Source organism: Juglans regia, chromosome 3 (genome assembly GCF_001411555.2).
Source record: "Juglans regia cultivar Chandler chromosome 3, Walnut 2.0, whole genome shotgun sequence".
In the NCBI taxonomy this organism is placed as follows: domain Eukaryota; kingdom Viridiplantae; phylum Streptophyta; class Magnoliopsida; order Fagales; family Juglandaceae; genus Juglans; species Juglans regia.
Window position 1 is genome coordinate 10084614 of NC_049903.1, and position 72089 is coordinate 10156702.

The 72089-nt window shown below is 37.4% G+C and overlaps 3 protein-coding genes and 1 non-coding gene across 7 annotated transcripts; 2 read left to right on the top strand and 2 right to left on the bottom strand.

The window, feature by feature from the left end:
• Positions 1–10102: 10102 nt before the first annotated feature.
• LOC109014999 (nudix hydrolase 2-like) lies at positions 10103–18585 on the bottom strand. The gene is made up of 8 exons (XM_035688834.1): positions 18367–18585; positions 17880–17945; positions 17543–17680; positions 11352–11429; positions 11202–11252; positions 11024–11058; positions 10814–10922; positions 10103–10552 (listed from the first exon to the last, which is right to left on the bottom strand). The coding sequence occupies exons 1-8, from the start codon at positions 18538–18540 to the stop codon at positions 10370–10372; spliced, it is 834 nt and encodes a 277-aa protein (XP_035544727.1). The 5' UTR covers positions 18541–18585; the 3' UTR covers positions 10103–10369.
• Positions 18586–30041: 11456 nt separating this feature from the next.
• Positions 30042–30113, bottom strand: TRNAT-CGU. Its single transcript has one exon. It is a non-coding gene; the product is annotated as a tRNA-Thr (tRNA).
• A 6914-nt stretch (positions 30114–37027) lies between these two features.
• LOC109004851 (sister chromatid cohesion protein PDS5 homolog A-like) lies at positions 37028–55768 on the top strand. Of its 2 annotated transcripts, none has more exons than XM_035688196.1 (33): positions 37028–37250; positions 41993–42196; positions 42305–42486; positions 43084–43210; positions 43358–43576; positions 43675–43891; positions 44033–44178; positions 44290–44435; positions 45593–45742; positions 45860–45908; positions 45993–46184; positions 46601–46783; positions 46870–47024; positions 47106–47232; positions 47390–47539; positions 47653–47712; positions 47908–48044; positions 48198–48315; positions 48450–48584; positions 48710–48906; positions 49437–49599; positions 49722–49871; positions 50515–50595; positions 50689–51354; positions 51457–51564; positions 52425–52504; positions 53018–53069; positions 53221–53307; positions 53401–53438; positions 53624–53686; positions 53773–53924; positions 54749–55176; positions 55267–55768. In XM_035688196.1, exons 1-33 carry the CDS (start codon positions 37158–37160, stop codon positions 55315–55317), a joined length of 5106 nt encoding a protein of 1701 aa, XP_035544089.1. In that variant the 5' UTR covers positions 37028–37157; the 3' UTR covers positions 55318–55768. The 2 variants fall into 2 exon arrangements, with proteins under 2 accessions (XP_035544089.1, XP_035544090.1); XM_035688197.1 differs by having other exon boundaries at positions 54797–55176.
• A 496-nt stretch (positions 55769–56264) lies between these two features.
• LOC109004853 (protein C2-DOMAIN ABA-RELATED 11-like) lies at positions 56265–59584 on the top strand. 3 transcript variants are annotated; one of them, XM_018983560.2, is made up of 4 exons: positions 56265–56343; positions 57111–57267; positions 57863–57958; positions 58822–59584. In XM_018983560.2, the coding sequence occupies exons 2-4, from the start codon at positions 57157–57159 to the stop codon at positions 59116–59118; spliced, it is 504 nt and encodes a 167-aa protein (XP_018839105.2). In that variant the 5' UTR covers positions 56265–56343; positions 57111–57156; the 3' UTR covers positions 59119–59584. The 3 variants fall into 3 exon arrangements, with proteins under 3 accessions (XP_018839105.2, XP_018839104.2, XP_018839106.2); XM_018983559.2 differs by lacking the exon at positions 56265–56343 and adding an exon at positions 56415–56521; XM_018983561.2 differs by lacking the exon at positions 56265–56343 and adding an exon at positions 56552–56723.
• The last annotated feature ends 12505 nt before the right edge of the window (positions 59585–72089 follow it).

Sequence of the window (72089 nt, forward strand, 5' to 3'; positions counted from 1 at the left end):
AACTTTTAATTTTCATCTCAACTCATCGCATATTAACTCACAATCCAAACCTGCCATAAAATATTATTTTGGTGAGAACCAGCGTACTTATTATTTATGTGTATGATGATCTCTAGCCACTAACATTATTTTCTAGTGTGGTCGAAGTTGGGGTTGATGCAAAAGAGTTGTACATATGATGATAATATATATAGACCTTTGGACTCATGCCAATCGTGTCACTTAAATTGCTTTGAGTGGTGCTTATACGAGGTATTGGTTTTAGGCAACATAGTCTTGTGACAGGTTCTGGGTTCCATGCTCAGCTTAGAATTACTAGCATATTAACGCCAAGAAAATCCTAAATTAAACGAATACATGTGTACACATATCTCTTCCTATTTTACTAATATTGCTTAATGCTAACAGCTACAAAATTTACTTAACTACAAAGAACCGACTTAAATACACTTCTCCAAATTTGAAAACCCCGTCTCTGTAGAGAGAAAGAAATAACAACTCGAAAGAATCAATAGAATCACAGAGAGAGAGAGAGAGCAAGCAAGATTTTACACAAGGACATATTAGCGGAGAGACGGAAAGAATCGAGATGACGATGCACGATGGGAATAACGGCTACAGAAACAGGGTGTTGACGTCGGCATCGATGACGGCGACATCTATCTTCATCCACGATGAATGCTCAATCTTAGGGGCTGAAGACGTACTTCAAGAACCCGAGGGACAGTACAAGCTGCTCCATTACCAGAATAGCAGCAAGGAAATGGGTTCGAAACTAGTTATTCCTGTTAGTATTTCGTTTGAACGATACTTATAAAAAAAGTATTTCATTCAAACAAAATATAGAGGAAGCTATGGGTTCGGAACATTAGAGATTAATTTTAAATAATTTTGCTCGTCATGTAGAACGATAGGTTTTCGTAAAATGTTCTGAAAGACCAAAGTAGACTTGCAAATTAGTTCTGCAATTTTTCTTTCCATTCCTTCGCTGCTATCCGTAAAACATTTACTTGCTTTGTGTTTAAATTTGAGAGGAACCTATGGATTTTTAATCTCAACCCTTTATTTTAAAAGCATGTAACGTGGCAACCATAACAGGAGATCTCCTATTAATATGCCATTGGAGGCAAGCCGAGTCCATTTGTAGCATCTGCATTTTGATTTTCTTGAACGAACGTGCTATTAAAAAGAGCATACAAAAGTTGTATAATTAACTGGGATTATTGCTTAACAGTATGTATTTTTTTATAGGTTTGTTTGTAAATTTTGCAATTTCTATGCCGCTTTCCTTTACCATCGCCCTTTCATGCTTCGATCAAGTTGGAGTTCTTGGCTTTAGACTATTTTACAGACAAAATGGTTTCTAATAAAAAGTAGGGTTTCGCCGAGGTTTATTTAGCCCGACCCACTTATTATCTACAGTATGAAAGAAACGATATTCTTAGAGATTCATTTAGCCACGAGCTATTCTGCATTTGACACTGCTACCTATACTATCATCGCCATAAAAGCCATCTCGTCCACGGCTGCCGCCACCGCCATTAGCTTGCACATTCTGTAACCAGCAAGCAAAACCCAAGCATGTTTTACCATTATTTGGTATTAAACTTGCCATGCAGACTTGCAGTTCACCAAAATTAGAGTATAAACAAAGAACATAAAAGACAACATTTTAGACCCAAAGGTACCCTAATCTAAAGCCGCTTTCATCTACAAACATACTATCATTATCTTTAACTTGGTCATTTGATTATCTAAACTGCATCTTATCCATCATGTCATGTTTACCCACTTTCGTCCCCATAATGGAACAAAAGACATGATCCTCTGTTCCTTGGTGTCATATGATACTTCTTGTGGTCCCAATCGCTAACAGGTAAGCAATGCTTAAAAACTACTAGAGGTTAATATTCTTCTGTAGGTTCTTGGTATTTTTCTCTTCTGGTAAAGACTTTTGTATTTTGCGATGAATCAAGTAGTTTTCACCTGCTAAACCTTACTTGCCGCATATTTGTGTAGGCTACATATTTAGGTGAAGTTGAATCTCTGGGCTAAAGTGTTGCAGTTTGTACAAGTCTAAGCTAAGTCAAGTTTGTCACAACTATAAACATCATTTACTAGCATAATATGAGTATTGTAGATGTACTTATAAGGAATAAAATGAGCATTTTAGATGTTGAGAACTTCTTAACTGGTTCAAACTTATGAGTTCCTTTCTTCACTCCAATCTTGTTATTAATTAGTTGTTGCTCAGTTACCCATATCCTTTCTATCGTATAATGTGTGCTTCATATTGGAACATAGTTGTATTATTTAATTTTCTTGCTTTCTCAGCTCTTCTGAAAATGCAAAGTTTAAGATATTCCATCTTGAGGCATGTGAGGGTGGATGGTATCTGCTGATAGTTGGGTATTAGCTAAAAATTGGTATTGTGCTGAAGCAATTGAGTCACAAGATGTGCTCATAAACTACAACCAGCCCTAATCAAATAATGGACTGAGTGCTTGAACTGGTTAAGAAAATTGATAAAATTGATGCCTCTAAGGTAATTGATAGTTGTCTTCCAAAGTTATTGCAGACTATGTTATATTTCCCTCCTAAATTTGTGCGGAAACAACAAATCACAAATTCTACTGTAATGCTATTGTCTTTTGTATATTGAATAATCCTGCTTGTTGGATAATGTTCTATCTTGAGACAAATGTTTTCACAAAACTTAGCCCATGATCAAAGAAAATTAATGCTTTTTCCGCTCAAATACTTTAATAGGTTACTGATACAGCTGATTTTCAAAAAGACTTGAGCCTGTACAGCTTGACAAGGTAGAGATTGATATGGCTTTTGATCAAGAATTCTCCATTGAAATCCCTGATGAGAAAGCATATAAGCTTACTTGCTGTGCTGATGTTGCAAAGTATATAGTTTCTGGAGTTGAGCAAAAAGTTGTGGAGAATTCCTGATTTGGTTTTCAATTTTATCGTCCCAAGTTTTCTACTCAAGGATTTGTCTTCTATGGTTTCTTGATGTTAGTTGGTTGCAAATTTTTGTGGGGTCAATCTCTCTATTCTTATATAATTTTCTTATTGAAACTGCAATTCAATAATTCTCTTATTTATTTATATGCTTACCAACTAAATGCCTACCATAACATCTCTTTGTGACCACTCCCTCCCCTTCATGTATGCTTGCAGTGGTCTAGAAGTCAAATGCAGGAACCTAATGCTTCCTGCACTGTAGGAATGGATGATGTTCCTAACGAATGGTAGCATTATTAGTTTTTGTTTCCTGACAGAAGCTGATCTCAAGGTGAGTTCTTTGATAATTTAAATACTTTAATTGAACATGTTTTTTCCAAGCTATCTCTTTGTGGCAGTGTCACCTGCTCGTCTAACAATATTCTTGCCTCGCAAGAAACCAGCTCATGCACAAGCAGCAAGATAAAAAAGGTGGTATCTCAAAACTAATCTCTTTTGAACAATTTTGGTTTTGCTAATTCTTGAGTTGCAGTCTTGCAGATTCTATACCAAAGAAAAAGGTCGTTCTGCAACGGTATTGGTGGTACCTCCAAAGAGTGTACCAAAGGAGACCCAACCCCAATGAGGTAAGGTGATTAACTCCGACAAAGAGGAGGGTAACTGTGCCTTTGATTTTGCTTTATAGTAACCCTTCTGTTATTGTGAAATGTTATGCAAGACACACACATGAACGATGAAAAATAAAGTAAAGGAACACAATCAAGAACACGACGTACAATATACGTGGTTCGAAAAATTGCCTACGTCCACAGAGCTGTAGAAATCTTATTAACCAGAGGAGATTACAATCACTCAATCTCAACTCACACTCTTTAGGACTTTTTACTCTCTCACACAATATGCACTCACTAGAAAATTATTCTCTCTCAAAATATGCTTGACACCGTACAAGACATGTCAAAGTATGACATACATATAGCACACGGCATGTAAACCCTAATTTGGCAAAACTGCATACTTCATTCGAGCAGCATGTCGAGCGTGACTCGAGCGAACGACCAAATCAACATTGCCTCGAGCGGGGTGTCGAGTGAGACTCAAGCGAACACTAGGGTTTGCATCTCACTCGAGAGGAGTGTCGAGCGGGACTCGAGCGAACTCTCAGACTTAAGCTTCACTCGAGCGGTATGTCGAGCAAACTTTGGCTCGAGCCAACTTTCGGCAAACACTTTTTTCAGCTCCAAAACCAGTCTCCAAAAGACGCACTGAAGTCAAATCCGACTTCAGTTTTCCACGTACATCACCCTTAATCAGCACATCCGCAGGGCAACTCACAACTCCCACTACACCATGAGTATCCGATCTCGAACTGATCTTGGCAACCTTAGCCAACTTTCCCAGGCTTTCATGAGAAACATCAAAGCTTACTCCCTTTGACTTCTTCACATGTTTCTCGCAATCAAGTCTGTATTTTTATACTCTTGTATTTCTCTGCACATCACTAGACCCTAATGTTAAATACAAAAAGTTAGATCTCTTACCATGTGCTAAAACCAGCACAAAAGCTCCTCCAGAGAACGCTACTGCAAAACTACTGTCATCAAGTTGTCCCATAGAGATCAGATTTTGCTTCAGATCTAGAACAATTTTGACTTGCTATAAAGTCCACACGCTCCTATTTGGAAGTGTGATGTGCACATCACCCACTCCCACTACATCCAATAACTCTCCATCAGTTGCATACATCTTCCTAAAATCACCAGCAACATAATTTTGCATGATTTCTCGATGTGAGGTGTTATGGAACGAAGACCCTAAATCTAACACCCAATCATCAATTGAACTGTGCACTGCAAGAAGTAAGGCATTGTGAATTTTTTCTGCCACTACATTCACAGCATCATCCTCAGAACTTTCTTGATTACTGTAGTTTCTCTTGATGTGGCCCGACTTTCCACAACTCCAGCATGTGATCTGTTGCCCAAATCTCATCTTACTTTTCTCTCTGCTCTTGGAGTTTAACCTGTCATGTCCTCTGCCTCTATTGTCAACATTAAGAGCAAATCCTGAACCTGAGGACTCATCCGAGTCTCTCCTACGTACCTCTTCAGCAAGGACCATGTCACGTATGTCATCGTAGTTCAGTTTCCTCTTGCCGACTGAACTACTCACAACCATCATCATGGCTTCCCAATTATTTGGCAACAATGCTAACAGAATCAACGCTCTAATCTCATCATCAAACTCAATCTCTACAGAAGACATTGATTTGTGATCGTATTAAATTCATTCAAGTGTTGGGCTACAGACATACCTTCTGACATCTTCAGATTGAACAATTTCTTCATCAAGTGCACCTTATTATTCGCAGACGGTTTTTCATACATATTTCTTAAAGTCGCCATGAGATCCATCGTGGTTTTCTCCTTATTGACATTGTGTGCCATTGTTCTAGACAAGGTTAGCCGAACAAGCCCTAGAACATGTCGATCTAACAAGGTCCACTCAGCATCATCCATGCTCTCCGACTTCTTTCTTAATAGTGGAAGATGAAGCCTCTTCACATAGAGATAATCCTCGATCTGCATTTTCTAGTACCCAAAATCAGTGTCGTCGAACTTCTCGATCCCGGGTGCGATCACTTTATCTCCAGCCATCATTCTCCTTCAGATCCGACCTTGGCTCTTGATACCAGTTGTTGTGAAATGTTGTGTAAAACATACACACCAACGATGACAAGTAAAGTAAAAGCAACACAATTAAGAACACGATGCACAATATGAGAAATCTTATTAACCAGAGGAGATTACAATCATTCAATCTTAACTCACACTCTTTAGGGCTTTTTGCTCTCTCACACAATATACACTCACTAGATAATTGTTCTCTCTCAAAATATGCTTGAGGCCGTATAAGACATGTCAAAATGGAAACCCTAGCAAAACTGCGTACTTCGCTCAAGAGGCGTGTCGAGTGCACCTCGAGTGAACGGCCAAATCAACATTGGCTCGAGTAGGGTGTCGAGCAGGACTCAAGCAAACACTAAGTTTTGCGTCTCGCTCGAGCGGATTGTCGATTAGGACTCAAGCGAACTCTCGGGCTTGAGCTTCGCTCGAGCAGTACGTTGAGCAAACTTTAGCTCGAGCCAACTTGTAGCAAACACGTTTTTCAGCTCCAAAACCAGTCTCTACATACACCCCAACATCTATTTGATGATTTTCGATATTATTCATTTTCTTTATTTGGTGTAAATTAAACTCACACTGCTTGTGGTGCAAAAATAATTCTCAACTATTCAACAGAACATCAACAAGGCTGATGTTCGAATTGGGAGTAGTTGAGAGGGGCGAGCTAAACTCGCTCTCTCTCTACTATTTATGCAGCTAGACATTAATGTTAATATGAGGTAAAATCTTATATATCTTGTTGAAGTTCGCTCTTTCTCTCTAGTGTTTGTTGCCACCATGTTTAGCAATGTTCCAAAGGATTCCAATTGCGAATATGAAAGGAAAATGCAGGAAAGATTTATTAACATTCAAACTAGTCAAAAAGGAGGGGAATGAATATATAGTATTCCATAAAGAATGTTAATATAATTGCAGATATGGCAAGTATATAGAAGACTAATTACAAAAAGCATGTAGCTAGCATGAACCAAGTTGCCAGTTATGAAAGCATTTCAAAAATTGCAAGCCCACCCAAACGTATTTACTAGTTTTTAAAACTTGCAGTTTATAAGTGGGTTTAACAAGAAGAAAAAAACCAGACAAGATGGCCTCAAACAATAAAACTACTTCAATTTAGATATTTCTTTCAAGATTAACGCCAGACAATATGCGTAATCAACTTCCTAATATGTCCCTTAAAATAAAACTACAATATCAAATAGTGACATGATTTGGAAAACATGTAACAATTTTCTTGTGCAACTGCAATATCAAATAGTGCATCAAACCACAAATATTCTAGTCACTGAAAATGAACTGAATGTATTTCATTCATTTGGCAATAAATCTCTCCATCTTATATATCTAAGAATATCTACATGTCACATGAACAACCCAAGACAAGATGTTCTTCCTTGAAGGATGACTTCTGTGTGAATAAGAAACCTGCCTAAAGTACTCAGAGCTCAAATTCTAAGCATTCTTTTAACAGCCTAAGTAGCAAAATAATATTACTTTGTAATGTACCATAAACCGAGGTACGACACAAATAATCAAGAACAAGAGAGAAAAACTCTAAGAAATCACATTGACAGGTTCAATTTCAACCAAGTTAAAACTAGTCATAGAATACATCAAGTAATATTTGTAAAATGGTAGACTCTATCAGATCCATAGACTATGTTGTTGCTTTATATCCTTCTTTATACATGTAATATTTGTTTTATTATGCGCCTATAACACAACAGTATCTCTTTCTCGTATCTCTTCCCCAACTCTTCATTTCAGGAAAAATGTATCAATTAATTTGTGGTAAACATATTTCAAAACATGAATCTAACACAAGAAAAAATGCATAAAAAGATTTGAGAATCAAACCTAAAATATGAGTAAACTCAAATCTAGGTCTGAATCATGATCCATCATTCACAAAACCAGAAGAATGCAAAATCTGGATCTGGGTCTCATAGCCTTTTTCATGTCATATATTAGACAGAAGCTTTACTTCATTCATATTAAGTTTAAACAAACACACACAAACACAAAATAAAATTGACAAAAGGCAATCCTTCTCTCATTACCTCAAAGTTGTAGATCTTAGAACACAGAGCGAGTGGAAAATGAACCATCTTGGAGTCATCAAAATTATATAACTGGGCTAATGGCGAAGCTAGTCCTTGCTTGGCTAAACCTGCAAAAGAACACAGACCCAAATCAACACACACACACACACACACACATATACAGATAGAGAGAGAGAGATCGAAAGGTCAATGGTGACTTTGGTGAGACAGAGAGAGACAACTGCAGAACTTGAACCTAAGGTTTTGTTGGTTCAACGAGAGCGAGAGAGAGAGAGAGTAGATAGGAGAAGAGGGGTCACCTAGGGTTGTTGGTTCGGAGAGAGAGAGAGAGAGAGAGAGAGAGAGCAAAGAGAAGAGGAGAGGTCGAGACCTGTGTAGGAAAATGTTTTTCCTTATAAAGCTCGGGTTCAAACCCAGAACCCATGTTTAAACCCGGTACCTGAATCCAGTATACCCGGATGTTCTTATGCAGGTCGGAAGCCATAACCGAAATCCAATTATCCGGGTTCCAGACCAGGTTGGGAAAAAATTCAGTCCAGATGAACAGTCCACAGAGAGAGAGAGAGAGAGAGAGAGAGAGAGAGAGAGAGAGAGAGAGAGAGAGAGAGAGAGAGAGAGAGAGAGAGAGAGAGAGAGGGAGGGAGAAACATAGATAGGGAGAAGAGGTATACGAGTGAATTGCCTACAAGCATTTCTATTCATCATTTGCTAGAATTGCTAGAAACTGAACGTGTCATGTGTTTATTGGAAGGTGCAAATTGAACATTTTCAACACGTCCAGTTCAGCAATGCCAAATGTTTTCCCTTCAAAATTTCTTTAGTCATCGACTGTTTCTAAGTGGTTGACGAAAGGTCTGAAATAGCTTAATTATGTATGTATATATACGACCTTCATCTTCTAATCATCCTGATCATGTTTAGTTCAATTCGTAATCAGTATAATGATTAATGCATACAGAAAAGAAGAGCATTGCTGTCAATGCTCCAATTATGTTGGTTATAGATCAGTTACAGCCTTTTTCTCCAAGAATCAAGGGGTAAACCAAGTTAATAGTTAATTAATGAATGCTCAGCGTATGATGTCTATTCATTAACTGCTGCATGCACATAGTCGCGCGTCAAGGCACCCGTAAGGCCGGTGTGTAAGAGCAGCTAGCTTTGGCCTGCCGGCCGAGCAGTATATATTCCAGTGGCTGTGGAATTTGAACGATCGAGTTAAATAATACGGAAGAACAACCTTAATTAGTGGTCCAAAAGGCTACTTTAATTAGCTTTGACCATTTTTGTAAAATCTTTCGAGTAGCTGCTAATCAAGTAAAGGGGCATCAAAATATATATATGATCTTACCACCAGCTGACCCTTTTCGAATATCGGGTTAGGAGAGAAAAGGGGGGAAATTCCCACTATCCTATCGGCAGAAGTGAGCATGATACGACGTGTACGTGGTTGTGAATCACGGGATACTATCAATTGACAAGCTGCTATGTATATGATTTTAGAGCATTTTCGTTAGTTTGACTAAATGTATATTTAAAATTTAATTAATATCATATTTTTTTATATTTGTCTATTCAATTTAAATTCAATAATCACATTAGATTAGTCATTCACTTTCTATATAATAATAAAATATTATTAAATTAATAATTTTTTTTTATTTAATTTATTTGTATCATATTTTATAATTCTACCAATTTAATATTAATAATAATTATATTCTAATTAAATTAATATTAAAAAAAATTATATTTTCAAAAGTCATTTAATGCTAATAACAAAAAATATTTGATTAAACACATCTAAATTTCTATCTAAATTTTTTAAATACAAACCAAATAGTATTTATACTTGGAGTGAGAAACTAATATTTTAATGCTTGTTTGAAGTGAGAAATTAGTATTTTAATGTTTGATGAATCAATAGTAGTTCTCCATCTTTGGCCAATCACTGTAGCATAAGTCCATCTTATTTTAGATTTGACCAATCTAATGTGAGGTGCTTTGTACATCAATTATGTAAATTTTAACTAATTTTTTCATTTGGCCAAGCCAATGTGAATGCTCTTATACATGATGTGCATGCAGCAGAGTTTTCACTGTAAATATATTGATATGATGCGAAATTGGCTGCCGTTCTTAATGGATGGATACAATATGCACGCTTGGTCATGATGAATACATGCATGTTTGCATGATTTTCTAGTCTCTACCAACAGCTCCTAGCATACATTTTGGATAATTGGATGCTCTGATATTATGATATCAGAGTCTTATCATTGTTTGTTTGCTCACACTCATGATCATGCATGGCTAGCTTACTCATCGAACATAAAGAAGTTAACAAAACATGAATTAAAGCTTCTCGAATTGGACAGAATCTGTTTGTTAATCTTTTTTCGTTTATACGTTAGTATAGAACAACAAACATTCCAGCTTTCTGATCTTATTCCAGAAAGAATGACTATCATAAACAGCAGGTTTACTACTTGTTTAGCTGGTAGTATTCTTTACAGTAGCATTAATCTTCAAAATTATGATAAAAAATGCTTATATCTATAAAATTGTAAAAATCAATATGCGAGTAAAAGTACTGTAATTCGAAGGATGGCCGGCTGATGGACACATGCATTAATAGTACTCCCTATTAAGGCCTCGATGTATTAAAATAGAAATAGCTCTTTTCATCAGAAAAACTTGATGTTATTGGCACCGGAGAAAACCCAGAATACGTGCTATCAATCTTTGCCAAACATGTATTGTTTATATACTTCATAAGCTCGTTTCTTTGGACGAATGGCTGTGCTGCATATTCCTCGAATGGCATCCACTGCAGGCAATTATGATTAATGTGTGAGGCGATTTAATTTAATTTGTGGGTTACAGCAGACGATGCTACTGCATGGGTCTCATTATATATTTTCAGTACTCTTTTATTCGTTAAATATACACAACGATCACACTAAAATAACACATGCAGTTTAAACAACAACTGAAGCATTTCCTTCGTATAAGAAAAGATGTTTCCACATGCAGGTCAAGTACTGAAAAATAGATCAATATCTTTCTGATGCTCAAAAAAACTAATTACCTCAGCTGCATGTATCTCTGATTCCTGTTTCTGGATGTCAAAGGAAAGGGGTCTCATCATGCAAACAAAGAATAAATCCGACTTCTCAAAGAAGAACTTGTGGCTTTGTCTGTAAATTTTTTCAAGTAAAAACAAAAAATGAACAAAAATTATATACATGGCAGCAACACGTATTTTTTCAAACTATCTGATTTGAAGCAAATCTGATACCTGAATGCTAGTACTTCAACAAATTCTGAGTCGATCTGAAGTCGAGAGTAGAAGTACCACAAATTTTGGAAATAAAATCACATCAATAAAATAAATGGCTAAAACAATTGGCATTAGTAATAACTCAAATTTAATCAAAAAATATATATAAGCCCACAACAAATTCATGATCACTTACGCCGGTCTCTTCTTTAACTTCTCTCACTGCGGTTGCAAAGATATCTTCCCCCTTCGGCGATGATAAAGTTGAATAAGGAGACTATACACAATGCATAGCTTACAATTTACATGTAAGATGAAGAGCTTAGCCTGATGCCTGAGCACTCACCTCATCGACAGCTCCTGTGGGGAACTTCCAGACTTCTGTCCCCGGGAAAGTCCCATTCTTTTCTTGGACCACTAGCACCTACAGGCCGTACCAGTTGAAAACCAGAAATTTCAGACATGACCAGACTCGCTAACAATGTAATTTTCTCTAATGAAGTATGTAAGAGGTATAAAGTTATACAGGGGTCTCAAATCTGGTGAGCCATAGTAGTATAGCCCTATAGGTGGTTGCTAAAATTTGAAAAGTGAAAACTGTACTAACTACTAAGGAATGGACGGAAACGAGGATCGAGAATGCGCGCAAGTGCCAGAGACAGAGACATAGAAACTAGTGTTTATGACTTCAAATAATGAGGTCCAATGAAAGATGACTGGAGTTGGAACCAAAGATAACAATTTTTGAAGTGGGAAAAACGAGTAGATAGATCTGAAAAGTTAGAATTAATGGATGAGAGGCCAGGCGCGTTGCCTTTCATTCGTGGCATAGCCGTCGTAAAATTAATCGAAAAGAAAAGTCAAAAGTTAACAGCTGGAACTAGATGCACTCTGATGCAGCTTGGCCGAATAATCAGATCGAATTCGATTCGCATTGAATGGGAAGAATTGATGAAGCTTCGGGAGAAAAGAGCATAGAGATTAAGATGTGTACCGGGAATGGAAGTATTAATTGCAAATAAGGGGACAAATATCCCAAGCCCAATATGATACTCCAGGCTCAGTCCATGAGGGAGCCGTCATCATCCGAAAGTAAGAAGGGATAAAGAAGAGATAAGAAGGAGACAAGCTCAAGAAAGAAAAAGCAAAGTGTTGGATAGGGCTATACCAGAAATTGGAGAACCGATCGGAACCGACTCAGACCGACTGTCTGAGCTCGAAACCAACGTAGAACCGGTCGGGGAGCAATTGGATTTGCCAAAAACCGATGTACAGCGGCTCAGTCCCTGTTTGATCCTAGGCCGGACCGCTGAATTGACTGAACTGATAAAATGTTTTTTTTTTAATTATACATATATTAAGTAAGTGAAACGGCGCTGTTTCCCTCTAGGGTTTTAAATCCCACAACCTTTCTTTCTTCTTTCTTGTCTCTCCTTCTTCTTCATTTCTCACACTGCCCCCTCTCTCTCTCTCTCTCACCGAGACTTTGCAGATCGCACGCAGTAGCAAGGTCACCTCCGTCGCAACCGAAGACGTTGACAAACCGACCGTAGTTACGCCGAGACCGATATCGACGGTTTTCTCCCCCTTCACCGGCCGGTTTCGATATAAATTTTCTTCATTTTAAGGGATTGGTGCGGTTTCGATTCTAAACCAAAACCGCACCGATACCTTCAATTTTCACCCCTAGTGTTGGAGGGAAAAAGACAAGTCAGGAAAGCCAGCCGGAAAGGGGGATGGGTGACATAAAGTCGATTCTTCACTTACCATTGACAGAGATCAATAAAAGGGATCATGTCAACTAAAAGAAGGGGATGATCCAATGAAAGAAGAGAGAGAGAGAGAGAGAGAGAGAGAGAGAGAGAGAGAGAGAGAGAGAGAAAATGGGAGCTTCTTCAACCTTCAGACAGGAAACTCCATCATTAACTTATTTGGGTTAAAGGGGTTCAAACACCATTTGTACTACGAGTTACGAAAGATTGTGAGTAACTTTTAATACTTTCATTATGGTAGATTTGCCTCCAAATGATCTGTAGACGTAGGCTCTGTGCCGAATCTCATAAATATGTGTGTCTCCCTCTCTATTTACGTTTTTTGCATTTATTTTTTATTTATTGTTATGAATGTACGTGCGAACATCGTACTATCGTTCCAGGCCACCTCCCTGGGTTTCAGACCACTTCATCAAGATCTGGAGCATCTCTGTGCATCTGGGAATGACTATTTCTCCCATTTTGGCTTGTGGAGAGATTCAAGTCCTTAACAGTTGACGAAGTCTATAGGATTCAATTATTCTTTGTGCTGGAAGTGGGAGAATGATATTTTTTGGCTACGAAATCTTCCCTGAACAAGCAGATGAAATTCCTCTCAAGTAAGTGTTCTCAACTTTCCATCTCTTATTTTTATTAATATTTCTATTAGAAAAACAAAAGAGGCGAGAACCCAATACCAGACGCGCATTGTGCACTTAAAGTGCACAATACAAATAGACCATGGCCCTCATGGTATGCACAATGCCATGCACAACACACAATGGGTGCACGTCATCTTGCACCCAGTTGCCCCATGACAGTCGAAGTTCACCATCGTCATCACTAGCAGCTCCATCTGCCGTCCAGCCACCACTCCTAGCAGACGGATAGCACCTACGAAGACCATCCGGCCTAAAAACATGTTGTGCAGTGTCCTAAGGCTCACAAAGACCAACTCCCACCACCGTGAGCTCGATAAGGTACAGGCGGCCACCAGCTCGGATCGCTAGCATCTTCTGTCGCCACTGAAGTAGTCCCTGTGCACAATACGTGCAACAGATGCACGTCAACATGCGTCCAGATGGGGCCTCTTCTATCCTCCACTAGGACCGCCTGCGATTTCTGTCACTAGTGAGGTGTCCCTCGGGCACACTCTCTGCCACTGTCACCCCAGCTCGCACAGTGAGTTGCTCAGCCACGAGCTTCTCAGCCACAACTTCCCTAGTAACCAGCTTCTCGCCCATGAAGTCCTTCTCGCCAACAGCAAGTCCTCACCCAATCCTATGGCGGGCAATAACAGCTTCCTCGACCTCAATGGTCTGCTCGACCATCTTACTGCCATCCACAGGGGCAGGCAACCACCTCGCCACCACATGCACGCTTGCCCGCCTAAAGGATCTCACCAACACGCAAGTTGGCAGCTATCCCACCATGCATGCAGCCAATGTAACTCCTCTCCATAAAAATTCCTTAAGCTTGCCGCTATAGGCTTCCTCACCAACGTGAGCTGGCTACTAGTGTGCCTCCTCGCCAGGGAGCCCCTCAGTCACAAGCTGCTCATCCGCAAAAGTCACCAAGCCAAAGTTTGTTCCTCGCCACTAGTTGCTCGGCCAAAAGTCCTCGGCCACCGAGGGGCGTCCCTCAACACCATAACTTCTCTCGCCCTGTGAGCCACCCTGGGCAGCACAAGCGAAGGGCCAAGGGTGCACGTCACCGTGCACTCCACTACCACGCATAGCGGGCACAATGCCCGCCACCCCTCACGGCGAGCATCCTTTTGCCAGCCGCGAACCTCACATGGCCATAGTTGCCCAACCTTATAGCCCAACCACTCGTGCAACGTACATTGTGTGCGGGTATGCACGACGTATTATGCATGTACAATTTAGTGGGTCGGTGAAGCAACCGCCGACCACCAGCAGATGCTCCAGCCTTTTCTGCCTTTAGCATTGCAGTCCCTGACCACGTAAGCCACCCATGGTGGGCCTCGCCTCACCTGACCAACCACGACAGGCAAACTTCCTTGCCCATCCAGAGCATTTTACCACCACGGAGAGACCTTCCCACAGTCCCTCACACTCACATGTTGATAGTGCATGGAGTATTACACCGCCATGCACTTGAGGCTCATGAGGAGCAAAGTCGTGTGCACTTTGCATGAGCCATGCAACGTGCACCTCTTACCACAATTCCCTTGCAGGCCTACATGCGGTCGAGCTCTATCTCTCTCCCCAGCAGCGTGATCGAGCTTCCTCTCCTACCTCACCAAATCAATCAAACTCTGTCTCTCGACACAGTAGAGCTCTGTCTTCTGCCTCAGCAGCGCGATCAAGCTCTGTCTCCCACCCCAACAGCAAGGTCGAGCTCTGTCTCCCGTCCCACCCAATTGATCAAGCTCAATCTCCCATCACAATAATGTGGTCGAGCTCTGTCTTTCATCGCGTTAGCTCAATCGAGCTTCGTCTCCAGCAACAGCAGCAAAGTCGATGCTCCACGCTTGCACCGGCGAACAACGGAGGTAACACCTCTCCTAAGTATCCATCCCTCCTTACCTCAACACAGTCGAGCACATCTCCCGCCAAAGTAACTAAGTCGATGCTTCCCATTCACACCCAGTGAACAAAGCGCAGTCGAGCTATGTCTCCCCCCCCCCCCCCCAATAGTGCAGTTAGGTTACATCTCCCTCAACAGCAACAAAGTCAATGCTCAGCGCTCACACCTAGCGAACAACAGAGGGAACACCTCTTCTAAGTGTGTCATCCCTCCTCACCTCAATACGGTCGAGCAAGTATCTCACCAAAGTAGCTAATTTGATGCTTCTCTTTCGCACCCAGAGAACAAATGAGGAAACATCTCTCGTAAGTGTCTCATCTCTCCTCGCCACCTATAACGATCGAGCACATCTCACACCTGGTTATCTAAGTCGATACTCCGTGCTTGCACCAGGTGAACAAAGGAATGAACACCTCTCCTAAGTGTCTCATCTCTCATCACCATCCAGTCGAGCACATCTCCCACTTGGTTATTTACGTTGATGCTCTAAGCTCGTACCCTATGAACAAAGGAGGGAACACCTCTCTTAAGTGTCACATATCTCCTCGATACCCAATGCAATCGAGAACATCTCCTTAAGTGTCATATATCTCCCGTCTGGTTATTTAAGTCGATGCTTCGCGCTTGCATCGGCGAACAACTGAGGAAACACCTCTCCTAAGTGTCCCATCTCTTTTCACCTGAACGCGGTCAAGTCATCTCCTGCCTAGCGACTTCTCCAACAAAAATCAAGTGGTGACACTCGTGCCACAACCGCCGCCAACAGGTTATCCAAGAATGAGCTTCCAAAGTCTACAACCACCTCACGCGGGTTATCTTTGAGAACAAGTCGACAGACTCGACAACTACCTAAGATGGACCCAAGGGGTCGATAGGCTCCCTGACCACTTAAGCGCAAGATATACTACAAAAAAATTCTAACATCAACACCAAGATGGGAACATCAAACAACTCATACAAAGGGCAAAAAGTCCTCTAACTCTATCAATGACAAAAATGATCACAAGAATACACACTCTTTGCTAACTAACAATCATGCGAAACCATCCAAGCGTTCGATTATTAGACAAAAGTTGGCACCTAAGTCGAGCTATGTGCTCGCACCTTGCGCGGTTGAGTCATCTCCCGCCTAGTTCTTCAAGTCGAGCTCTACACTCGTACCTTGCACAATTGAGTCATCTCTCGCCTAGTTCTCCAAGCCGAATTTCATGCTCGCACCTTGCGTGGTTGAGTCATCTCCAGCTCGATTCTCCAAGTCGAACTTCGCACTCAGAGATCTTCATTGCTTTGCGCAAACAAACAGAAAGCCAGAGACCGACCCCCATAATTTATTTTTCTACAAGATTCTACGAGATTATCTCTATCAAAACTTGACTTGCAGATTCTCAAGGTTTTCTTATTGAGCAAGTAGACCTTAAGAATCGCAGGCATACTTAAGGGGATAAATATCTCAAGCCCAATATAATACTCCACACCCAATCCATGAAGGAGGGGTCATCATTAGGAAGTAAAAAGAGACAAGAAAGAGGAAAGGAAGGGACAAGATGAGTAAAGAAAAAGCAAAGTGTCAGAAGAAAAAAGGCAAGTCAAGGAAGTTTGACGAAAAATGGGGGACGGATGACTTGAAGTGACATAAAGTCGATTCTTCATCTACCATTGACAGGGGCTCAAGGGATTAAGTTGACTAAAAGAATGGGCAACCCAACGAATGGAGAGAGAGAGAGAGAGAGAGAGAGAGGGCTTCTAATCCTCCAAATGGGAAACTCTATCTTTAACTTCTCTGGGTTAAAGAGGTTCAAACTCCATTTGTATTGTAAATTATAAGAGACTATGAGTGACTGTAAAATACTCTCATTAGAGTAGATTTGTCCACAAACGACCCATAGACGTAAGTCTTGTATTGAACTACGTAAATCTATATATTCCTCTTTGTTTATATTTTATATATTTATTTTTTATTCACTTTTATGAATTTACGTACGAGTACCACACCGCCGCTCCTTACCACCTCCGTTGGCTTCAAGCTATGTTATCGAAACTTGTCATCTCCGTATACCCGAAAATAACTCTCCCCCATCCCGACATGTGAGGAGACTTACGTCCTTAACATGCAAAGATCTACAATGCATTCATGCAAGTGGTTTGGAATTCGATATTAGTAACGCATCAACAGTTCTATAGCTAGAAAGCATTAAGATCGATGGAGATGTAATATTTATGGTGAAAGATATACCTCTCTTTTGTCGTTCATAATAAATGCACCAATACTCACTCGGTGGCTGGCATTCGCAGGAAGGGTATGTACTCCACCTGGAATCCAATATGCGAGCATCAAGTATGTCGGCTCCGCGTGGTGGTACCAGAATCCTTCCTGCACGTACGTACAAGAGTATAATGACCGTTGTAATTAAGGTAATCTATGGACAAAATATCAGCCTGAATAATCGTCACGTACACCTGAACCCTTTCTTCCCGGCCGTCAGCTCTGAGGTATCAAAACTCCAAACTTTAATGAGAAAAGAAAAGAAAAAAAAAAAATTTCACCGGGCGAGCTGGGGTTTGGAAATCACCTTAACAGCAGGTTCGACTAGATTGGCTAGCTTAATGGGTAATTTCAGCCAAACTCCCTTCTTCCCCTACATATAACAAAAAAACAATAAATTAATTTGCACAACACGAATGAGGAATGTTTCTTAATTTTCCTGAGCAAATACATTAATACACGCGCGTGATGGAGTTGGCTTTGCAAATAACCCAAATATGAAGACGAGGAGATAATCAAAAAGCACCCGTTGGGGGAAAAGAAAAAATGCAGACACCAAGAAATAGATCAATGTCATATACAATAATATTATAAATCAATTAATAATTAAGTTTATCTCTTTTTTAGTTTTGAAGATAAACGCACGTACGGTGATTAATTCTATAATATTTCATTTCATTAATTTAGATTAAATAACTTAGTACTGTATATGATACGTACTTCCATATCATTTCTTTTCTTTCCTTGAACAACCATGCAATATGATAGATAAGTCCCAGAAAATGAAAAATCACCTGCTCTCTCCAATGATAAATGGAAGCTCTAAGCACAGAGCCGAAGGCAGCAGCGTCCATGGGGTGCTGCTGGGGTTCCATTTCCACAATGACCCCTCCAAACTCATCATTCACCGCAGTTAGTAGGGAATTTTCGGTTTCACCAAACACCTGCTGCGTCCCAGACTCCGACATGGCTCCGTCGACACTACGTAAGTCGACCACCTAGTCCTAGGTCTATTAATCCGGCCCAACTTTATTGTTGTGACTTGGGCGCGCTAGTTTTGCGAGGAAACACAGCTTATATATGGTCGATCGATCGGTTTATTACTACGTGAATCCACACACTTTCCTTCTCAGCTGCAGTATATTTTCTTTAATTTACGTCCACATATATATATGAAGTAACGTGCTCTCAGGGCCTCGGACTTTGATTCTTCTCTCACCAATCTTAATTACCATCCGGCCCTTTGAATTCAACAAGTTCCCAGATTCTTCTCTCACCAATCTTATTTTTCAGTAAGTCGTGTGTACTAATTATAATAACATGCCCTTGTTTTTTCACTCCAATTAATATTCCCATATAAATATATATATATATATATATATATCATCTGATCTGTTTCCTTTTTAACTAAATAAAAAGAGAGATCCATTCTTATATGTGTGCATGGATATATATTGATGCTAAGAATATATAAAAGATTTTATTGATCATAATCTTATTAACCATAATTTTTTCATAAAAAATATTTATGACATGTCATTAAATGATTGCACATTAAAAATAAATAAAAATATAAACCATGGAATCAAACATATTTACGCTATATATATATATATATGAATAAGTAAATAACCTATAATTGATTTCTTTTATGTTTTGATTTTTCATTATTTATTTTTCCGTCTACTCTTCAAATCGATTCCTTGTGATTTTCGGAGAAAATACCATGCAAGATCATACACGACTCAAATATGTTACTTCAAGAAAAAAGTTTAAAAAAAAAAAAAAAGAAAGGTCGTAGAACGTGCAACTGTACAAGCGGGTAGTGGCCTTTTGACTATTGATAATTTCGAATATTAAACGAAACCCCGCATTTTCCTATCACATTCCTTAATAACAATAAAAAATAAAAAAACAAATCTGAATTGCTTCCTTTTTTCTAAATCTATAAAACTACTAAAAACAAGAACTTGCTCCAAACTTTACTTCGGGACTTTGCCGATGGCCGCGACACGTCAGCTTAAGATACAAAGTAATGTTATTATGCCGTTTATTTATATCACTCATTTTATTGTCGCACATCATGTAATTTATTAAAAAAAAATTAAAAATATAAATATAAAAAATTGAAATATTTTAGTAATTTAATTTTTATCCTTTTATTTTCTTACATTATTTTTTTAAAATATATATTTTTTAATTTATTTTAATAAGTTGTCACAATACTAATGTCACGATAGTATAAATTAGTAATAGAGTAACGTTACTCCAGCCATGAATACCTTCAAACAAAAGGTAATCCGCAGGATTTTACAATCTTACTTGCACACACGTACGGCTCACAGTGCTACAGTTATTTTTTTAGGGATGATTTTTTTTTTTCAACTTTGTTTTACAGCCACTAACACCTTCGTTTTACGGCCACTAACCTCATTTCACCGAAGCTCTTGAACCCTTAAAAGTGGATGTCTTCACCAGCGACCAGGAGATTCCTAACCAGGATGCCTTTCCCGACCACGTGGCTCCATTTTCCTAGACTATGAACCTTATCTACGCTCTTCGATCCGAATGCTGCAATTCACTCGCTTGAGTAGGTGGCAAACTGCCAAAAGCAGCCGCCTCCGAAGTTATGACCGAATCACTGATTAGGTACCTCAAAGTCTGGTCTCCGGAGATGCTCGATTGAGGTGCTCGAGGGAGGAGGTCGATTTGGGGTTCATGAACGTTCCAGTTTGGTGTGCCCGTTGAGTGCTCTAAGGATGCGATTAAGGTTGAATTCGGTGTGGCGGTGGTGGTTTGGTCGCGGATGATCAGGACCTGTTTTGGTCGGGTGCTGACGGGGACGGGTGGGGCCCGAACTAAGAGGACAAGGACTAGGTGTCTAGGTCCTAGGACCTCTAGGTGAGTTTTTGCCTCTAAAGCATTAGCATTAGTTTCTCTATGTTTTAAAAACCTAACCATTATTCCAAAAATCTTAGAGTGGTTGGATATTAATTTGGTTAAACTTTTAATTCTCAGGATCATAACATTTCACTACGCTTTTGAATTCAACGTCAACGATGGCCCACTTTATCTACACTGATCTGGTAGTAGCCCTTTCCCTTTTAACGACTTCACTCATCTATCATTATTCACTGACTTAACATTATACTCACACAAAGTATTAAGACATTTTAATCTAACTTATAGATCGCTCCTTCTGTGACTTGAACCTGTGACGTGGTTCCTACTTAGATACAAATTGTTAAAAAACCAACCATTAATCCAAAAGCTTTAAGGCTATTGGATACTAATTTGGTTAAACTTTTAATTTTCAGAATCATAACATTTCACCACGCTTTCGAATCCAACGTTCACGACGGCCCACTCTATCGACACTGATCCGGTGGTGGCTATTTCTCTTTTGGCGGCTTCACTCATTTATCATTATTCAATGACTTAACACTATACACATACAAAGTACTAAGACATTTTAATCCAGCCTATAGGTCACCCCCTCCGAGACTTGAACACGTAACGTGGTTCATACTCTGATACCAATTGTTAAAGACTCAACCATTGATCCAAAAGCCCTAAAGTTGTTGGATACTAATTTGGTTAAACATTTAACTATCATGATCATAACAATATGCATATGCAAAATCATATCTTTTGGAAATTTATTTTGTATATCAAGAAAAAATCTCACATTGTATTATGTATTTTTTAGCCAAATAATAATAAATATTATTATTCATTTTTTTCCAAAATTTTTATTATTATTATTTTGCAATTAGCACCACTGCAAATTCTATCATTTAGTACTCATTAGAATTTTTTTTCCTAAAATCTTATCCGTTGGTGGGGAGAGAGAGGAGAGGAGAGAAAAAAAAATAATAAAATAAGATTTAGAGAGTGAACAGTGCATTTTCAAATTTGTAGAAATATTATTCATAATTATACAAATTTTTGGATATACATAATCCAATGCAACTTAATTTAAAGTCATATTATGTAAATATATAGATACATATACCTATGTATAATCTAATGCTAATGCTATTACCCAACAAATGTTTATTTATGCATATATAATATCCCTTAATCTAATTTTATTTGGATCTTTCTTCCATGTCTTTTTTTTTTTTTTTTTGGTCCTAAGCCTTTTCTTCCGTGTCTACTTTTATTTGGAGCGTTTTTCCCTTTTGGTAGTTTGCTCTATTATGAATATATTTTTCTTTTTTGGCTTTGTTTGTATTCAAAACCCACTTTAACTCATCTCAATTCATATCATCTTATCATTACAACTTTCTCAAATTATCAACATAATATAATAAACAATTCAACTTTTTCAAATTTTAAAACAAATTTTCCAAATTTTCACACAAAATATAATAAATAATTTAACTTTTATTCTACTATTTACAAACCATCTCCACCCATCTCAACTCATTTCTGAATCCAAATCACTCCAGAAAAAGTTAACTACTTCAACAAAGTGGACTTCCATAAAGGTTCGTTCTTTTTTTTTTTCTTCTATCTCACTAAGGCCGTATGAACGTTCCACTGAGTTGAGATTAATTATGTTATTTATGAATAATAATAAATTGAGCTGATAAAATAAATTTTGTGGGATTCTCTTAAAATAAGTTTAGATGTATTTGGATGTTAAAATGAGTTTAGATGTATTTATGAGAAGTTGAAAAAAAGTTATGGGTCCCCCGTGTAAAAAGATGTTGATTGGAAAAAAATTGTGGGTTCGGTGTATAAAGAAATTTTAAGTTGAAATGAATTTAGTGATTTAGGAGTTGGATATTTAAATGTTAGACTCAGCCTAAAATTAAGCTGAATTTAATTGATCTTAGTTCAGTCCAAACTTCAAACAACGCTAAAACTTTGTTCTTAGTAAAGACACGAGAAACAAACAAAAGAAAATTTGTGCCCTAACAATTGTAGTACTTCCAGTGCTGTTAATATGCATGTAGTCAAGGAAGCTAATGTAGGGTTTTGGATTTTGGATGTGCAATTTTCTTAAGAAAAATGAAGAGCTGCTGTTATCCATATATGTGTGCGTGACGTCCATATATGTATGTATTATGTTATTTTGAATACCGTATCGTATCGTTGATCACGATGCATGTGCATGAATCATGATGGAGTTTTATGTTGACATGAGATTTGTGGGCCGGTGGTAGGGATAGTGGCATTTTGGGATGTCGGGACTGGGAGTACTCTTGGGTTAGGGATTGAGAAGGTGCTAAAGGAACTTGTTAGGAGGTGTAAACGGTTCAATTCGATTTTAGACATATTTTATAACCGAATCGGTATATATCAATTTTGAGATTTGAAGAACTGATACCGCATCGATTACATTCCTAAATCAGTACTTTCAGTTTTACCGATTTCGATTCGGTTCGGTCCAGTTTTTTCAGAATATTATATATATATATATTATAGTATAAATAATATAGTGATAATATATTGTAGTATATTATAATAGATATTATAATATGTAGTGATATAGTATTATTATAATTACTAATACAATAAACTATAGTAATAATATATAGTTATTTATATAGGATTTAAAATTTAATGTTATATTAATAAGTAATTTGTCATATAATACAAAATTATTTTATATATAATTATATATAATATAAAAAATATTTTATACAATATAAAAAATTAATCGAAACCGGACCGCGGCTCCTATTTCTATACTATTCAGAGTAGCATATTGTTTGCTTAAGAATTTTATGGAAGTTTTCTATCTGAGGTAACATCCCTTGTTGTTCAATGTATCAAGGGTTTGGATATGACATTGCTTTCTACCAAACCCCAAATCATTTCTAAAACCAATTTAACATACTCTTATTGCTTTCAGCACATCAACAGATGATGCTGGTGATGATGATACGACAATAAACATCAAATTAGAACGAATGTTTAAAGAGAGAGAGAGAAAATCAAGAAGAATGCTTGAGCTCACTACAAGAAAACCAAGCATTTGCGACGGATTATTTGCGACAAGAATAACTATTTGTGATGAAAACAAACTCATTTTAGCAGGAAATAATCATTTTCGCAGGAAATAGCTAACCACAAATAAGCATTTTTCTTATAGTGGCTTTTGTTAAAGTGAATAATCATTATTCACCTTATAGTGAATAAGGTGATGCAGATGCAAGAGCAGATGCATAATTGTTGATAGAGATGATACAAAAAATGAAGAGGAAGATAATAATCAGAGAAGAAGCTTGGAAGCCGCGAGACATGGAAGAGACGAAACGAGAGGAGGAGATTAGAGTCCTAGAGACGTCAGCCCAGAGCCAGGCCGTCATTTCCTTTCTCCAGAATCTCTGTTGGCAAAAGAAATCAAAGTTCCTCAACCAGCAATCACCCAATGGAAGGGAGAAGATGGAGCTGATATTGGTATGCAACACGACAACAAAGTAATGGACTCTTGGACCCAAGGTTTCTTGATAAAAGGACAAACCGTGAGATTGAGGCCAAGAGTGACCTCGGTTTGGATTCACAATCCATCTCAATTCATCTCACTATTATTCACTATTATTCATCAACTTTAACTCACAAATCTCACTACTATTCACAACTCATCTCACTACTATTCACAACTCATCTTCGAATCCAAACGAGGTGGTTGAAATTTTTCTTACCAGTTTCTCTGATGATATCACTGATCTTAGGAAGTGGCTGAGAGCTAAACATTATGGGGGCTTGACATCTATATGATTTTCCCCCAACTATGATATCATCTTTGGTCAGTAGCTCAATGGAACTCCTATCTTATCAGTTTGGAACATTTATATAATATACACCAATAATATTGTTTCTTATTTGACTGGCTAAGGGGAGTGTTTTATCCTTTATTTTTAATAATATTACTCATCATCCTTTTTCTTAGGACTGTTCATTTGGGTCGATTTTTTTTCATCCCGGTCCAAAACCTAGGAAACTGGATTCCAGTTCTGGCCCAAAACAAATCCAGGCCGGAACCCGAATTGCAAAACTAGGGTACACCCGGTCCGGGTACCAGGTTTTAAACCCAGAACCCGCTTTTTTTTTTAAAAAATGTAAGTTCTGCAATTTTCTCTAAGAATTTATCGTCTTTTTTTGCCACCATTCCTGCTCCCTTATTGGTCGCAAAAGTATTGGCGGCATGCTTGGTAACCCAAATTTCCTTCCTTCTTGCTCGTATATTCCATAATACATGATCAAGAAAAAACCATAAAACTAAGTTGTAACAAGAACTCAAGTAGATAAAGTTAATTCGTTTAAAATATTGCAGTGAATATATATATATATATATTTTTTTTTATTACTCTGAGCACAAATGGCAAGTTGCCGATCACCATGTCCATTACGTATTCTTGAGAGGAGGGGGAAGGTCTGTTGGAATTCGATATTGAAGAGCCAGGATAATTGTTGGCCCCAATGTTTATTAAGTAAACTGAAAAACATCAAAACATCAAAAAATTCAAACTGTAAAAAAAAAAAAAAATGGTTCCGGGTTTAAAACCCCAGATTCACCTGGGCTAACCCGGTCCAAGTTCCAGCCCAAGTTTGAAACCCAGGTTCCGGTTCTGGTATATCTGAACTGGAACCTAGATCAACAGTCTTACTTTTTCTCATCATCTTTTCATCATTTCATGACATGACAGTAAATAATTGAAAACTATTTATTATATTTTACTTGTAAATCTATCATTTAATACCACATCATAAAATGATGACGAAAAAAATAATGCTAAATAGATTTTTTTATCTTTTAATGCTTGACCCCATACTATTTCATTCTAATTCTTTTTTGGCAATTGGCAGTATGATTTGGCATGCTAGCTTAGAGAGTTTTAAGTAATTGATTTTAGAATAATTATATTTAAAAAAATTTACACCACACATCATTGACATTGTTTCAAACAATCTTTTTGAAATCATTGTACCTTGACGGAGAAAAAACAAAAGAGTAGAAACAGAGAGAGTCAGTCCATAAATCCTCTCAAAATTGAAAATGTCAGAGAATTCATGAATACAGAGATGGTAAAGTCATCGAACTAAACAACCATTTGCACGTAATTAGTCTTCTCCCCAAAAAAAGACGAGCTCTTGAAGAGATAGTTACTAGTAATTAGCTCTACTTGCGTGCGTCTACGGTAATTAATATATAATATGACTAACTATAACCTCCAAATTACATACGATATGAAAAAGTCGCTGGAACTAAATTACCTGCACGCGTTTTAGTACTTCGTATAACTTTACCAAAGTCATGGATTTATTTTCAACTTTCTCATTTTAATAATTAATTAATAGTTTAAACATATAGCGTTAGTTAAATTAGAAATTTGGAAAAATAGCAGATGAAAAAAACTCAAAACGAGAAACTCCAGGACGTACACTAGTATGAGAACGGCCTTTTTAGTATGTGGTTCCATAATTAAACAGAGAGAAATATGATAATACATAATGCATTACTACTTACAGACGATGAGTTTCCCTTACACACTGAATTAAGGAAATAGTGTACAAAATGTATCAATTACACGCTTTGACAGATGAGGAAAATGAGAATGGCGACCAGAATCAGAGGAAAGATAAGGAGTAGAGAAGCAGTGGGTGGTTGCATTGGACCCATCACCAATGGAAGAAACAGGAGCATGGCCGCCACCGCCACCACCGCCATTATCATCACCTTAATCGAAGTACCACCACCCATCCCATACAACTCTTTCATCTTCGATCAAAGCCTGATGATCTTCTCCTGAACCTCACGAACCTTTGTTAATTCGCAGTAGAAACTGTTAATCTTTGATTTAAAAAAGTAGGTCACTTTTGTGTTACACTGATATGTGAAAGATCGCACGCACAATTGGGGCATATAAATAGCGTTGTGCATGGCGTCGGTTTGGAGGCGTCACCCCGGTTGGCTAATATATGGCCGGCCGGCTTATGTTAATTCTACGTTGTGCGAAGAAACCCACCGTTTCGGTGTTAGGTGCTAACCATTGCGACGGTAAAATGCTTAATTCCAAGCGGTTTGGAACGTTTGATCTGTGTCAAAATTAGAGGAAAACAATTAAAGACATCGAACCCTTTCATATAAGGAACTAACTTTTCATGATTTCATCCATCTTTAGTCTGAGCCATGAACCAATTCTTGGGAGTAGCAATCCATGTGTGAGAAAAGCAAAATTGTAAAGTATATTTAAAAAAAAAAAAAAAAAAAAGAAGAGTGTAACCGACTTGGGTTGTGAATCATAATCCTAGTCATGATCACCATGGGATCTCGTATTGTCCACCAATAAGTAATTCAAGGTTTTCTCATTTATAGTTTTTATAAGAATAAAAAATAAGAGAAATGATATTTGCAATAATAAAATATACAAGTGTTATATACTCATTTTGAAAAAAAATTAATAAATATGAAATATGATACCTACATGAAAAAATTAATTTGTTAATAATAAAAAAATCACACATTACTCTTTTAAACAATGCTAATATTGCTCGATAGAAAAAAAAAAAACCGAAAAACAGATTGAGCCGGACTGAATCGATCCGTCCGAACCAGTGGGTTCAGTCCGGTTTGTAAGCAGGTCGATATGATACCGGTTCTTAAAAATCAAAACTGATCCTAAATCGGTACAGTAATACCAGTGTTCATATTTTGAAAACTATAATATAAAATCAACAACATAAAATTTTAAATCTTAAACATAAATATTAATATTAAATTATTAATATAAACTTACTTTTGATATATATATATATCAGTGATAAATACATTTTTGACATAATAAATTATAATATATATTTTTTATAAATATATTTTTACACATTTGATTATATATACTCATATAAAAAGTCTAAAACTTATATAGCCTATAATTAAATTTAACACTATACTAATATGAGTTAATTATTATAAAATAAAGTACTTATATCATAATATAAATAGACTAATAGTTTATTATATGTAAACATCATATTATTATTAATATAGATAATCCGTAAAATCGAATCAGATTAAATCAAATCGAAATAAAAAAAATGGAAAATTCTAATTTTAATAGTGAATCAATTCTTAAACTTTTAGAATCTATGTATAAAATCTATATATTTTCTTAGAGCATTGATATTGGATTCATCAAAAGCCTAGCCAAATATAAAATATGATGAATTTTATCAAAATCCAACTGCATTGGATTAGCCAAAAGAATGGATGAGAAGTTTTAAGCTACAATAAATCTATGGATCCATCAAATTTGAAGGGTTATTGGTCACCAAGCAAATATGATTTTTATTCGATTTTAATCCCGAAACGGCCTTTTTTTTTCCTTTCCCTCTATCATTTTCCTCCACGTGTCTTTTCTCTCCCCCCTTTCTCTCTTTCTCTCGTTTTTTCAGTGCACTGATTCTTCATCTCTTCGATTCTTCACGCAAAAATAGAACCACACTGGTTTCTCTCCATTCAGGTTCGCGCGAGCTTCTTCTCCTTTCATGTTCATCTCCTTTCTTTTCTCCTGAAACCCTAGTTTTAAGAAGAAATAGAACTGGTCAGCCCTTATGGGGGCTTTTGCTCTCAATGACAGCTAGGAAAAATTTATTTGACCCAGCATACATTGAACTGACTTTGGCTTAATTTTTTTTTGGCTGATTTTCTCAAACACACTCAGTGTTGTGGATTGTCAAGCAACCACTCGAAAAAAGGGTATTGTGTTTTTTCTTTATGTAATGTACTGTTAGTATATTTCTAGATTTGCATTCCCAGTGTGTGATAATTTATATGCAAACTGTAATGTATTGTTGGTATATTTCATGATTTGTTAAATGCCTATGTGTCGGTTTGTTGGTATATTTTGTGTTTCATCAAATTAATTGAGAAACAATAATTTAAATATCAAATTAAATTATTAATTAACATATGGTTAGTGTAATTATAAAATATGAAAGAAAAAATTAAAAATATTACTATTAAAAAATAATATTATATTATTATTTTGATGAATCTAATAACTAATCAAATGTAAGGTTATGAATAGAGTGATTTTAAATTTATGAAAAATATATACTTTTCAATTAGACAATGCTCTAAAAATTTTACAAAGGTACACCCTAAGAGCACTATTATCGGTCTCATCAAAGGGAGGTTTCGTGAAAATTTGATGATTTGGGGGTTAAAATGTTGGCATTGGATTCAGTATACCATCAAAGCTCAAGTTTTGAGCTACAATATCTTCACTTCTATCTCAATATTTGAAGATTCACTATTCATCATCTATTCCTATTATTTTATTACAAAATGTATTTCTTACATTTCCTATAATTGGTGCAATGTAATTCTTTCATATTTTCTTTTGAGTGCCTTTTTTACTAACACTACTGCATGGCGAGTGTTGATGCATTTTCTGGCTTTAACAATATGAATGACCCTCTGGTTAGTATCAATAATTTAAGTATCAAATTAAATTATTAATGTACATATGGTTAATGTAATTGCAAAATATGAAAAAAAATTAAAAATGTTATTATTAAAAAAATATTATTATATTATTATTTTGATGAATCTAATGGCTAATTCAATGTGAGATTATGGATAATGAAGTTTTGAATTTATGGAAAACATGTACTTTTTATCACATTTTGAAGATGAATTTGATGAAACCAATGCTAATGCTCTTTTAGAGCATCTACATTGGTATATGCATATGTATATGCAAAGCCATATTTGCATAATATGATCTTAAATCATCTATATTGGTTTATGCATATTCAAATATTTAGCTAACTATAATCAGAGCTTATCTAAATTTGGATAACTATTATTTGCTCCACAAAATATATTTTAGTAATTATTTCTCTCTCCTCCCACTCTCTTTTTCACAATCCTTTCATTTTCTCACTCCTTCAACAACACAACAAATTTTTACTTGCACATTCATTTTATTATTATAATATTTTTTTTCATTTTATTATATTTTTAATATAATATATAAAAAAATTATATTTTTTATTATTATATTTGTATTATTAATGTCAAATGTACGTAGTGATTAGTGAATGTTAATTGTAAAATATATATATAAAAAATTGATTTTAGTAAAAAGTTAATAATAATAAAATAATAATATTTTTTTATTATTTATCTCAAATATGTATAAATTAATGTAAAAATTTTATTTAAATGACAAAGTAGTTATATAAAAGAGGTAATTTTATATCTACATATGTATAGATTAGTATGCTCTCATCCTCGACGAGTTGGCCATTGGCTATTGAATCACCTTAAAATTCTTAAATTCTATTTGTCAGTGATTGAACCCGTGGCTGCATTGGACGTACTGTTCCCTAGAGATGTCTAGCCATGAAACGACGAATGGTATCTGTCGGTTAGTCAAAAGATGACCTATTGAAGGTCTTCGACCGAAATGGCAAATGCAATTGAAAAAAGTTCTAAAAATGCCAGAGCTCCCAGCGAGGATCGAACTCGCGACCTTTCGCTTACGAAGCGAACGCACTACCACTATGCTATGGAAGCCTTTTGTTAGGAAATCATTTTTTAGTATTTTATTACTTTTTTATTAGCTCTTCCCTACCAGTCGCTCAAAAGAAATAAATTTTATATACTCACTGTCACGCTTCTTGCTTCACCCTAGGGATCTCAAATGGACTTTTAAGGGTTGGTTTGGTTACACATAATTAAACTATCTTATCTCATCTTATTTTATTTTATGTAATTATTATAACTTGTTAATTAGGCTTCAAGCTGGACTCCTATGCATGGATTGCAAGTTGAATTTGTCCAACTCTAATTAATACTAAGATTTAATCATTAGTTATAAAATAAAAAGAAATCGATTATTAAGGAATTAATATAGGGCTAGTTGAAATTTATAGATTATTGCATTAATTGCAGTGGAATTCCAAGAGTCCAATGCAAGTGTTGAAAGTTGTTATAGTTACAATTTTGTATATTGAGGAAGTTTATTATATTAGGAAAGAAAAGGCAAAAGAAAGTAGGTATGTTTGGTTGGGTAGTAATAAAATTCTCAAAATTTCTTATAATTTTATTATCAAATATCACTTAAATGTAAAATATTTTTCTATTTCAAATTTTTAACTTTTCATCTAATCATTACTCAAATACAAAAATTAATACAAATTTTACAAATATCAAAACAAAAATTATAATAAAAAACTATATTTAAATAACATTGTAATTTTATCTATTCACTTTCACAAATTCTAATACAACACTTATTTTAAAAAATATTTTTATTTAACTTTTTATTCCTCATTTCTCAAAACATAATCTCAAGCAAATTCTCAAATAAAAAAAATTATATTTACAATTTTAGAGTGTGTAAATCTCTTGGAGTTTTGCTACACAACCTCTACCATACTCCACACTCCACATTTTTTAAATTTTTTAATATTTTTTTTAAATTTTTTTGTGTTTATTCTTTTTAAATTATTTTAAATTTTCTATTCATTATTCATATAATAAATATTTGATAAAAGAAAAAATAATAAAAATTAAAAAAAAATATAGAGTGTGGAGTGTGAGGAGGTTGGGAAGATTTATTCAATCTCTTGTATTCCTTTTGAACAAAGTGGATAAACCTGAGACTCATAGGAAAAAAAATTATTTTTTAGTAGTGAATCCTACTTTTTTCAAAGTGAGTGCGCGGTTTTTAGATATTCCAAAACTATATCTAGCATTCTTCTCAAATATTTTTAGGTATTATTGATATCCAAATATGCCCTTAATTGTTTGTGTATGCCAAGGACAGTGAAATGGTGACTACAGGGGCCGAATCTTCCAAGGTTGCTATGGTTTTGTATGAATTCGATAGGGATGAGAGAGAGCACTAGCTGGGGTCGTGTTCTGAACTGGCGAAGGTAGTTCCTTTGGGTAATAATGAAGGAAGTTCCTGGGAGGCACCTACCCCATTGAAATATATACACCTGAATGATACCCAGGTTTTATAATGAGTCAGCTTCGATAAAGTTAAGGAGATCTAACACTGTGTGGTTGTATGTAACGGTTTCGAAAACCAATTTATTGCTTTAGTTGCAGCTATAGAGGCTGGACAAAGACAATCTTGCTCAGATGGCAAGCTCAACTCAACTAAGAAAAAAGTCAGGAGCTCAAACGGCTTACCTAGACAGATATTGATGGGAAAAGTGAAAGGAACTTGAATCGTGAGAGAGCGAAGGGAAGGGTAAATGAGGTTGTACAATGAAGTAAAAAATAATTTCTTGAAATGCGAGGGAGCTGAAGGAGAAGGAGAAGCTTCTCACAATAAAAAAAATAAACTTTGAATATGGCGAGGCAACATTATATGTTTACAAGAAACAAAATTGGAGCTTATTTATTTAAGCATCATTAGGAGTTTGTGGGCATGTAATAAGGTAGGTTGACACTATCTACCCTCCAATAGAGCATCGAGGGACATTCTAGTGATGTGGGATAAATGGGTGATAAAAAATATGAAGGATGGTATGGGGGATTTTACGGCAGTGTGCTCGTTCAAGAATGTTGAGGATGGATTCCAATAGGCCTTCTCAGGAGTTTATGATCCTAATCTGGATCAAGGAAAGAATCGGTGGCTTGCTCGTTCAAGAATGTTGAGGATGGATTTCAATGGGCATTCGCAAGAGTTTATGGTCATAATCTAGATTAAGCAAGAAGTTTATTATGGGATGAATTGGCCGAACAATGTAGCATTTGGGATATGCCTTTGTAAATTGGGGTGATTTTATTGTCACTTGGTTCCGAGTGAAATATTGGGTCATTCCAACTACAACTCAGCAATGGTAAATTTTTCTAACTTCATTTTTTTACCAAGATCTATTAGATATCTCTCTTGTATGTGGTTTCTTCACTTGGTCGAGCAACCGTGAACTTCCTTATTGGTCGATGATCGATAGATTCTTGGTCTTCTCGGATTGGAAAAACCCATTTTCCAAATCTCATCCAAAAAGGTCTTCCTCAACTATGTTCAGACCACTTTTCCATCCTTCTTGACTGTGGCAAAATACACAAAGGTCCAAGGTACTTCAAATTTGAGAATATATAGTTGAAATCCGATGACTTTATTGATTGAGTTAAACAATGGTGGCTTTCTTATCATTTCCACGAAACCCCAAGTTATTTTCTAGCATGCAAATTGAAGGCATTGAAAAAAAGTTTTGAAGAGCTATAGAATAGGTAGGGGTGTAGAAAAAAATAATAATAGAAAAACAGGTTAAACTAGACTGGACCAGTTTGTAAGCAGTCCATCGGTACTGGTTCTTAAGAATCAAAATCGAACCTAAACTGGTGCAGTACCAATTTTCATATTTTAAAAATCGATTTAAACCGAACTGGACTAGTATATATATTTATAATTTTATATTATATATAATTTTTTATATTATATTATATATTAAATTTTTAATTCATATAACATGAAATTCTAAACTTATTATTCAAATCTATTAATCTTATAATATAAAATTAATCTTATAATTTTTAATATAACATTTGATATAACATATAAATTTTAATCTTAAACATAAATATTAATATTAAGTTATTAATATAAACTTACTTTTGATATATATAGATATATCAATGATAAATACATTTTTGGCATAATAAATTATAATATATATTCTTTTTGTAAATACATTTTTATGCATTTGATTATATATACTCGTATAAGAAGTTTAGAACAAATATAGACTATAGTTAAATTCAATACTATACTAGTATGTGTTAATTATTATAAAATATTGTACTTATAATATAATATAAATAGACTAATAGTTTAGTATATGTAAATATCATATTATTACTAACATAGATAATCGGTAAAATCGAAAATATTGGACCGAAATTGAAAAAACTGGAAGTTCAAGTTTCGATATAGAATCGGTCCGGTATTCAAAACCGGTGTATACCGGTTTGGTTTTAAAAATTATATGAAATTGAAACGGTTACGCCCCTATGAACAAGTATTTGGTAATAAGGAAAGCCAAAAGAATACATTTTTTATGGAATTTAAAGGTTTAGAGAATATATTAGAGGAAAGGGAAATGTCAGAAGTGGGAAGGGCTTGCAAAACTCAAGTGTATGTAGAACTTGAGAGGGTCTCTCTCATGGAAGAGATATATTGGAGACAAAAATCAAGAATCTTCTATTTAAAGGAGGAGGATAAATGTACCAAGTTTTTTCATCGAGTGGATTACTCACACAAGACGAACAACACCATTGATATGTTGTCACTACTATGAGAACTTACTTTCGAAACAATTCTCTTGGTGACCAAGAATTGATGGACTTACTTTTAATACTATCGATCCACAAGTAAAAGGATGTCACAGAGGCCTTTTGAAGAAATGAAGGTTCAGTTAAAAAGTATGGTGTGTGACAAAGTTACAGGTTCGGACGGCTTCGCTATGGTGTTCTTTCAATTTTGTTGGGAAGTGATCAAGAGTGATAACATGAGGTTCTTTCAAGAATTCCATGAAAATGAAATATTTGAAAAAAGCCTAATACCACAATCATTACTCTTAGTCCTAAATAAATCAGGGGTGGTTAAGGATAAAGAATATCGCCCCATAAGTTTGATGAGTGGAATGTACAAAATCACCTCAAAAGTCTTGGTGAACAGACTCAGAATGGTGGTAGAGAAAGTAATATCAAAGCCCCAAAATGCCTTTGTGAAGGGGAGGCAAATACTTGATGCAGTGCTTGTTGCCAACAAATGTTTGGATAGTAGAATCAAGTCGGAAGATGTAGGGCTTCTTTGCAAACAAGATATAGAAAATGTCTGTGATCGAGTTTATTGGAGCTTCTAAAGACTCGTTTGGTTACACAAATGGGATGAGAAATACATGAATAGTAGTGAAATGATTTTAGTTAATATGTTTTATGAGATTTTGGGAAATGAGAGAGAAAAAGTTGAATAAAAATATTGTTATAATATAATTTTTTAATATAACTTTTATTTTGAGATTTGAAAAAGTTGAATTATTTTTTATTTTGTTTTGTTTAGAAGGTTGTGAAAGTTGTAATTATTAGGTAATTATTAGAAGAAAAAGGTGAAAAGTTGAAATTCTTAAGTGTTTATGTTTAAATGGTATTTGAATTTTGAGATGATACAAAATGAAATGAGACGAGATGGTTTGAGACCATCTCTAAAACCAAACGAGGCCTTACTCTACATGTTTGAGGGGTGTGGGTTCGGGGTGAAGTGGTGCTCATGGATCAAGCATTGCATCTCTACTGCACGCTTCTCTATTTTGATTAATGGCACAACAAGTGGTTTCTTTCAAAACTCGTGGAGATTGAGACAGATGGATCTCTTATCTCCATTACTTTCTGTTTTTGTAATGGAAGTACTTAGCCTCCCGTTGGATGCTCATTACAAATTGATACCCATTTGGAATGATGTCCTAGAAAAGATGGAGCGGAAACTAGCTAGTTGGAAGCGGATGTACTTATCCAAAGGAGACAGAGTCACACTAATTAAAAGTACCCTATCCAACCTACCGACTTATTTTCTCCCTTTATTTCCACTTCCATCACATGTAGCTTACCACATGGAGAAAATATAGCAAGATTTCCTATAAGGAGGGATGAATAATGAGTTCAAATTTCATTTGGTATAAGGGCCACCGTTTGTTCCTAAACTTATCAAGGAGACTTGAATATTCGAAATCTGCATCTTTTTAACAATGTGTTGTTGGGTAAATGGTTATGGCGATATCCCCTAGAACATGGAACTTTGTGGAGATCAGTTTTAAATTCAAAGTATGGTAGAGCATGAGGAGATTGGTGCTCAAATGAGGTGAGTGGATCCTATGGGATGGGGCTTGGAAGCACATAAGACGTGGATGGAATATATTTTCTAGTTTTACCCATTTTGAGGTAGGTGACGGGTCCAGTATTAAATTTTGAAATGACATATGGTGTGGTGACAAAGCACTTAAAGAAGCCGATACATACTTTTTTGGTATAGCAAGCATGAAAGAAGTCTCGATCGTGGACCTCTTTCACTATTCTAATGGCATCTCTCAGTGGAATGTCACATCCTTAAAACTATTTATGATTTGGAAGTTTACACAATCTCTGAATTCTACACCCTAGTCTATTCAATCCTTATGAGGGGGAGATGAAGACACTTTTTTAGTGCCCCTCGGTGAAAGGAAAGTTAACTGAACATTCCTTCTACCAATCCAACTCAAAGAACAATGCAAATCCATTTCCGTGGAGGAGCAGACAACAACCCCCTTAAAAACATCATTTTTTGTATGGACAACTTCTTTGGAGAAGATTCTCGCTATTGACAACTTAAAGAAACATCGTATCATAGTATTTAATTGATGTTGTATGTGTAAAAGAGTGGGTAATCTGTCGATCATCTACTAATGCATTGCAAAATTGCCACGACTTTGTGGAATGACTTTTTTATTAGGGTGGGTGCAACTTGGGTGATGCCAAGAAGGGTGATTGACCTCTTAGCTTCATGGAGAGGTCTTCAAGGTACTTCTTTTATTGCTGCAATTTGGAAAATGGTTTTGATATGTTTATGGTGGTGTCCTTGAAGGGTGGAATGATTGAAATTACAAAATCATGAACAGTCATTGGATGAACTTAGAACTTTCTTTTTTAACACATTGTTCCAATGGTTGATTGTAATTGATTTTAATGACACGACCATTCATGAGTTTCTTGTATCACTAGAATATCACTCTAGGTGTTACTCTTGAATATGACCGGGGTATTTGGGCTTTGTCTATTCTTATGATCAATAAAATTTTATTTGTTGATAAAAAGAAAAAAAATGATACTCATCATCCTCATACTATACACCATACATGATTTTTAATTTTTTAATTTTTTTTCTTGTCAAATATATAGTGTATGAATGATGAGTAGAAGAATTCAATTAATTTAAGAGAAATAAAACCAAAATGAAACTCATGAACGTTGCCAAGTTGCCTTTATTATCTCTGGGAATAAAATCGAAAAAAACTTAGGAGATATTTGGATAGTGAGTTAAGATGAGATGAATTGAGATGAAAGTTGAATAAAATATTGTTATAATATTATTTTTTAATATTATTATTATTTTGAGATTTAAAAAAATTAGATTATTTATTATATTTTATATAAAAATTTAAAAAATTATAATAATTGGATGAGAAAAATTGAAATGAAGGGATGACTTTTGAATTCAAGTGGGCCTGGTTCTAGTTCATTAAAGTCGTATAAATTTGGGCGGGGCGTAAGAGAAAATTAGATAAGTTAGAGGCGCATCGGGGCAAAAATCCCAACTGAGAGTCTGAAAGAGGTAGAAGCCGAAATATCGGATAGATAATATCCACTTTAATTTGTAAAGTCAGCATCTCGTGAAATTTCGTTTATATTTGGGAGGTCGTTTCGCACGCTTACTAGTTACTTGTTCGAAACACGAAAGCCCAGAAAGAGAGAGAGACCGAGAGACAGAGAAAACGAAACCCTCCTTCCAGGCCATGACCGAAGAGCTCGTAAAACCCTTGAACAACACCGTCTGCTAATCCCAAAGAAATGGCTCAAAAAATTCAGCAGCAGCTCAAGGAGGTCGGATCCAAGCTCGAGACTCCTCCCTCTACCAAAGACGCTCTCGTCAGGCTCTTGAAGGTATGCATTCCTCTCTTTTCGCTCCTGCTTCGATTCTTCCAATTCCCTTGCTCCGCTCGTTAGTCCGGTTCTGGTCTGTTTGGTTTCCGAGAAACGCGAGGAAAAACACACTAAGAAAGCGCGAATTTGACTCTCACGTGAAACTGTTTTGTATTTTCTCTCTTCTCTGAAACAGAATTAGGAAGCTAAATTAATCCAAATATTATGATATTGTTAATTCAACAAGAGTTTGTAATGTTATATGAGCTAAACTGTGTAAAAGTTTACAAATTTAAGTTTATATGTATTCTTTTTATTTTATACGTTAAACATAAGGTTTTATTGAATTTAGACTTCATAATGTAGAAATTAATCTCTTTGATGGAAGTGGGGGGAGAATTCGTTTAATTAGGGGTTTTCGCACATTGTTCTGAATCCCTTTGATAAATTAAATAGTTGGTATTTATGGTGGAATTTTTTTTTGTTTTGGTAATGGGTATTAATTCTTGTAGCTAGCCAAGGCAAACAAAAGAAATGGAGACTCTGAGGCCTAGTTTGCTTTCAAGACTAAAACTCAAAACTTTGAAAACCTCCAATCTCATCGTTACAATTTTTCCAAATCCCCACACAATAAAATAAACAATTCTAACTTTTTCAAATCCGAAAGCAAAAATAATATTAAAAAATATATTCTAACAATATTTTATTCAACTTTTTAACTTTAATCTCAACTTATCTCATCTCATTTTTGAAAACCTCAAATCTTATGTTTTAGGTTTCTGAGGACCAAATTTCTCAACTCAAATTAAGCAGTTATTTGTGGTTAAGATCGTTAAGTGATGGTAAACCACTATGAAAGGTGGATTTGTTGAAACTAATGATTTTAACATAATTTTTAGTGTGTCTGATCCAAATAAAGATTGTTTATGCCAACTGTTCTGGAGTCAGGCTACCCCTGTTTGTGATGTGCAAAGAGATATATGGTATGAGTTAATTTGGAAAAAAGAGTAGTCACTCCCTGGTGGTTTAGGTTTGATTTCTACTTCTAATTATGCTCATTGGAGTGCTTGAGCTGGTAGGTATTTTATCTAGCAAGAGCATAGTAGTCAATTTATGCTTTATACTGTTCTCTACGTCAAGATCAATGAGCTGTAATACTGTATTAAAATCTTAGTGCTGCAAGCTCAACGAGCATATGTGCTTAGGATTATCTTGACATGAGAATCTATTGGTCAAGCAATTTTTTGTCCGACACAAAGAATAGGGCTCCTAAAAGATATGGTTTGATGGTACCCAAGACTGTCTAGTTTTATTGCCCAGTTTTAATTTAGTGTTTGAGAGTTGCATTGGTGCTTCCATGTATCATATTGATCTCATTAGACTGAAACATAAGGAGCTTAGTGGTCATTTTACAATAAGTAAATGTTTGGCATAACATAACTTATCGACCCGTGTGTGAACAATGATCAGTTTTTCTCTTTGTATGAAGCCCTAACCCGTGTGTGAACAGTGAGGTGAGAGAAACCCTAACCCTCCTATCCCGCCGCCACCACCCACTCACCATCGATCGGAGAGGGACTCCGCAGTCACAGACGAGGCTGACAGGCCCCAGCGTCCTCGTTGAGGGCCGACGACGTCAGTTCCTCGCAAGCGAACACTTTCTCTGTTCTTTGCCGGCGTCGGTTGCCGTGCACTTTGAATCCGTCACAGACCTGAACGACAAACCCAGGTGACTTCGTTGTGGGGCCTCCGAAGTCGGTCCTTCTCCGGCGATTGGGAATTTCTGTTGCTCTTTCATTACCTCCTCCGGCGAACTGCGATTTGAGCCTTTCCACTAGCCATTGCTACAGATTGTTTCGACGGACTCCGGCGACGATATTGTGGGCCTTTGACATCGGTCATCCTCCTTCGACTGGAAGTTTTCTCTATTAACTCAGGGATTTTTTGCAAGAAAATCCGTTAACTCAGGGCCTCCAACAGATCTTCTTTTTTACCTTAAGAGGATGAAGCGGGAGTAGTGAGAACAAATGCAGTGGGTTTTGACAATGACGACGAAGCACGATGTGGTTTCATCCCAGTTGGAAGGTGAGAGGTGGTTGAAAGTGGAATAAAAAACTTTCGTTTTTTACGAAAGAGGGAAGAAATATCTTTCGTATTTCTGAACGTAGTAAAAGGATAGCTAAGTTCATATATCTAGGGGGGACGACATCTTCTTGGGTGGCTAAGGGGATTGAGGATTGCTTAGAACTTAACTGCCATGAAGGTTTCTTTAGAGAGCTAAGGATGGGTAATGGAGTTTTTAGGATTCAACATCATGTTAATGCAAGGGGTAGCTTGCTGCAGCTCTCAAAATTCCGAAATGGAAGGAAGAAAGGTTTGTTGGTGATTCCGGAAGGCACAACTGGCATTGGATGGAGAGGCTTTCTGCAGTCCATTTTAAGTGTCACTGAATCCAAAGCTACTACTCGAAGTGAGGAGTTTGTTGATGGAAAAACAGTGGGAAGACCTTAATCAAAGATGCTTCGTACGCAGCGGTGCTGAGGTCACTGGTGGGTAGTCAGGACGAGATCAGCTCAACGGTAGAAAGAAAGGGCAAGGCACTTGTAGGAGACAAAAGACGTCAAGTGACATTGGGAGAGTTGGAGGGGGTCTTGTGGGATGTCAAATCTCAATTGAAGAGAGTTATGGATTATGTAAGAGATCTAATGATTAAAGTGGATGAGGGGCTGGACCTAGTCATGTGTACAAGTGTGCCAGCAAGTGTACTGGAAAGTGTGCAGGCAAAGGGTGTGTCAACGATAGGGTCGTTGGATGCTGTCATCTTTGTTCATGCTAGTGTCACTATGCCTTCTGAGGGAGCTGTAGGGTTTCAGGCACCAATTGCAGATGAAGTTGGTCCTTCTGTCTAGGGTTCATTTGTAGTTGAAGACGGGGTTCTCTCCAAGGTCTCGAGTATTTTGGAAGAAACAGTCGAGCCTCTTTTAGAAGATATAAACAGGGTAACAGAAGGTAGTGCTTCCCCTCTTGAGGAAGTAGTAGGGTTAGACAAAGTGGCACGACAAAGATCATTGAGGGGTGGAGCAAATACACACAATGTTGATGGAGGGGAGGAACATGTAATGGTAACAAATGGAGGGGACAACAACCATATAGTTGTCGAGCAACCATTTGGCGGGAAGGAAATTATCGATTTGTCAATGGTGCCTCGTGTGGGGGAAGGTTTAGAGTCGTGAGTGCAATCGGGTACTGTGGCTGGGGATAATGTTGTTCCCCTGGTTTCTCTTCCTCCGATTAATGATATAGCGGGTTCAACATCGGATTGGATTCTAAATAAAGATAACGGGTTTCTACAAACCCTGAGACTTTCATATGGATAACAGGGAGAATATGAAGACCGATTTAAAGCACTACTCATTGCAATCGAGGCAAGCCACACGCTTGAAACCAAATTTAAATTTAAGAAAAGTAGGGAGTTAAAGAGTCTTTCATGGGCAATCAACTATGATGCTAAGGGAGGTAGCTCAAGTCGAGGGAAGCCTAAAGGGAGGGCTTTGTGAAGACTTTCTTGTAGTGAGATGTTCAGGTAGAGGATTAGTTTTACGGAATCTAGGGGATGGGGTTGGGGAGGTGTAATGATAGTTTTCCAATTCGGGCTTGGTGTATTTTGGGTAGGTTTTCATGGGCTTTTGGGTCTTTAGGGGCTTTCTTGTATGGGTTAGGTGTTTTTCTTGTATACGCTAGGTGTTTTTCTTGTATACGTTCAGTGTACTTGGTTACTTCTATTGATATATATATATATATATATAATATTATTACTTACCAAAAAAAGTAAATGTTTGGCCATGATAATTTGTTGGCTCTTCATTCTATGGTTGCTGCTGACAGCTGAGAATGCTGTTTTTGCTTGAATTTGGCTGTCATTGGATTGGAAGGATAACTAATTTTTGTTCTTGAGGATATATTTCTGGTTGAGGAAATCATTGTTTCCTAGTTCCAGTAAGACCGTTATAAGATATAACAAAGTGCTATGATAAGAAAGATGCTACAAGTTGCATTTCACTATTGTGGTCATTATATTGAAAGACATGATGTGATAGCTGAGGGGAAAGTAGATATAAATTGTGATAGATATAATGATAGTGTAAAATCGCCATATTTTCAAATTTCCTCTTGGTGCTTTACCCATGCATAGTAATCAGACAGTCACAAGATATCAATGAAACTGGAATTTCATTCGCTTTTATTTCTCTTATGAAATAAACTTCTGATTTTGTAACTTGAACAACCAAATCTTTTTATCAACTAACTCGCCTGTCTGAAATTTTTTTGATTGGGCTTGTTGAACTGAAACCTACTGCTTGCATGTAAAGCATGTTTTTCTACGACGTCCTGTTTGTTCAGGTCTACCTTTTTTATTTGTTCTTTTTTTTTTTTTTCTTATTTGTGTGTCTAGAAAAATTTAGTCATCTTTTTGTCATTATTAGCCGTCCTATATCATTCTCTAGGTCGCTGTAAATATTTGTTTCGAACTTTAGTACTTAAAAACACATTCTAAATTTCTTTTATCATAGGAGAACAATAGAGATAATTCTTCCATTGTCTTCAATTCACTCCATTGGATCTTACACTATATTCAGTTAACTCTGTTAGCTGCTGAAAATTGTGAGATTTTAGATAAGTATGAAACTTGTGAAATGTCATATGTGAGGTAGGTTTCTCATTAGGTTAACATATATCATGCAACTTTTTATGTCAACTTGCAGCAAGCTGCAACATGTCTTGCCGAATTGGATCAATCACCATCAGCTTCAATCTTGGAGTCAATGCAACCTTTTCTTAATTCAATTGTCAAGCCAGAAATGCTAAAGCATCAAGATAGGGATGTCAAGCTTCTAGTTGCAACCTGTATTTGTGAGATAACACGCATTACTGCACCGGAAGCCCCATACGGCGATGATGTTCTGAAGGTGCATTTATTTTATACTTGGCAAGTGATGAAGTTGGTCATGCATGTCCATTTGACCCCTATATTTGAAATTATACTCCCACCTAATTGGTGTTGGGTCTGTTTGCAGGATATCTTTTGCTTGATTGTAAGCACTTTTAGTGGGTTAAGTGATACAAGTGGTCCATCGTTCAGTAGGAGAGTGGTCATCTTGGAGACTCTTGCAAAATATAGGTCGTGCGTTGTAATGTTGGATCTTGAATGTAATGATCTGGTGAATGAAATGTTCACAACATTTTTTTCTGTTGCCAGGTTAGTCTTTCTCCATTATTTTTAATAATTTCGGATCAATTTCGATGGAAGTTCTGCTTTATAAAGATAATGATTTCTGTTTCAATTATTTGGTGGCTGTTATGTCTATGCTGATTAATGAAAAGTAACTTCTGAAACTGTATATATCTGTGGGAATGGGACATGGACATGTGAACTTTGGAGAAGTCATGAGAAAACCCTGAAACAGCCATCTCTTTCTTTTTGTGCTAGACTTGACACATTGTACATTTGTATGTGTTAATAGAGTAAAGGAATTGTATGTTTGAATTGAATGATAGACTTTTAACTGGGTGCTGAGCTAAAAGCCTAAAATACGGATTTATCACCAGCTCACGTTAGTCATTTGTCAGTAATATGTTGGAATATGACTCTTTAGATTCATTTAGACTTTAAATTCCATTATAAACTCTCAAATGGTTAAATCTTTTCTACAATAGTGGCTGGGTTTTGCAATGAGAGTTCGTGGGTAGATTTGCACTTGCTGTTAGCTTTTTACTACTGTTATTTTTTTAATGAAGTTAGAATTTCTTCTCCAAAGTTAATTACTACTTTGCTAAAATTTTGTCTCATGTGCAGTGATGATCATCCAGAAAGTGTTCTGTCATCAATGCAAACAATCATGGTCGTCCTCTTAGAAGAGAGTGAGGATGTCAGGGAGGATCTCTTATTTGTTATATTGTCTATATTGGGTCGTAATAGAAGTGTAAGTACCTCTTTCTCTATGCTAATATATTGCACTTGGTTGAATTTTTTTTGATTATATGTAAGATGCATGTTGCTGCTATAATGTAATTATCTCTTGCAATACTACTTTAAAAGGGTGTTGATGTTTCTGGAACTTGAATTCCAGGATGTTCCTACCGCTGCTAGGAGGCTTGCAATGAATATTATAGAGCAATGTGCAGTAAAACTTGAAGCTGGCATAAAACAGTTCCTTATATCATCAATATCAGGAGATAGTCAGTCGGTGAACAGTCATATTGACTACCACGAAGTTATTTATGATATATATCGTTGTGCTCCGCAAATCCTATTTGGAGTTGTCCCATACCTTACAGGAGAGCTACTGGTAATTACTGATTCAGCAGCCTATGTTTCTGTGCTTACTCTATTTAATGTTATTTAATGATGACAAATGCTTCTGTGTTCCAATTTCAACATCTGCAGACTGATCAGCTAGATACACGTTTAAAAGCTGTGAAGTTAGTTGGAGACCTGTTTGCTTTGCCAGCTGCTGCTATCTCTGAAGCCTTTCAGCCAATCTTTTCAGAGTTTTTGAAGAGGTTGACTGACAGAGTTGTTGAGGTTCGAGTGTGTGTCCTTGAACATGTCAAGAGCTGTCTTCTGTCCGATCCATTAAGAGCTGAAGCTCCACAAGTCATTTGTAAGTGAATTTAATTGATTTACCAATATACATTCGTCTAACATGTACGTATCAGAGAACATCCACAAACTCCAATCTATCCACTGACTTCGATCTATCAGAGAACATCCACTGACTTTGATCTTGGTCTACATTTTGTAGCTGCACTTTGTGACCGGCTGTTGGACTTTGATGAAAATGTTCGACAACAAGTTGTAGCTGTAATCTGTGATGTGGCATGCCATACTCTAAATGCTATTCCGCTTGAAACTGTAAAACTTGTAGCTGAGCGCCTTCGGGACAAATCTGTACAAATTCTCTCCCTCATCTCTCTTTGTGCTTATTTTTTTTCCCTTTCTTTTCAAACTACCTAGAAATTGTTGTTGGTATTCCAATATTTTCTTACTCTGAATTTCCAGCTGCTTGTTAAAAAGTATACCATGGAGAGGTTGGCTGAGATATACAGGGTCTATTCTGTGAAGTTCTCTGATAGGTCAATCAATCCTGATGATTTCGATTGGATTCCTGGGAAGATTTTGAGATGTTTTTATGACAAAGATTTCAGGTAAAATATTAATTTCCCATGCTGCACAGGTCTTTTTTTGTCGTCTGCTTTTTAATGGTATTAACATCAAGCAAGGGGAAGCCATCTTGGTTTCCAATTTTTAGTTGATATGAATGAAGTATTTATCTGCTGTGAACTTCACTAGTGGATTATGATAATATCATCTTGTGAGGCTCTAGGAACAACTAGTAGTAAGTAAAATATAATATTATTACTTATAAAAAAAAAGTAAAATATAAGTAATTACAGGAACAAAGTTTCATCTCCTTTTTTGGTTTCATCTGTTTAGACTGTTACATATACCAGTAATAGACACCCGGAGACCTCCTTTTAGTAGTCTGTTCAGTAAATCTGTTAGTATTGCATAAAGGAACTAAATCAAGGTTGGCCCATTAGTTAATCCTGGTGTGAAAGTTGTCGTATATTAGACAGTCTGGTTCAACTTAGATGCCGGGACTTGCCTTTGTTAATTTCCCTCATTCTAGGATTCATTTGGAGGTTCACCTTTTGGCAAAAGCGAAATTTCCATTTTTATTCAAGCATGAAATTAACTGCCTTGGTTTCTGTCAATGAAAAGGTTGGAATAACGTAAATTTTCTTAGGCTTTGATTTAGAATACGAAGCATCATAGTGACAGAATGTTGTATGTGTGTTGATTTTCCTAATATTCTCATCTGAAAAAAAATGATTTAACAAGAAGGCTGTAATATAAGAACTATAGTGATGTTAATTTCCTAGGCTAATGTGAATCCTGTAAAGAGATCCATTCGTGCTTGTAGTTGGATGAAAATATTGTGCCTGCTAATTAGGAAATGTTTTTAGCTATAAGGGGGCAGGGATGTGTGTATACCCTATGGACAGGTTATTCTTTAACTATTGTGTCTATTTTGTAATCCTATATTTGGCTTTTTGAAAAGGGCATAAAAAAATTTCCATTGTCGTCATTGGGATGCAGGCTGCTTGTATTTTCTCTTGTTGTGAACTACAAGTAGTACAGATGTATATTAACTAATTGAAATGGTAGTAGTAGCTATCACTTTATATGATTTGGTGCTGAGAAGTGGGCCAAAATTATTCGCTCCATGAGTGTCATTATTAATGCAAAATTTGTTTCTTTTTGATGAGTGTTCATGTTCTTAATTACTTAAATTGTTCAGATCAGATATAATTGAGTCTGTTCTGTGTGGGTCTCTACTCCCAACTGAGTCCTCCATCAAAGATAAAGTTCAACATTGGGTAAGAGTTTTCTCGGGATTTGATAAAGTGGAGGTGAAGGCCCTTGAAAAGATACTGGAGCAGAAACAAAGGTAACCTTTGTTTTAACATTGGGCAATTCAATGTGACTTTTGATAGACCTCCAAATATTTCGGTTTTGATTTTGATGCATTGTGGACTGATTTGGGGGATTTTCTCTTCCATTGCAGGGTACAACAAGAGATGCAGAGGTATCTGTCTCTTAGGCAAATGAATCAGGTTTGTAAACATTGAAAGTTAGAAATTATTGAACTTTTATGAGCACTATCAAAATCAAAGTGATTAATTGTCATTCAAATACAGGATGGTGATGCTCCTGAGATCCAAAAAAAAGTCCTTTTCTGCTTCCGAATTATGTCTCGCTCATTTGCTGATCCTGCAAAGGCGGAAGAGAATTACCAGATTCTTGATCAATTGAAAGATGCTAATATATGGAAGATTTTAACAAATCTAGTTGATCCAAACACTAGCTTCAATCAAGCTTGTACTTCCCGGGTATGAGTTACGTTACGTTACGTTACTGAGTAATAGCTTGGATTCTAGAACTGGTTTTGTTCAGGCCACATGGTTGGGAGGAAATGGGCAGGCAGGGAATTGGAGGCCCTTGGTTTAATCTCCTGTTCTTGTTTTTTATTGGACTTCATCTACCACTTAAAATATACGAATGGAAATCGGTAATGATTTGAAGTTCCCTAATATTATAGCAGCTAAGAGGGATAAGAAGTGAATATGCTAATTTAAACTCTGTCGAGGACTAATCTCAATCTCATGAAACTCACTGATGTTCACCACGATAAATTCACCACGATAAAACCTTGGGAAGCTACATGTTGCTTTTTATTTAATGGTTTCAATATTACAGATAAAAAAAAAAATAATGGTTTCAATATTATATTTTCATTTCCTTGTAGGATGATTTGCTGAGGATACTTGGCGAGAAACATCGACTATATGATTTTTTGAGCACCCTCTCTGTTAAGTGTTCTTATTTGCTTTTCAACAAGGAGCATGTGAAAGAAATACTCCTGGAGGCTGCCACACAAAAATCTTCTGGAAATACACGAAATACTGAATCTTGCATGAACATACTAGTGGTAGAGAAGCACCATTCCCACATTTCTTGTCTTATATGGAGAAATTTTTATGGAAATAATGTTAATACTTTTGTGAACAATTCCAGATTCTTGCACGCTTTAGTCCATTGCTTCTTGGTGGGGCTGAAGGGGAATTGGTAAATTTTCTTAAAGATGATGATGAAATAATAAAAGAAGGCGTTTTGCATGTTCTAGCTAAAGCTGGTGGTACCATCCGAGAACAACTAGCAAGTTCATCGAGGTGCAACTTTTGTAATTTTTGACTTGTTATACCAAGTTCTACATGTATCACGTTCGTTATGTTTTTGTTGTTTACATGCAGTTCCATAGATCTTATATTGGAGAGGCTATGTTTAGAAGGCAGTCGAAGACAGGCCAAGTATGCTGTACATGCGCTGGCAGCCATAACAAAGGATGATGGACTCAAGTCACTTTCTGTTTTATACAAGGTTTGTTTTATTTTTGACTGAGTAATCACTGATTGATTAATTCTTGATAGGGATATGCCTAATCTTTAATGCATCACCTGTAGATCTCCTTGGCTTAGCAATTTCAATGTGTACTTTTGATATTTGCAAAAGCTGATGTTTCTTCCTCAATTTGCAGAGACTTGTGGATATGTTGGAGGAGAAGACGCACTTGCCTGCTGTTCTACAATCTCTAGGGTGTATAGCAGAGACTGCGATGCCAGTTTTTGAAACTAGAGATAGTGAAATTGAAGATTTTATAATAAAAAAAATTCTTCAGTGCAGTAATGTATGTCTTGTAGGATCCACTGAACTTGTGTCGTTTGGTAGTTCTTATAATTAGTTTTCATTTGTATGTGCCTTACCTTTTTTTTTATGTATATGCCTACTTTACTGTTTCAGAAAGAAGCAGATGATACAAAAGCATCTTGGGATGACAGAAGTGAACTTTGTTTGTTGAAGGTTGGCCATTTTGGGGAGAATTGTATTTCAGTTCTATTTTTTTGTTTCAAAATAGTAGAGTAGCATGAATAAAATGTTTTGCTTGATAGTATGTCCAGGATTATAATCTTCTCCCATTTTCATCATTCAGTATCTTCAAGATTTGCTTAGCCCCTCTCTCCCCTGTCCCTTTCTGCTCTTTTTTGGCTGCTGCAGATATTCGGAATCAAGACACTGGTTAAGAGCTATTTACCTGTTAAAGATGCCCATGTTCGTCCTGGCATTGATGGTCTTCTGGATATTCTTAGAAACGTACTTTCTCTTGGGGAGATATCAAAAGATGTAGAATCAAGGTAATATTAGCACTGGGGAGCATTTCTCAAATAACATTACGTTCTTTCTGCCATTTACTTAAATTTAGCTTGTTTTTCTAGTGTGATTTGCTTTAAAAGTCTAGTTGTTTTATGAAACATGAAATTTCATGTTTAAGTTTTTCCATTTTACAGTTTAGTTGATAAGGCTCATTTGAGGCTTGCTTCTGCAAAAGCGGTACTTCGTCTGTCAAAGTACTGGGACGAGAGGATACCTGTTGATATCTTCCACTTAACTTTGATAACATCAGAGGTGAACTCCTTTACTTTAAAGTTTCTCTGGGATAGTCTTTTATTTTTTAAAATTATAATGGCAATAAAAGTTTATCAGTTTTCAGAATGGTGTAAAAGTAATGGACTTATTTTTGCCTGCTACTGATCTTGTAGATTAGTTTCCCTCAAGCTAAAAAACTATTCCTGGGCAAGGTCCATCAGTATATAAAGGATCGGCATTTGGATGCAAAATATGCGTGTGCATTCTTATTTAGCATCATTGGATCCAAGCCACCAGAGTTAGAAGAGGTATATTGGCTAGAGTGGATTGATTTGTAGTTGCCATGTTCCATTCAAGTGCATGCCTATGCATGTCATAATGGCTTGATTTGTGTGATTTAGTTGGCAGGATTTTTATTTTGTTTACCACGCAGGAGAAACAAAACCTTGCTGACATTATTCAAATGTATCACCAAACAAAATCTAGACAAAGCTCTATGCAATGTGATGGAAATTCCTTAACAGCATATCCTGAATACATCCTCCCATACTTCGTTCATGCTCTTGCTCATCATTCATGTCCTGATATCGATGAATGCAAGGATGTCAAAGCATTTGAACTAATATACAGGTATATTTATTTTGCATTTATTTTATTCTACCTTGTGATACACACCCTCTGCCCTGTTCTTGTTGGAGGATGTGCCATTTTAAATAAACCTCATGGGTCTTGTGACAGAGTTATGTATTTCATGTGTGTTAGAATTAAGGGAGAATCAGAAGGAAGAATACTGAACCCCAAGACATTGTAATCTCTTGATTCTTTATGCTATGGAATTAGATGGTTCTTTTTGGTAGGTCTGTTCTTTCACGTGGTCACGTTTGTATGCTGTATATGTGCATTTTCTGTACACTAACAAGAATTGTATGTTCTTGCCAATTATCTGTTTATTAATTTCATTGAGCAAAAACTTTTATACGCTTCTTGCCTTACACTTATGCAATGTTAATGCGCATTCGTATCACCAATTCGTCCATTTTCATCAATATATGTGAGTGGCATCTTCTTAACATTCGACTGATTGTTACAATGCAAATCAGTGTGAACTATTCTTGTATGTATTGTAAATGTGCATTTTTACACTATTCTATACTCTTCAGGCAATTGCACTTAATTATTTCCATGCTGGTGCATGGAGATGAAGATGCTAAAGCAGAAGCTGGTACCAACAAGGAGAAGGAAATTGAAAGTATTTCTGTTATTGTCTCTATCTTCCAAAGTATCAAGTGCTCTGAGGATATAGTTGATGCAGCAAAATCAAAGGTATTAACTCTTGACTGTTATTCAGTTATTTCATCAAAGCTAAAATGGAAGTGTAAAAAATTTCAGAACAACGAAAGGAAACATAACTCCTAGCTTACCTGTATTTCATATGGAATTGTCAGAATTCACATGCTATCTGTGATCTTGGGATTTCAATTGCCAAGCGCCTAGCCCCAAAGGAGGATGACTTGAAGCAAGAGTTGAATGTGTTGATCCCTATGCCCTCTATGCTGTACAAATTGTATGAAAAGAAAGAAGGGGATGACTCTGTGGTAAATTCTGCGAAGAGTTCATTTTTCTCATTTGATCTAATGCGTATAGAGTGCTTGATGAGGATAAACTTGCTTATTCCTTGTCATATATATATTTGGTTGCTGAATGCATTTGTTGTGGTACTCATGCCTGCCTTGATATCGCCTCATATTTTTCCTAATTATTATGAAAAATTTTTGATTTTTTTTTTCATGTTGCAATTTTGACTTGCAAATCCTGCACTACTTGAATCCTTGATGTCAATTTTGCTAAGAGGTCTCTTGTAGCGCTGTAATTAGGCTATGATGGCAGATCTTTCCATGTATGGATGTGTGTGCATGGTTAAGTGTGCCATGTAATGGCTGAATTTGGGTGTAGATGTAGCCTTGCTTAGTTTTGTGACATGGAGTTGGATGTGAGGGTATAAGGAACTTATTTTAGTTTTTTTAGGCAAAACAGAATTATCTGTGGATGCTTTGAAGGGAAAAAGCATTTGTACCATATGTACATGAAGTCAACCCCTTGTAAAATCTGCCTCATTTTTACTAAATACAGTCCTTAATTCTTAAATTTACTTAAATTAATTATCTTTATAAAAATGGGAAGTTTACCTTCTTTTTTTTTAATATAATGTCCATTAATGCCATTTCTTGTATTCAATAGGCCAGTGTGGGGCAAACATGGTTGGCTGATGAAAACATCTTGACTCACTTTGAGTCACTTAAGTTGGAAACTGATGAAGAGGTATGCTTTGTCAATCAATAACACTTTGGAAATCTTTGGTTGTATGTTGTGCATCTTGCATCTCTTACTAAAATATTGTTTTGATCACTTCAGGTGTTTTCTGAAGTAGCTCAGGATGAAGAACTGAAACATAGTGAAATAGATGGAAATGAATTGCCTCTGGGGAAAATGATAAAACGCATAAAATCTCAAGGGACCAAGGCTAAAAAGGTGAAAAAGAACAAGTCTTCACCAGCTGAAGCAAAAAATGCTGAAAATGATGTTGATATCTTGAAGATGGTGAGGGAAATAAACTTTGATAACTTGGGTATGTCTAGTAAATTTGAATCAAGCAATGGTCATGAATATTCTCCTGGTAAGAAAACCAAAACAGATCTGAAGCATGAAAAAGGTAAAAAGAGAAAAGCTAGTGATGCAGCATCTGTAAATGTACCGAAACGTCCTAGGTCATTGTCAGCTCACGGTGGTTTCAGATCTCCAGCAAGTACTTCAAAAACTCCTTTAAGAGATTCAGGGGATGATTATCATAAAGCAGAAATTTACTCATTTCAATCCATTGAGACAGATCCAGACATTAGCCCTGATACGAAAGGAAAAATTTCTTCACAGAAGAAAATGGCTGAAGGTACTGAGTCAGACTTGGTATCTTCCATCCGAAAGAAACTGAGTTTCTCAGCAAAACTTAAAGGAAAATTCCCTGACCGTGATCATAATGAAGAGTTAAATGAATTGGGAGAAGCCAATGAGAGTGACATGGAGGTGAGCTCTACTACTGTTTAATCTGCTTTAAGAGTTTCTAAACCTAATATCCTGGTAGTCTAATAGTGAAGATATCCACTGTTTTTCTTCCCTCAATTGCAGAAGCCTATGGTGCTGACAGAGACTGATAAAATTGACACTAGTAATGTCAAGTCTCCCACCGGGTCTAGCAGGAAGCGGAAAAGGAGAAGCATTGCAGGATTGGCGAAGGTCATTAATCTTTCTACTTCCTTCCCGATCGATATTCTTTGTCGTTATCTTGTTAATTCAAATCTATATGCTATATATGAGTCTGCTTCTATTTTGTCCTGTCATACAACCCCACAAAGGAGTGATGTCATCCTAGAGCCTTGTAGCATGCAGTTAGGAAGAGTGTGTTTCTATTGGTTGCCCATGATATGCTTTTTTCTCCGTTCATCAATTCTCTTTTTTCTTTCTTTTACTTTTTATCACTCCCAGTTTCTGAAAAGGTGTGATTATCAAGTATTTGCCCATGATAAAAGTGATTGTGACGGTCAAGAATAAAATGAAACAAAAGGCACGAACTAGGATAGTTATTTATGGGTCTCAATATACTGTTTTAGCTATCTGTCCTAGCTACGAATTTCTCTTGTATACGTCCTGTGTACATAGGCTATGCCTATTTCCTTTATGAATAAAAATTCTTGATTGCCTATAAAAAAAAATATATCCTACTTCTATCTTCTATTTTTAGCATCTTATAATGAACACTTCCAACTGGACTTGTTTTGGAGTACTAAGAAATTTCACTTCTCTCTCTGTCTCTCTGTCTGTCTCTCTCTCTCCATGGTTGCTCAGATATCAAACTACTACTAGGTGAATGGATTTCGTACGCATGTTTGTTGTAATCTCATATCTTAAACCATGGTCCTGCCATCATATCTCAGAAACTATGATCTATGTTTCTTTTTCATTCCCTCAAGTGATATTTCATGTATATTATACTTCTGTTCTTCTGTATTTAAGGTTTAACTGTTTACGGTATATAAGTAATGGACAGCTTCCCTAGTAGCATTCATTATTTGACCTGATATAAATTTCCTCCACAGTGCACATCAAAGGCTGGTGGACGGGATATCGAAGACTTGATTGGTTGCAGAATAAAAGTTTGGTGGCCTATGGATAAGCGGTGAGTCTTCTTTTGATCTTTATGCTGCAAAACAAGAAAAGCAAAAGAGCTTGAGGCCATACCTAGTATGCCTCACAACCCAGAGAACACATGATCACTGGTACTTGCCATCAGATCCGGAATTATGCGAATCTTTTAGGAGACGTTTGGATTCGCAAGTCATCTCAGCTCATCTCAATTCATCTCAACTCATCTCACTACTATTCATTAATATTAAACAACTTTAACTCACAAATCTCACTACTATTCACAACTCATCTCATTACTATTCATAATCCATCTCAACTCATCTCAGCTCATCTCAAGTCATCTCAAGTCATTTTCGAATCCAAACGTCTCCTTAATTTTAGCTCACATATCCATCTGTAATTGTAATTCGAGGGCCAAACCTTTTTATTGAGGACATCGTTCTGGCCATTTCTCCTTTCTGCACCTCTTGTTGATGGCCAAACTCTTCTCCTTTCGATTTTAGCTCACATATTCATCTTGATCTCTCATTGTCAAAATTTCCAGGTTCTATCAAGGCACAGTTAAGTCTTATGATCCTTTAAAAAGGAAGCATGTGGTAAGCTGCACCTTTCCCTCTTCCTCTCAGATTCTTGGGATTAGTTTACACCAACATTTTTTTACTTTAATTGTCATCCAATACGTTTCACTCTTATTTACTTCACAAGAATCCCGTCACACAAGTTTCATACACTGATGTCATATGTAAGGTATTATACGATGATGGAGATGTGGAAGTTCTCCGTTTAGAAAAGGAGCGCTGGGAGCTGATTGACAATGGTCGCAAGTCTTCAAAGGTTGATATTCTTTAACATTCTTTCCTCTAGCTATTCGTTTATTTTTTCTCAGCAAAGAATGATTTCTGACCCATTTTATTTTACAATAAACAGAAGATAAATTCATCAAATGGACCCCCTTCAAAAGAAGTGTAAGTGTTGACTTTGTGATACAACGTGTAAAGTATCTTCTTTCTCCAATCATAAAATTAATTGTTTCGAGAGGAGAACCTGTATCTGTTTGGTTTCACTGCAATATTTGTCTCTACCAGCATCAACATGGTTCCAGCATTTGTATGCTATCTTCATATCATCATTTCTTTTCATTCCTTTACAGGTCACCGAGGAAGAAGAGTAAAAATTCAGGTGGTTTGCATTCGACGAAGGGATCAATTAAGACGTGAGTGAAAACCTTGCATTCCAGGTGCATTTTTTCAAGTTAAGGTTACATATCTAGGATATAAATTCAGTTATCTTTCTCTTCAGTGTTAAAGGGAAAAGAACTCCAAAGAGAAATTTGAAGCATGGGCAGAAGGATATATCAAAAAGTGACTTGGGTGAGGCTGAGGACAAAGGGCATTCTGATATATTAAATCCTGAACCCACCACAACGTCCAAAGCTGATGAAGTGAACTCAGGTGATGCATCTCATCTGCTTCTAGTATCCAATTATGAAGTTTGGACCAAATGGCATCTCCTTCCCCAATCAAGAAGGGGTGGAGGGTAATGTTTTGGGTTCAATCTTGTGTGGGTGCTTAAGCTATCCACACAAAAAAAAATAAAAATAAAAAATTCTATTCTTATTTCCCTTGTTTATAATGCACTAGAAAGCTTTCTAAAGTTTTTTTTAGGGGGGAGGAGGGTTGGAAAATGAACGAACTTTATTGCATTTTTGGTGATGTATCAAGCGGATTATTTTCACTGAATGGTTCATTATATGTAGAATACTGGTACTGGAACTGGGTAGAAAAAGACTTAGACATCTGATGAAACACAAAGGTGCACAAGTTCATTATTTATTTACAAACTTGGCTGCAAACATTTACTCTTTTGAGTAAATATGGACGCATTCTTAGGCAATTAAAAGAAAAACATCACATCACAGATGGTGGGCATTGAGATTGTCTGGTGTAATTCTTTAATTTACTTTAATATGGCGCACATGCTGGATAATAGTGAAATGGATTTTGAGCTCTTTGGAATGGCTTTAGCTTCAAACTTAACCCATATGATCTAATGATGTATATTACACTGAGCTATTGGGGCAAATGCTTTCCTATATATGATGCGTAACATATTTTCATTTTACCAAGTTTATGTTTGAAATAAGCATGAGAAAGTGGGCACATCTCTCTGGATTTTATTTATTTATGTTATTTCATTCAAGTTCTTTGTTTTGCATCCCAGATTTATGAAACTTGAGCAGGTTCTTGGTATTTAAATTCAAATGTATTTGTTCTAGATAATTCGGAAGGGGAACAGACTGAAAGATTGGATGAAAACCTAACAGATAAGGAGGAATCTGAGAAGGAAGTGAAGTCAGTTTCAAAGATAAAACGATTGGAAGATGCAGAGGAGAGCCCACATCATACAGATGAATCTGATGGAGAAGAGATTCCTGATTTTGAGGGGAGAAGTGCTGAAGATACTGGGAGTGTGCCCCAAGATAGTAAAACTGGCGATGAAGAGAACTCTTGTTCAGAAGATAAAGAAGCAGATGAATCAAGCAGTGCTGTAAAAGAGGGAGAGGGAGCTAATGAAGATGGAAAATCAGATTCAGAAGGAAGTCAAGAAACCAATAAAAGCATTCCCACAAAGCAGGGGAAACCCCAGATGAAGTCTTCAAATCCTTCCCGTGTTTGGCATGAAGTTTCTGATGATGAGCCACTTGTATTATCTCCACCCTGTACTTTCTAGTATAATTTTTTTTTTCAGCTATATCAGCGTGCATTACAAAATTTTGGCTCTTATCAAATGCAGATGAAGTGGAAGCATCGAGCAGGGAAGAGAGGCTCGAGACGGCTTGGCTAAGTAGTGTGGCCATAATAGGCTAGCAGTGAGCTTTCCAAGAACTCACCGAGTGGTGGTGCCATGGCGGGTTCCAGTACCTTCTGTTTAGTTTATAGGCGCCAAGGGTAAAGAAGATTAATGCCATTTAATTGTGTAAACAGACTAATAAACGTAGAAAGTAGTTTCCTGGCAGCCATGTGTAGAATGTAAAATAGCAGCAGACATTGTCACGTTTAGGTAACCAGTGTTAGTTAGAAAGTGGGGGTGATGATTTCAACAAATGACCGTGCTAGTGGTAGATAGATGGGTAGGTTTTGGCATGTAATTTTATGAGGTGTGGTGCATCTCTTTTTGATCGTTCCTGATCCTGAATGATGAATTTGATGGGCCACATGTACAGTTTACACTTGGGAATAGATGTATCAGTATGTCGATATATTGCGTTATAATCATACTGTTACTCCCATTTTCAGGCTGCTTTCTCGTTTATTTTTCACGTTTTTCGTCGCAGCAAATAACATGTTGTCAATACTATGGCGGATCCTCTTGTCTGAAAAATAGACTCTCTTCAGGTCAATTGAAGAGGGTCAGAAAAGGCTGCTGTATTGACTGTCTAACTATCAAATGTCTTTCCATAGAATGCAAACTCAATATCTACCACCTAATACTAATATAAGGATGTTTTGAGATGGATGTTTACTTTAACCTTTAGGCTTTTGACTGAACAATGAATTTCTTCAAAACAAGATTTTCTAATAAATCTTATCGTTTAACTAACGGTAGATAGATGGGCTTGGAAGAGTCAGAGAGCCCTGGATTAAAGTTCAAATATCTTGTTTGGAACATAAACTAAGAATGAGATTTGAACTTTGAATAAAATCCAAGTAGGATTTGAATTTTGAATAGCCCAAAATCATTAATTGGATTTCAAGTTCTATTTATTGAAAAAGTTTTATACTCGTCAACTTAAAAAAGTGTTAAAGAGTCAGATTTCGATCCGTCCACAGTCGGCGCACACGCGCACAGCGCACTGCTTTGCCTTTTCAGGCGAGCGCTCGATCTAGTCAATGTTGTTTACGTTTTTCATTCGACTAGTTAGCCTACCTATTGTTTTTTTTTTTTTTTTTTTATAAGTCCTACCTATTGTTATCTAATCACAATAAATAGATCACCAGCGGCACAGCAAAACCTCCCTTAAGGCCCCCAAAATCTTTTTTGGTTTTCTGTAAGTCGTTTGTTTCAGCTGTTTCTGTTTTCATTTTGGGTTCGTTTGCTTCTCGAACAGCTGCTTATTTTGGTGTTTAAGGAAAACGGGATTTATCACTGTTGTAGATGTTATTTCAGTTTAGCTATTGGCTTGTGTTCTGTTCTAGTTACCGGGTGTTGTATTCTGGGTGCTGTTGTTTTTCTTCAGAGTTTTGAAGCTTGTACGTAACATGAACCGATAAAGCTTGGAGTTTCTGGTTTCCAAATATATTTGTTTTCATGCAGGCCTCTTATTTTCTCTCTCTCTCTCTCGTATATGCATGCATGTTTCATGGTGTATGTTGGAAAATTTGCATCTGGGTAGATATATATCCATATATGAGCACCGGCTAAATGACTATTACTTAGGGTGAGTGGGTTTTGGTTGGGAGTTGTATCGAGAATGGTATTTTTTAGATTCAAGGCACCTCTTAAGCTCCTCTGAAGTTTTAAGTTTAGGTTTATTAATTTTTTTACTTTCTGATTCTCATAATGCTTTGATCCGGATTTGAATTATATGGTTGTTGCATTTTTGAGTTAAAGGCACATTTTGGTACGATGCTTTGCAGTGGTTGGGCGTCTTTTGCGAAGTTTACACATTCATAGGAGCGAATCATGGGAGAGCCGCTGGGGCTGCTAAAAGTGATGGTTGTGCAAGGAAAAAGATTGGTAATTCGAGATTTTAAGAGCAGCGATCCTTATGTGATAGTCAAACTAGGCAGTCAGGTGATTCTGGGATCCAAAATTGGACTATTTCCTATGATGTTTATGGAACACCTCTTCTTTCCTTTTTGCATTTCTGGTACATGTGCATCCTGAAGATCTGAACTGTGGTGAATTGAATATATATTCATCTGATAACACTTTGGTATCTCACTTTACTCGAGTGAACCTTGTCGCTTATCTTGTGAGCTCTCTTATATATTCTATATTATATTATCTTTTCACTTGATTCATCATCCTCTAATGGTAAATACACATTCTATGCCGTCACATATTGTATAATGAAAAAACAGTATGATGTCACAGTTAATTTAAGGTTTCTTAAGCAAATTACAAAGAAAGAAACTGAATCGTTGAAACTATTGGGTTATGAGTTAATGGTATGAATGAAAAGAATGAGGGAAAGAGGCATCAAGGAAAGAATGAGGAACCAGTCATGAAATTTTATATTTATATGCTAAATGTTTGACAAATTTATAGAATATGAATAGCCAAGACCACTTGAGAATTTTCTTGTTATTGAATCCATGTTGGAATCTGTTAAGCTGTTTTTGGTTAATATGATTTTGAACTAACTTATATGTGTTATCTGTATTAGATGGCGAAGACCAAGGTTATCAACAGTTGCCTTAATCCTGTTTGGAATGAAGAGCTAAGTTTCTCTTTCACAGAGCCTGTTGGAGTTCTAAATTTGGTATGATATCTTTTTAAGCGGTGCCTAGATCTATCATATTGAGCAAAAAAAGTGACATGCTTTAAAAACCTAGTCCCTTAAGTTGCGGGTGTGCAATATACCCCCATATTCAAAATTCTCCATTCTTCCAGGGGGGACATAATTGAGCTTCTTGTGTCAAAAATTAAAAATGGAGTTTGCTAAATGGAAATTTGACACCTTTTTAGTTTCTCGGCATAAAGCATTTCACTAAGGTCCCCTGACATTTATAGTCTTAGGTTGTATAAGCTGCCAGCTACATTGTCACCCAAGGTTATTCTTGCTCAGTATTTATTTAATTCATTATTCTTCCTTCAGTACCGTGGTCTTCTGTTTTGGTGGAGTGTCATTTTTTTGCTTGGTTGTCTTCTGTAAAAGTGGATACCCTTGTGGAAGAAGGGGGATAAATCCCTAATCTGTTGTTAGGGACACAGACTCTTGTCTAAAACAAGTGGTCTTTGCTTGGTTTTTATATTTTTTCCTCCATTTTTTATTCTTAGTACTGAAACATGGCGGAAAATGAGAGAAATGGGTTCTTTTTGTCTGAAAATTAAGGATTATATGGGGAGAGAGAAGATTTGGGAACTTCAGTAGGGTCAGAGGTTCTTTTGAAGTATTATCAGGAGTGTAGCATTTACTGCCTAGCCATTTTTCAACATGATTTCACCTCGGCCCCATTTTAATGATCTGATCATTTTATGTGTTTCTGCAGTTATTTTTCCCGTGTCTTGCTTTGTGTGTAGTTTGTTCCCATAACTTGCTAAGCAATCTTAGTGATGTCAATGACATTGTAACCTTCAGATTTGCGACATCTGACCAAAGTACATATATATTTTTTTTTGCAGGAAGTGTATGATAAAGACCGTTTCAAAGCAGATGACAAAATGGGACATGCTCACCTTAGCCTTCAACCAATTGTCTCTGCCGCTAGATTGAGACAGATTCTTGGATTTTCTTCTGGTGAGACAACATTGAGGAAGATAGTCCCGGGCAGTGACAACTGTCTTGCTGGGGAGAGCTCTATCAGTTGTGTAAATGGTGAGGTGGTGCAGAGTGTTTGGTTAAGGCTTTGCAGTGTTGAGTCTGGGGAGATTGAACTGAGCATCAAGTTAATTGACACTACTGCTGCTCCCTCAGGGTAGTGCAGATTCTACGGTTTGCATAGGCTTAGATCTTTAACAAAGTAGGGGGAAGAGGTGAATATACATTTGTAGTTAGGTTTATGTGAACCTCTAACTCTGGAAGCAGCCGCTAGGCTGAAGTGAAGCCAGGTTAATGGTTTATGCATAATGAGCTTCAAGTTTCTCTCATATGATGGGTCGGCTTCCCCTGTTTTTCCATTTGACTCCACCATATCGATACTACTCTCGCTTACTTCACCATCTTCAATTCATCTGTTCACTTCTCCGAGCCCTACTACCTTCATCTTCTTCTATGGCTGCTTGCTCACTTACCATTACAATGGATCAACACTTTTTTATCTTTCTTCTGCCCTACTAGCAGTGCTGCAGGGACCTTCTATCCTAAGTAAACATTGCACTCATTAATGAAGTAGAATGCAAAACGAATAGCGAAATTGAAGAGTCCCAAAATCAATTAGTAATAGCTGTAACAACAAAGCAAGAATGCCTAACAAAATTAAAACAAAGCATACCAAGAATAACAACGCGGCATGAAGCAAGTCGAAGCCAGGGGTATTTACGCAGATGGATTCTCCACTGTTAGGATTTTTGGGTTTCATCGAGTCTAGTGTTGAGAGCGGGGAGTGCCTCTGATCTTTTTGTAACTCCCCTGCTTGGTTTGTATCAAAAGTTTCCAAAACCTTCAGGGTACACAACAGCGCATGAATTACAAAAATACACTAGCAAGAGTCTAGATGGCAACTTTCCTCCAATGGTTTTTCTTCACGTCGATTTGAAGTGGCAGTTAGAGCACTGACCTTGGCTTAATTATATGCCTGTGTTATCTAAAATTTGTCTAAGATGTTGAAATATTGGTTTGCATTGGAATAGTCTAAGTCTTCTGAGTTATGAGTTACACTAGTTGCCCCTATATGTAAGTAAACAGTAGCTTAGCCATCTAAATCTTTTATGTTATTTTATCTTTCCCTCTATCCAAACAGTAACATTTTCACTAAACCTCTTTTCACATTTTCTAGGTTTATATATATTTGATTTATAGGTTGTTGGATATTAGCATGAAGCTGATTTTGTATATATTTTGATGCTTTGTATTTGAGAATGAAGTTAATTTAGGTTAGACAGATTTTAATATAATTTGATGTATATGTTGTTGAAAATTATGAAAATGACGATACAAAATTATTTACCAAAACAAATAAAAAAAATATGCATTTAGAAAGTAGGAAATTTTTTTTTTTATTATATTGAGTAAGATAGCTAATGTAATGTGGGGTTCAACATTTGAATGGGTAGCCAAAAGCCAAAAAGTGGCATATTAACCAAATTTTGCCTGGATTTAGCTAAATCAATGCTAATGCTCTTAGAATTATCAGTGTTCTTTCATCCTCGGACGTTCGCGGATCTGGTTATGGTGGCTCCTCAGCCTTTGCCAGAGGTTGGGGTTCCGTTATGTCCTCCTAAGGTGATTGATGGAGAGGTTTGTTTCCTCTTCTCAAAAGAAGAAATTGATCGCTCTGCCGAACCATTTCGTTTTTCATTGGTTTTGAAGTTCCTTCAGATGAGACCGTTCATTGATTCCATTAGATTGTTTATTTGAAGCCGCCAGGGGCTTGCCGGGCAGTTAATAGTTTCCACGATGAGGCGCCCTCATAATATTTTTATTCGCATGGCATCGGAAGAAGATTTCAACAAAGCACTCTCAAGGGAAGCCTGCGAGATTGATGGGGTGCAATACCGTACGTGCATTTAGATGGACAGCATTTTTTAATGAAGATGAAGAACCTTCACGGGTTCTTGTCTGGGTGGTCCTCCCTGGTTTACCACCCAACTTCTATCATTTATCGATGTTAAAGATGCTCACTGCACCGATAGGAAAATTTGTGAGAAGAGATAATGCAACCGGTTGTGCTACGGGAACAGATGAAGCCAGATTATGTTTGGAAATGGATGTGACTCAGATCCCATTGAAATCCTTTCGGATTGGAGCACCGAGACAACCAACAAGTTGGAATCAAGAGATCATATACGAAACTTTGCTTGCATACTGCACCCGGTGTAAGAAGCAGGGACACAATGATAAAACATGTAGATTTAAAAAGGGACAGGACAAGAAAGTACATAAGGTGGAGAAAAAATGGATGCCGAAAGAAGGAACCAACCAGGCACAAGAAGGGGAAAAGGTGTCAGAAAAAAATATTAAAGGCAAGGAGAAAGTGGGAGAGATCGTAAGTATGGTGCCGGCTGAAAGTTTGAAAGGTCAAACAACGGATTCAATAGTCATTGTTGATCAAGAAAATATGGGTACAAATGTCAGGGAGGACATGCATATTGTCTTCTGAAGGTGTTCAAGAACAAGGAGAAAGTGCGGAGAGGGAGAATAATGATGAGGTTGACAAAGGAGGGCTACCAATATGGGAAGATGTGGGAGAAACCTTTTACACGGCGGAAAATGATGAACTGATGAAAGAAGGAGACGACTTGAGAAATACGTCGGAAGACTGTGTTGGTGACAGGGATAAGGATTCTTCTATTGCCTTGGAGCCTAATACATCTGTTGAGGTTTGGATTGGGAAGGGAAGTAGAGATTGAAACGGTGCCTCTTGATGAATATGGCAATGAAATAGAGCCAGTGGATGAAATTCATTCGGAACATGGGGAAGAGGATGAGCACATCATGATGGATGATTTCAAGGAAGTCAGATCAGATTCGGAAGTTAATGAAGGTTCTAGGGATGGAAACTGTGGAAAACTAAGGAAAGCTAGGAGTTCCAAGAGGGTGGTTTCACGCCCAATCAAACTAAATTTATGATAGGACCGTATTTTGCATGGAACATTCGAGAACTTGGGACCTCAAAGAGAAGGCTTAAGAATTTGATACTGCAATTCAAACCAAAAGTGGTGGCCCTTTTTGAACCGTTTACAGTAGTAAGTAGGATCATAAATTTTCCTCAAAGGTTTATGTGTGATCAATTCATCACTAATGAGTCTTACGAAGGAAAGATTTGGATTTTGTGGTGTAATGAAGTGGTGGTCCAGAACGTAAGTATGAGTAACCAGTTTATTACATTGAAGATTAAGGAAGAGGACCAAGAGTTGATTTTGACTTTTGTTTATGCCAAATGTAATCAGGTGGATATAAGAGCTTTATGGGCGGACTTAGAAGGTGTTGTGCCTTCGAATATCCCTTGGATAGTGAGTGGGGACTTTAATATTATTCGGTCGGATAGTGAACGTCGAGGGGGAAGGCTGCGTTCTCAAGTGGCTATGGAAGATTTTAATGTTTGGATTCAAAATTGTGGCCTGATAGACATGCCTACTAAAGGGAATAGTTTGTTGTGGTGTAATGGTCAGGAAGGTTTGGTGAGGACCTGGGTGAAGTTGGACAGAAGCCTTATGGATGCGAACTGCCTTATTCGATTTCCGCATGAGACTGCTCAATATCTTCCTAGGACCACATCGGATCATGCGCCGTTGGTGATTCTGTTGGACTGCTACCACGTTAAATTGGGTCTTGCCCCTTTCAGGTTTCAACAAATGTAGATTGAACACGCAAAATTTTTGAAATTGATAGAGGATAATTGGCAAGTGCAGAGCCTTAATGCTGGATTATGGAAGTTTGCAGGGAAAGTTAAGAGAATTAGAGTGGTGCTTCATGAGTGGAATAACAAGGTGTTTGGAAGAACTCAAAGTCACATTCAAGAGTTGGAAAACAGGATAGAGAGATTGGAGGAATCGCTCCTTTCTGATTTTAATGCAGATATTGAGTAGGATCTTATTGTGTCTAAACTGGAGTTGGATACTTGGATGGCCAAAGAAAATCTTAGGCTGTTGCATATGGCAAAACTGGACTGGCTGAAGGATGGAGACCGCAACTCTAAATTTTTTCATGTGGTCATCAACAAGAAGAAGCACTCTATCATTTTAGAAATGAGATTGCCAAATGGAGAGATGATTCGGGGACCCGAGGATATTCATCAAGGGGCAGTGAATTATTTCAAGACTTCTTGAAGAAGGAGAGACAAGGTACGTTGCCTAACCTGGAACATTTAATTGCTTAGGTGGTTCGGGCGAAGGACAATCAAAGAATTATTGCAGAGCCTACTATGGAGGAAATGAGAGAGGCAACTCTTAGTATTCCGAGTTCCAGCAACCCGGGGCCGGATGGATTTGGATTCAGCTTCTACATAGCTGTTGGTCAATCATCAAAGAAGATATGTTAGAAGCTATGAAGGACTTTTTCCGGGGAGTGAAGCTACCAAGAGCCTTTATGTCTTCACATGTGGTATTGATTCCAAAGGTGGACAAGCCGTCAGGTTTTGATAAGTTTCGTCTGATTACTCTTTGCTCTGTGTTCTATAAAATCTATTCAAAGATTATAGTCTCTCGCCTGAGTCATTTGCTTCCAAAGATGATCTCCCTTGAACAAGGTGCCTTTATTCTGGGTAGAAGTATATTTGAAAACATTACTTTAACACAAGAAATGTGTCATTCGATTAATACGAAAGTTGTTGGTGGTAATGTTTTAGTGAAGATTGACATGGGTAAGGCTTATGATTGTGTTGACTGAGATTTTTTATTACATGTATTGGCTACTTTTGGTGTGTCTCCACAGGTTTGCCGACTGATTAAAGGTTGTATTTCTACTCTATGGTACTCCATTGTAATGTATGGAACGACAAGAGATTTCTTTCGAGGGGAAAAAGGGCTTTGCCAAGGAGATCCATTATCCCCATAGCTTTTTAGTATATTACAAGAGGTGCTCTCGCAACTCATTAATAAAAGCAGTTTGGAGAAAAAGATTGATCAGTTTGTTTAGCCCAAAAATACGCCGCTGATTTCTCACCTCATATATGCGGATGATGTGGTCATTTTTGCTAATGGAGTGAAGAAATCTCTTCGGGGCATCATGAAAGTCATAAACACATATGAAGAGTGGTCGGGTCAAAGGATTACTAAAGACGAAAAGACAATCTACTTCTCAAAACAATTTACAGTTGAAAGGAAGAGTTGTTATGCGGTTGACTGGTTTCTCAGAAGGTATGTTTCCATTTAAATACCTGGGAGTCCTTATTGTTACTGGTTGCTTAAAGGCCAAAGATTTGGATGAGATGGTGAACAAAGTAAGGAAGAAAATTGGGAGTTGGAAAATGGGACTGATTTCGGCTGGGGGAAGACTCATTTTACTGAGACATGTGTTATCAAGTATGCCTTCCCATCTACTTGCAATAGTGCAGGTCCTTAAGGTAACCATTCGGATGACTGCTAAGCTCCTTTTAGGGGGAGGCTAATGGTAAAGCTAAGAAGAAGTGGATGGCGTGGAGTGAAATGTGCCAACCGACTGAAGAAGGTGGTATTGGTTTGAGGAAATTTGAAGATATGTAGATGGCATTTCACTCGAAATTTGCTTGGAAGCTAATGATAGATGATTCCTTGTGGGCGAAATTCTTTAGAGGTAAATATGTGGGAGAGGGACATTTATCGTTGACGGCCCCTAACAAGCGCTCTCAGTTTTGGAAAGCTATTAAAAAATGTATTCCCATGGTCCTTGACCAGTCGAAATGGTTGATCAAAGATGGCAAGGTATCTTCTTGGTTTGACAAGTGGGTGGATGATATGCTCCTATTTGCAATCAACACCCAGTGATATCTAATCCCAAATTCAAAGTTATTGATTGCCGAATTGAAAATGGTTGGGATATTAAGCTGTTCCAAAGCTTGGTGGGAGTTAGTAAAAACGATGAGATCCTGTCGTTTTTGGCAAGCATAAGAGAAGGTAAAGATGTGCTAGTATGGAAGAAGAACATGGATGGTAATTTTACAGCCAAGAGCGTCTATGACTGTGTGAGAATTAGAGCATTGGAAATGCAATGGTTCGAATGGGTGTGGAACCAATACATCCCTCAGAAGGCTTCGATAATAATGTGGAAGACACTTAATGACTGCTTAAGTGTTGATGATCGTATCAGAAGAATAGGAATTAATATAGTGTCTAAGTGTGACTGCTGTAGGGAAGGAGGGTACGAGGACCTTAATCACCTGTTGTTTGCAGGGGGTTTTGCGCAGGAAATATGGAGACATGTGGAAGGCACTTCGGACTTGTTAATGTAAGCATAGAAATTGGAAAGAACATATCCAGTATTGGTTTCGGAGGGCCAAACGCAACACACAAATAGGCACACTAATTAGTTCTTTACCAATTATCGTGATCTGGAGACTTTGGGCGAGACGTTGCGTGGCTCGTATGGAAGACTGTAATGTCTCGGTGGAGAAAGTTTGGGTAGATAGAAAGTATTGGCTCTCTTTCATTGGCCAAAGCTTAGTGAAAGTGGCTAAACTCTCTAAAATGGATTAGTTGATCCTTCGAGATTTAAATATTCTTGTTGTGTTGCCGAGAGACAAATGTGCAAGGGGGCAAAATGGACGAAACCAAGAGAGGGAAGAGTGAAGATGAACACAGATGGAAGCAGTCTAAGGAACCCAGGTGTCGTTGGTGCAGGTGGGGTGGTACGTGATTATGCTGGGAATTTACTTCTTGCATACTCTGTTTGGTTGCCTCCAGGGTCCAATAATTATGCAGAGCTTTTGGGTGTGTTGGAAGGTGTCAAACATTGCAAGAGGATGGGTCTTACGGAGGTCGATATTGAAATTGACTCTATGGTCTTGATTAACTATTTCGAACAAGGTAGATGTGGAGTATGGTACTTGGAGGACTACTGGGATATGATTTTGCAAGGCCTTCAAGAATTGAACTTTTCTTTTTCTCATATTTTTAGGGAAGGAATTCTATAGCTGATTTTATGGCAAAACTAGGAGCGCATGGCGAAAGTAAGATTTGGAATAATGAGAGGGAATTGCCGTAGAAGTTTAGAGGATGGATTCGTTTGGACAAACTCGGTTTACCTTATGTGAGAATTTCATAATTGCGTTTGTATTTAATTTATGAGGCTTGTTGATAGTATTGAATTTTTTGGTGCTTGTTATAAAGGTATTCCTCCGCTACAAGTGAGATTTTTTTTAATAAATTGGAGGTGCTGTCCTCCTTGATTAAAAAAAATGCTAATGCTCTTATAAGCAATGTAAGCACAATAGCAGCAGTAATTTGCATATATGACATTACCACACTTGTTTTTGTTCACACAAGCTTCATAAACAGTATCAATCCAAATGTTGAGAAGCCACGACAGCATCAATGGCAATCTAGAAAACAATGAATAGAATTTTGAAAACTATTTTCATTGAAGGAGACTAAAAGTTGGAGGTACAGACAATTGCTCAACCAAAGTATGCAACATATTGGACAATGGAGTCTATCAAAATGACATAGAATATCTGTTATGTTTCTTTGATGAATGGAAAGTACAAAAAATTCATTAATCTTAAAATCAATGTACGCATAATATTGTGCAATGAGCAGTGTAAAAGAGGATTTTCCCCTACTAAATCCAGCGAGCCTGTTAATGAAAGATAAAGGGATCAAGACCAAACACTCAGCCTAGAACAAACAGTTTCCAATCCGACCCATGGGAAGGGTCCTTTGTATGCAACTTGCGGGAGGGAGGGTGCTACAATGGATGAGACTTGTCGATCTAAAGACTCCTCGAGTAGTGTCTAGCTCTCAAGTGTCTGCCTGCATAATAGGCGTAATGTGTAGGGAACCCTTGATCTTTTGACAGAAAAGACATCGATGAATCACCGAGGATTTTGTCTGGGAGAAAGAAATCGGAGAACCACATCACATTAATGGCACCACTACCCGGGCTACAAGCCACATTAATGACGCTGTCGTAGAGCCACACCACATTAAAAGACTTTGACATAGGGAATAATACGAAGAACGTGGACTTCATGGGGGTAGACACGATTTGTCCCCCCATAATTATAGTATAAATAGCAGATCCTAGGTACGAGAATATCTCTATGATCCATAGACTCCTTTACTTATTTACAAACTTCCAAGAATACTTACTAACTTTGGCATCGGTGGTTCCCCGGCCTCAAGGTCATCCTTTCCTGGTTGCACTATTCTCCATTTTTTGTAGGCCCATTTCGGAAGACCTGAGTTGTCGGAGCTTGGCGGTGTGTGAAACACGACGTTAACAGTGGCTTCATCTATGGGATCGATATAGATTCTTGCGTCTCTTTCTCATGCCTGCGACAACCCATTCCAGACAACTCAAGAGAGACATAGGAGACGACGTGAAAGTAAAGTTGAAGAATATGGAGGAAGGGGTGAATAAGTTAATTGACGAAGTGCAAACACTTCGTAAGGAAAATGAGGAACTCAGAAAACCTCGACAGGAGAGCGACGGTGGAGTAGAGTCTAGTGACAGTGAACATGCAGGGTCCCGAAACATGCAAGTTGGGCCGAATAAAGAAGAGGAGCAGAAAAACACGCAGGACGAGCTCCGTAATCTTAAAGGAAAGTATGAGAAGATAGTAAGGAAGGTTGCTCACAAGCATTGGTCTACCCTTCACAAAAAAGGTGATGGTGGTGCCCTTACCACCAAAGTTCAGGGTCCCAACTATGAAAATATATGACGGAGGAAAGGACCCTTTTGAGTACCTGGAGACTTTCAGGGCTCACATGACGTTGCATGGCTTCCCAAGTGAAGTAGCATGTAGAGCGTTTCTACTGACCCTAAAGGGGCTGGCACGCGTATGGTTCGGTCTCTAGCACCCGGATTGGTGGACAGTTTTGGTGAGTTAGCCAGATTGTTCCTGACCCAATTCATGTTGAGTTGAAGGAGGCGGTGCTCGACGGCGTACCTCATCACCATCAAACAAGCGAAAGTCTGAAGTCCTACCTATCTCGATTCAACAATGAGTGCATGACCATCGACGATCAAGATGAGAAGATAACCTTGGTGGCGCTTCTAGGAGGAGTTTGGCCACGATCCCAATGTATGACCAAGCTGGCAAAGAGGACTCCTGTGACACTGAGAGTATTCATGGACCAGACCTACAACTTCATCAATGCAGAAGATTCGGGCATTGATAGAGCCAAGAAGGAAGGAGTTGGAGAGAGGACTGCACCTACCACAGGTTCACCTTGCATAATACCGAGGATTGCTTCTCCCATCAAGGGAGAAGGGAATATGCGGAGCAGGAAAGACAATGCCACCCCTAGCCCATTAACTAAAGCAAGAAAGAAGGGGAAGGTTGAAAGAAATGAGCAAGTATCGAGACAACTGATACAGGAGGGAAGATAGCCCTCGGCGACGACCACTGGCGTGGGAACCACAGCAACTTCGTCCCCATTCCCCGCCACGGGAAAGGCCTCCACTTAGGGAAATTCGAACCATAACAGGAGGTGTACTCGGCCGAGTACCATCCCACCAAGCATCGAAGGGGAAGGGTACCCTTCCCCTGTCATCTCCTTCACAGAGGCCGACGAGGAAAGAGTTCTATATCCCCACGACAACGCTTTGGTAGTCACTATACTAGATGCTGCTCAGCTGCAACCAGCCCTCATGCCATTAAAGGGTTTCTCCAGAAGCATGGTCCAGCCTATGGGAACCACCACGTCATCGGTCATCATCAGTAGGAACCCTTGCACAGCCCCTGTCATGGTCGACTTCCTGGTAGTGAGGACCTCGTCATCATACAACACCATTATTGGAAGGCCCACCCTCAATAGCTTGCGGGCCATAACATTGACCTATCACCTCAAGATGAAGTTCCCAACTCCCCAATGAGTGGGAGAAGTTTGAGGTGAACAAGTCTTGGCAAGTGAGTGCTACATCCAAGAGCTAAAGCAGAGGGATGGTAGGCTCACCTGGACAGCACTACCAGGAAAGAACAGGTCGCGCACCACGGAAGAGCCTTGGCAGGCCTGTGTCTGCGACTCGCCTTGCCGGGCTCAAGGGGGTGTACGGCCCTAAAAGGAAGAATGAACGACAACCTCCTTGGCCATAAACTCTGTTTCCTGTTGTCTTGTAATATCTTTTTCTCCAACGCATAATTTTTTTATATTTAATGAAAAATGTGATTTGATTTTTCAGGACAATGTAAAATGCCTACTTCGAACTTTCATGTTATCAGCAAAGTTCCAATGAGACAATTTGCAACTAACAAAATCTACAACGACAAAGTCATCAATGGATTAATATTTACCTCCCTGTGGGATACCATAGAAAAATATAAGCCTAAAAAGTTGCCTTAACCCTCCCGCGGTAGAGTGCGGGTTAGCCTTCGGGAGGCCCGAAGTCGAAAGCTTACTTTCCTTGAGAGCATCAACAGGCAGGTGCGGGTTCAGTTACAAACTGCCAGTAAAATGTACCTCCATACGAGATACCATAGAGAAAGGTAGGTATAAAGATTGCCTTATACTTCCCACAGTAGAGAAAGGGATCAGCCTCACGACTCCCCGAATGAATTACCCCATTCTCTGCCACAACGAAGAGTGGGATCAGAGCCAGCCTGACCCAACACTTACCTTCCCTGCGATATCAACGAGTGGGTGCTGGTGCAGTCTCAAACTGTCTGAACAACATACCTCCAGTGGGACCAAAGGGGAGAACCAAGCCGAAGGCTATTCTACCCCTTCTGCGATGGAGAGCGGGTTCAGTAATAGACTATCCAACGACTTACCTCCTTGTAAGGTACTATAGGGAGAGGTAGGCCTAAATGTTGCCTTGTCCCTCATGCAGTGGAGAGCGTGATCAGCCTCTCGGCTACCCAAATACTTACCCCAACTCCAATCATGGTGAAGAGTAGACTGGCCCCGCGGCCGTCTGAAAAAGTTACATCCTTAGGAAATCAAAAGAGGCCGGTTAACTTGAGGTATCCTGACCTCTCCCAAATAGAATGCGAATTTAGTCTTTTGGCTACCCGACGTAAACAGAATCTCCAAAGAAGAGAAGACATCATGTGGAAAAATACACAGTGTCGACATGCATAAGTGGGTTGAGTATATGAACAGCCCAACTACTGGAGCAAAAGACACGGACATTAACGGTGCGGAAAACAACAAGCATGGCACGACATAGGCTAAGAGACTCAGGTTTGCGACATTTACTAATGTTACCAAAAGACTAATGATAACATCCTTACTTGACAAGCAGGATGGATTGAAATAAAGAATGAAGGAAGACGAGTACAATTCTAACGGCCCAGGCAACCAAGTTTGGATATAGAGATTTTCAAGGAGATTATTTTTGGAGATTGAAGGTATTGATCCAGTTTGGATAATGATTGTTATTAGTTCGGGGTTATAGTGGCAGGTTTGGGATTTGATCCATATCAAATTTAAGGATGATAGTTGGTGTAGATTCCAGAAGGCATTCTTAGTGATTTTGAGGAAAAATTGTAATAATTCATGGTTTTGGGAGATCAAGCATTTTTCTACCAAAATGTGATAAGAGTTTTCTAGTCAGTAGGTATGGAGCCACCTTGTACTCGATGGTGTTGTTTCTATGAGGACATAAATTTTATGCATGTGGCAAATTATCAGAGTGCGCAGCAGGAGCGTGATATTTTAGTTGTAATTATGAGTTCAAATTTTGTGTTGATTTTGAGAAATTAGTTGTGACTTGAATTTTTGAGACGATACTTGTAGTTGGAGACTAATCACTTAGTTGTACTAATTATGTTATTGATGGTTAACTTTGGAAGTGACCATTAGGTTACCAAAGGTAGAATACAATAAAGATTTAGAAGTTATACCGTGGGAGTCAATTGAGGTTAGTATAGATTATCGAATAGAGCTATCAATCATTGGGATTCCTTGGATGTTGTATTAAGGCTCTTGTGGAAAAATGAGATTTTGGATATCATAGCCACCCTAGGAATACTGGACGTGTTGTGCCACTGGGGGACTAATACGAGTATGATGGAATCACCTATAGAAATAGACTTGAGAGAACATTACTCATGCTTGTTGGGAGTTGTTGATGGTATGGTCTTTTCGAGCGTGTTTTGGATTGTATCTTGTATTGTGCTTTAGCGTGATGTTTGACCTAACATATTTCGAGGACGAAATTTTTTTAAGGGGGGAGGATGTAACACCCCGTATTTTAGTATATTTTTAATTGAATGATTATTTGTTATAAATTTAAAAATTGATTCTCTTGTTTTAAATTTTCAGGTTTTAGTGGGTTTATTTTTATGATTTTTTTTATTTGTGAAAATTAAATTTGACATGTTTCCTTAATATTAATAATTGTTATGCATTTAAATTTCTCTTTATTTTAAATTAATTTATTGTTGGGTTTAATTATTTATTTTCATTTTAATCACTACGTTTGAATTATTTTATTTAACTTGTTTCGAAATCGTTTCCGTTGGATGATTTTTGTGACCCAAGATGTGAGGATTGAACCTCATTTCTTTCCCTCACTTTTTCTTTTCCTCCTTTTCTTTTCTCCTCATTTTTTTTCTTCTCCCTTGCTTTCTCGCGCGACGCCCCCTCCCTCTCTCTCCCCGTGCATTTTTCTCCTCTCCACCCAGCCACCGCCGCGCGCCGCCGTGACCGTCATCGCCTAGCCCATTCCCTTCCCCATCGGTCGGCGACCACCACCCTCCGATCTTAGCCCCTAACTCGCCGTCATTCTCCTCCACGAGCAGCTTAAAGTCGCGACCTTCTCTTCGCTCGCGCACCGCCGTCGCTCCATCTCTGGCCACCATTTCTTAACCACTTCATCATCGACCTCTCAGCTACCTAATACACCCATCCTTGGCTCCGATCTGTCACTGGTGAAGCCCATCTATCTCCATCTCCGATTTGAGCATTTTGACCTTCAACTGCCACCCACGGCCAACCACGACCACGACCACGACCACTAGCTTCACCGACATCCCTAAGCCCTACCCTAACAATCTCGGGTCTTGGTTTGTCACCGTTCAAAAGTGAATTTTTGAGACCTACGGCCACGGTGCATTTGGCACTGTTTTGTTGCTACGTTGCCGCTTCTAACACCTTTGTGATCTTTCAAAAATTATATTATAGCATTGTAAGTATTTTCCCAAAAACTT

Bases quoted from the DNA above. Each gene is read 5' to 3' on its own strand.
- LOC109014999 (XM_035688834.1), bottom strand. From the start codon at position 18,540: ATGTCGGAGTCTGGGACGCAGCAGGTGTTTGGTGAAACCGAAAATTCC. The intron at 17,946-18,366 runs GTGATTTTTCAT...TGTTATATGTAG, and splicing joins TTTATCATTGGAGAGAGCAG to GGGAAGAAGGGAGTTTGGCT. The intron at 11,430-17,542 runs GTATATCTTTCA...TACGGCCTGTAG, and splicing joins TTATGAACGACAAAAGAGAG to GTGCTAGTGGTCCAAGAAAA.
- LOC109004851 (XM_035688196.1), top strand. From the start codon at position 37,158: ATGGCTCAAAAAATTCAGCAGCAGCTCAAGGAGGTCGGATCCAAGCTC. The intron at 46,185-46,600 runs GTATGAGTTACG...ATTTCCTTGTAG, and splicing joins ATCAAGCTTGTACTTCCCGG to GATGATTTGCTGAGGATACT. The intron at 46,784-46,869 runs GTAGAGAAGCAC...GAACAATTCCAG, and splicing joins CTTGCATGAACATACTAGTG to ATTCTTGCACGCTTTAGTCC.
- LOC109004853 (XM_018983560.2), top strand. From the start codon at position 57,157: ATGGGAGAGCCGCTGGGGCTGCTAAAAGTGATGGTTGTGCAAGGAAAA. The intron at 57,268-57,862 runs GTGATTCTGGGA...TATCTGTATTAG, and splicing joins TAGTCAAACTAGGCAGTCAG to ATGGCGAAGACCAAGGTTAT. The intron at 57,959-58,821 runs GTATGATATCTT...TTTTTTTTGCAG, and splicing joins CTGTTGGAGTTCTAAATTTG to GAAGTGTATGATAAAGACCG.